Raw genomic sequence first — 60,750 nt, forward strand, 5'->3', positions numbered from 1 at the left:
AAAAAGACTGTGCATAAAAGTTGATTGATTTAAAGTGTAAATGTGAAAAGTTCTATGAAAAGGGTTCAGCAAATTATAAAACCCCACAGTAACCACATGACTGAGCTGTAACTTCAGAGATCCAAGTCCATGGTTGCAATTTAAGTTGCTCAAAAGTCTCCAGTTTAGTTTCCATTTTCTAATGTGCGGTCTGACACTAGGCTTTCGATCATTTTCATTTATTCATAATTTGTTTTCCTTCATTTGCGGTTTGACTGATGCCATTTCAGTTACATCATGACTTTGTGTAACAGTCAGCTCCACACAAAGGCATAAACAGACACATACTTAAACATATTACTAACTATTAAGTCCTTAAACAGATACATACTCCATGTACAGTAAAAATAGATAAATAAATAAATAAAATCCACTTTTAATGGGTAGCACAATTTACTCTGGCTGTGTCAACATTCTGTACATGCAGATGTTTTGACCTGTTGTCCTTCACAAGAGCATAAAAGAAGGTCATATTTATAAAAAGAACCAAACATTAAATGGTATTTATAATTCTGATGTCACATTATTTAGGTCTGTTTATTTCACTGGTATTGTCAGCGCTCAGTAAATGAAATATAAAACTAACTGAGGCTACTTGTTTCATGCTATCCATTCTATTTCTCTATTTTCTAATAGTTTTATACTGATGTCATAGTTATATATTTTCCCAGCAGAGCACCTCGCTCTCAAACTGCAGCTTTGCTTGTGATATGTGAGTTTTCTAGGGTGTAGAATGGGAGGAAGTACTTTAAGTTATAGGCCTCACTGAAGGATCCAGGTCCCGGTTTGGGTTCAGGTAGCAGATGCCCTCTCTACCTTTATGATTAGCTTTAAAACTTTACTTTCTGATACAGCTTATAATTGAAGCTTGCTTGGTGTGCCTTAGCCATCCCTTCAGTTATCCTGCCATAGACTAAGACAGCATGGGTAACGTCCCATGATGAACCGAGCACCTCCCTCTATTTTTATTTCTTTACCCTTTTTACTTCCTGTGTGAATATTAGAGTCCTACTATGGAACATAACAGCTAATTGCATCCTGTCTCTTCTCTAAGTGCTCTCTAGCCAGTAAAATGCTGTCAGAGGTTGTCTCTGTCCCTTTCTATTTCTTGTGGTTTCTAGAGTCTCTAAAAGTAGAAAGAGGAGGAACCAGGTTCTGTTGGAGGTATTCCCCTTCTGTTAAGAGTTTTTTTTTTCCTTTCCACTATCACTCATCACCCCATGCATGCTCAGAATAGGGGATTGAATTGAGAACAAGATTTGATTTGTTCCCTTATATTAACTCAGTTATAAAAAACTGGACTAATATGGATCATATAATGGTTTCGTATAGTTGGATTATAATTGGGCTACAATGAATTGGATTGAACTGGACTCTAAGCGCCTTCAGATGGCATTGTTGTAAATTGGTGCTATAAAAATAAAGCTGAATTATATTCAATATATTTTAAAACAATTTTTAAAGGAAACATTGAGGCACATGGAGAGAAAACAGCTATGAGCATACAGTGTTTGCTGTATTAATATGATCTGGTGAGCATCAACATAATGATTCACAAAATGCATATAGTACCCTAACCCTAAAAGTTTTAAGCAGCTGTAACAAATCATTGGGGGAATCTTAGCCTCCATTCTGTTAGAATACAGACTACATTTTTCATTGCATGTAAAGCTACCAACTGTATATAGATTTTCCCCCTGGTCAGACTGGCTTTATGGATTTGTTTTCAAAGGTCACATTTACACCACAGTTCATGCTGTTCTATATATCAACAGCTTGACTAATGACATATCCGACTGTCTTTTTTTTACAAAAAAAAAATAGAAAACATGAACAATGCAACAAATATTTACAACTGCTAACACATGGTTCCACAAAGACATCTGACTACACTCAAAGCACAAGGTCAGAAGCATAACTGTTTAAGACATGTGATCTTGTCATTGCAAAAGAAAACAGCGAAAGGGCCCCAGGCATGATCTGTATAAATGAAAGAGCCAATAAACTATTGTGAGTGCCCATTGTCTTCTCCTTTTTTTTTTTTTTTTTAGACAAAGAAACTTTCTATGACCTGCACAATTAACCATTGTCTGGCACTTCCAGAGGCCTGTTCAAGGAGAGGACAGTCACACACAACAAACTGGCTTTTTACCATCCTCAGGACGCCAGGGAGACTCAAGAAGTCACGAAAGCACATTAAGGTCCACAGCTGTTAGTCACAGGGATAACACAGGAATATGTGTGAAAGTGCATGGTATTATAAAGAGAGGTCACCGTATATTAGAAGAGGAAGTGGGTTTTCAGTACAGCTTTGATGTACCAAGAATAGATGCCGAGTTACTTCACAGCAGGACAAAGGGAAAATATAATTTCCTGTCACCAATAATTAAACTGATTATAGGACATTTTCTAAGCATTAATATGCATTAAAACAAAAAGTTTCTTATTTGGAAAATGTGCAGCCATTTATACTATTTTTTAAATATGCAACATATTTAAAAAGAAATACATACATATTTATGGATTTTTTTTTTATCCTTTTGCAACCAATTAGTCTTTTCTAAAGCCCGACATGAATATTAAAGAAAAGTCTTAGTTGTCTCAGCCTTCAGTCGTGTCTTGTATTGAATTTAATAACACTTCAGTTTCAGAAAGTTATATTAGTTTTTATGCATTGAAAAAATCATTAAGCAAATAGTTATTAGTTATTATTTAAAAGTATTGTTTTTTAAAATAACGATAAACAATTATTATTTTAATTATTGTTATAGCTGCAGGCACAGTTGACCTGTATTCGTGTTTGAAGAAGCCTCTGTCTGAACACACTTAGTTGTTTTGATTACTGTGTTTTGTAAAGGGTGTGTGATGTTGTCCATTATAATTAACATTATTTCATCTTGCTTTTTTATAATAAAAAAAAAAATATAGCAGAGAGTGTCAGCATAGTCTGCTGCATTTCTTGTAAATATTCAAACATTCTTCTTTAGAAAAGAAAAATGGTATGAGGATCTGTTATCATTGGGCACAATTTAAAGATCAGCTGAAATCTTCATAAATGAAATATCTAAATCTGTCTTAGGGTTCGGTATCACTTTTTTAAAATTAAATACTGCTGAGAAGTAAAGTCTAAAGCCTGAAAAAAAGTGTCAAAAACATGAATTACCTTTAAGATAAACAGATTCTGTGTTTTGAACCCAAAAATTGTTTTTCCCTCTTTGGTTGCATTTAGTTACACCCTGATGCAACAATACTGACATCTAGACTGGCTGACTTCTAATTCCATGTCAAATATTTTCATTTTATATTGAAACAAAATAGCTCATAAAAATGATAAGTTTTCATGTAGCAATAAGAATAAGGTGGTGATAAGAATAGAAAGGAGAGTAAAGGTGAAATATGCTATCGAGGCGATCTTCCCTGAGCCGGTGGGATTTCATCTCACACACAAGGCCAGTCTGTTCAGGAATTTCCTCACAATGCTGATTTTTTCTATATTTAAAATTCCTGTAGCTTATCAAGCCAAGGATCCAAGGACTGTTATGGAAAAGTTAAAGTACAAGTGTAACACCCTTTCACTGGACATTTTAGATGTCTTATCGGATAGGCTGTGACGCCAGTTAACTAAACAATACTACAAACTGTGCTAAAGGTGAACTTCTCCTTACATCATGTGAACTTTTTTATGATGTTGATTGTTCCATAGTTGATGCTACACATGTTTCAGAGTACATTTTCAACTTAAAAAATAAATAAAAATAAAAAAGTAAGATGCAGACAGAATGTGTGGTATTGCTGAGCTTTTTGAGCTGGTGAAGGAGGTAGAGTTAAATCAATGTACAGTAGCTACCAGTCAAAAGGCTGGCCACACTTTCCCATTAAATCCAATGGGGCAATGTGTCCAGACATTTAACTGGTGGTCTATGTGCCAACACATGCACAATATACAAATATACTCAATACAAACTAAACACCATGCCTGTGATTGATTATTTCTGTGAAGCTGGTCTGTGGTGCAAAGTAAAAAGCCGTATGATGTTGCCATGGACAACGCAATCTCATTATGGATCATAAATAAGTACACTGGTCCAAATGAAATGTCGCAATTTCCCAATAATATTGTACATTTGTTAATAGTTGCTACTACTGACAAAATTTCCAAGTAGAGGATTGTGGGTGGTGGTATCCTCATCCCACCCCCGTGGCCTTGAAGTAAAAAATAACACAAACCCTAATAGTTTATAAAGAATCTAATCTACTTTTAAGTCCTTTGAATTTTCTAATTCTGCTCTACTTCTATGAAACTTCATTTAAATTCTTCACTCCTTTACTGGTATGGGTAGTTTTCCAAAAAGAAACATTAGCAATATTATTATTTTACCATTTCTACAGCAACTGGGTTCAAATACAAGGAGGTCAGGGTTGATGGTGCTTTTGGCTGGTTGGTGGTGCTTTTGTCCAGTTATAGAGGGCACTAACAGCTTTAAATAATCCAAATATGGACTAGAACTCTGTGTAATGGTGGATGGTTTGTTTGCAAAGTCATAAAGTTTACACCAATGTGTGTAAAAATAGGTCAACATTTAATTCTTAACTCTTCATTCAGAGGTCAGCAGCTCTGTCAGTCAGTGTATGTGTGCATTTATGTAAAGGCTTTGCATGCCATTTTCAGGATGTGCTTTTGCATAACCCATTGTCGTTGGACCAACGGTGTTTCCTGGTGTTGTGGGTGATCTCCACTAATGAACAGTTTGCTCAGTGAGGTGTGACCGCAGGCATTGTGATGGGAGCCACGCGGGGGACTACTGATGCAGTGAGCGAGAGAGATAGACACAAACCGAGTAAGAGAGAGAGAGATGAGAGAGAGAGAGAAAGTGGGAGGGAGGGAGACTGGAACTCTATTCCAGTCAAACCCACATTGGCTCGCAAATATCGTCTCGCCTGCAGCACAGCACTCTCTCCCTCACACACGCACCGCTGGCTGTGGATTCTCCATCTTATTCCATACATCTGCAGGTAAGCAGCTGGCATGCTTTCATCTTCCCGTCTCTGTCTGACTCTGCATGTTTGCTTTAATAAGTCTCTAGAAATAGGAGATGTACCTCTGACTCTTGTATGCTATATACAGAGCCCAGTCTTGGTGCAGTTATAGGTAAACACAGCAACACATACATCCTACTCTCTTTCAAACACATGTAAGAGGGCTGCAATGTTGTCACTTTTTAACATCAGGATTAAGGAGATGAGAGGGAACCATATAGTGGTTAATCTGTAAGAGAACAAGTAATATGTGTGTTCAGTATGAGTGTGTGTGTGCCTGTGAGTCTGCTATCTGGATAAGCCTCACATAGAAAGATGATAACATCTGCAATCTGCATTAATGTACAGCTCTGAATACATTCTTTCATCCATGTTTGGACATTCTGTTTTAGCTTAAGATTGCAAAGAATATATGAAGGAACGTGTGTTTTGCTGAGAGCAAATCAGCAAGTGTGTATGTGAGACTGCCCTAATTACATATGAGTCAAACACACTTCTACAAACTGAGCAGCAGAATCCAAAACGTGCTGAAATCTGTGGGATTAGCACGATGTCTTTGGCTTCAGCTGTTGCCATGGCAAAGGCAGTCACTGGAACACTTCTGCTTGAGAACATCCTTAAAATAAACAGGTTCACTACATTCAGAAGCTCCAGAGCTAGTGCAAGTATTAACCCGGTGCAACCGATGCCATTAAAGAGTGGCCCAAGTGGAGTTTTAAAGAGCTGGTTGTCAGATGCATTGGGATACAGCTGAATTAAACTAATGAGGAAAAAAGGGAACAAATCCATAAGTTTAAAACATGTAGGAGGTTTTTAACTGTTCTCATAGAGGAATTCCTCATGTGGAAACTGGGCCTTCAAGAACACATGCCACAGATTAAAGCAGCGAGGGATTAATCTAGTTTGTAAATAGAATGACTCAGGATGTTGTAAAGCTTGTAGAGCCAATGGGATATACGTCACCTGTTGGAGTGCTGCTTGTGTTGATGTTTTTTGATAAAACACAATGGGTTTAGCTATTCTTAGACATGAGAGCAGCTCTCATCATGGTCAATAATGTCCAGGGACTATTGACAGTAGCTGGTTACAAAATTCCATCTGCTAATCAGCTTCTACTCATGATTTGGTTACAGGACATTAGATTTAGAGCATAAATTTGATTTGATATTTGATGTTTGAGGTCAATGCAGTACCATTTTTAGGCTATAAAAATTACTAACAACTGAATCATGTCAATTGTGATGTAAAATGTATAATTGCAGAGTGAGCAGTACCAAACACAGGCTGGGTGGAGGCAAGTGATGAAAACGATAAACAACAACATAAAGATATCTACAAAAGAAATAGAACATGATTTGGTATAAGAAACTACTGCAGATAAACAACAAGGATCTGACGATGAGCAAAGAAACTTGGAACTGGATGGAGATAATGAAGATATGACATTCAGTAAAGTAGGACTTGGTTTGAACCAACATGAAGAAATCAACACAGATTACACAATCAGACAAACTCTACTATATAAGTGATGAAGTAAAATTAATATGCAGAGAGCAAACTGATGACAAACTAAGATACAAAGCATCCTTTTCCAGCTAAAGCAATGGGGTTGAGGAGGAGCTGAAACCAGCTACAATCAGGCAAAAGACAGGGTCCACCCTGGACAGACCACCAGTCCAAGGATGCTGAACATATAGAAGCAAAGAATAAAACCCAGAGACCATTACAATCAGCCAGTTATATCAGTCACAACAGCAGTCAAGCTCATGCACACACACTTGTAAATGCACCCCTTAAGAATCTTCTTAAAACTAATTTCAGTAAAGTGGTGTTGCAGTTTTCTTTCCTCTTAAATATATTGAGAAAAATTACTGTCTCATGCTTCCAGCAGGCACTCCAACAACCCTGGAAACAGTGAAACATTTGGCTAAATACCCTGCAAAGCCAAAACAACAGCTTAGCAGCACCTTTAAATCCCTCTAATTAACGCATCATGTCTTGTTTAATTTCCACAAAAAAACAAACCACAAAAACACTTCTCAGCCAGAAGCAGCAACTTCCTTTAGTCTTTATACTGTTAGGGTGCTTATTTTAACCAAACACAACAGGGAAATAATTCCTTTTCAAATACCACTGACAGGAAAAGTTATTTGTTATCAGTGTTTATGGTAACGGATGACAAAAATACTGCTGCTGCCTGTAAGAGTTCTAGAAAGATTTCACTTTTTAATTTTTTACATTAGACTAGACAATACAATTTAAAATGCTAAACACCTATTCATGTTGTATTTTTCTTAAATTTGTTAATATTTTTATCTTTTTCTTCATTACAAATTAAATAACTATACTTAGATTTATAAATGGACACCTATTAGCCACTGACGCCAACATGAAGATATTAATTTCTGGTATTTTCTATAATAAATCCCTGCTGGAATAAAGGAGCCATAAAATCAAATCCGTGCACTATTGACATGAAACATTAAAGTAAGAAGACGACGGCATGGAAAAGCCACTTGTTGACTTCTGAGATGGGAGACTATGATGTTAAAGAGCTGCAATAAAAACACACAAACACATGGGAGGAAGCACATGCATTCACATGCAAACGTACCAACATAACCATGGAAATAATACTACAGGGGAAGTAGTGCTTGAGAATATGCACACCCACAAAGCAGACACAGATTAAAACAACACACGACAGTAGCCATTTGAAGGGAGGTAAATTATCCCATTATCTTGGACTGTCACTGATCTGCAGACCTGGCCATGCTTACAGCAGGTTTGTTAAATAGTAATGACATCAACCACAGTTGGGTCTTCTCCATTTGTGACTCCCTGCGGTGTAGAGCCTCTTTATTTCAATCAATCAGCAGAAACACACAGCCCTAAGTCAGCCACTGTCTATTTCACCTCCTGTTGTAGAGCCTTTTAATTCGACTCCCTTTTGTTGCTTCCCTATAGCAGCATTATTTATCTCAAAAAGGGGCTTGCAATGTCAGATTAGCATAAAAATAGGAAAATTCCATATAGAAATAAGCCAAAGCAAGCAGAAGGCAGATTGGGATCAAGATGGCTGATTGTGCTGAGAGGAGACATTAAGTGGAGGCTTCTCAAGAACACACAGAGTCTGGCCAACAAACTAACATTAGCATCAAGGAGACTGCTGCAGAGCTTCCTCCACTAGACTAATAATGTCACAACAGAATGTCAATATGCTGGGTTTGTCTCTTTCCCTCTCCTCTGCTGCCCTTGTCTTTTGCTCTCTGCGCCTCCCTCTCTGAGCGCAGTACAGTACCAGCCCCCCTTGGTCTTTATCAGGAGCAGTGAGACAAAACGCCAGCAAAATAATAGAAGGGAGTTGTTGCAAATTCCCCACAGACACTTTTTATGGTTTTGTTCCACTTGCTCTGCTGTTGTCAAACCAGCCCCTGTCTTCAGCAGGCATGCTTCTGATGTGGTGATAAATGATGACAAGAAAGTTATTTTAACTGCTGGTGAGGCGCCAATCAGAAAGTTAGCTTGGGTTGTTTGCTTATAGTTCAGCATCTATTGATGACATCTAAATCAAACATAACATTTATAAACTGGCTTATATGTTAAAGCTGTAAATACATGACACAGCGATTCTACATTATTCCTTTGGTTCAGCCAGATTTTAATGTTCCAACTCCCTGTTACCGCTCTCATCAGTGTTGTTTTTGGCTACAGCTCTGCAGCTGCGTTTCTTCATGAATTTTTTTCAGGGTCTACTGGCAAGTGCTGAAATAAAATCCTAAATACATGAGTGTAGGATAGCATACTGGGACAATGGGCTTCGGCTAGATGGCACAGCAGGCAGGCTGCAGTTTATATTTGTGCTAAAAACCTTTTGCTCCACATAGCCACAGCCTTTACAGAAATGGTGAATAAACTGGGATTAGCTTGTTATTGCTGAAGATGGAGAAACCAAGTATGAACTCAAATGAGGCAAGCAGGTTAAGGGAAAAATAACCTTTAATGACTCTTTAATGAACTCCCAAACATTAGATAATGTACTGTAATAGTAATGAAATACTGGATAACGCAATCATGCCAAAAAAAGATTAAATGAGTTGATTGTTTATCAGTCTGCACAAGCTTCCCTTCGCCATATGACACTGAATGAAAGCGATCCCCGAAGTGAAATGTGAGAACATTTGACAAAATAAATTATACATTATACCCGGCTGTTTAAACAATAGAAAATTTATGCATTAAATCAACAGCAGGGCAACTGTGGGTGAAAGACAGGTTGCTCCAAGCTGCAGCAAGATATGAGTCCTTTTTGTATTCAGGTTTATTGCCTTTAGAAATTACTGAAATGTCTTGATGAAAACTAACAAAAAAAGTGCATGTGTGGGTGTTTATACTCACTATGTGGGTAAACAAGTACTCACTGTACTTGACGTGCAGAGTCAGGTCCAAATTAATCTACAGCCATATCTCTGTATGCATAAAATGTGCAGGTCGGTTGGTGCAAGTTCGAACACACAGGTATTTAAAAACAACCTCACCTCCTGGGAAACTGATTTTCATGCTGCTCAGTCAAAGTGCTAAAATTAGGGAGTGTGTGGGAAGCTTCCCCCTGGTTGTTAGACTTCATACTATTATCTGACTGTGTATCCAGGCTGGCTTCAGCCTTCCAGGCATAAACACAGGGGAGAGATGACTGGTCAGACCCCTTTCCTTCATGATCAGCAAGACTCCTATGGCTCTGGCTCACTAGAACAAGGAGTGGAAAGACCTGGCATGGATTGGGAAAAGAGTGAGTTGTAAATAAGAGGGAACTGAGGTGGACAGTGAAGTAGCAGCATTCAGGAAGGGAGTCAGAGCATAATAGAGAAGCTGGAGAGAGCTTCAGTGTGATAGCAGCTTTCAGTGAATCAATGTTTTTTTTTCCACTCCCACACAAACATCTCTCTCCATCTGCTTTAAAGAACAAATAAATCTGAGATTGAAAGAGAGCAAGGCCAAAGCTGGGGGTTATTGAGGGGGAGTTAAGTACAGCTAAAGCATACAGGTTGTTGTTCTCGCAGAGGAAATTCCTTTGGTGCTCCAGTCTTTTCACTGAGGCAACAGGCTAGTGACTTTGAACCATTTGGTGCCTTACAAAAGAATAAGAGGTCCCTCTATTGTAAGACTGGCTAGCCAGACCTCAATTCTTTACCTACCTCCCCCTACCCAACTCTTGGACATTATTTCTTGACCACTCCTCACTGAACAGGACACATATGGATGAAAGCTTGTTCTCTAATCCATCAGTCAGGGCAGCAACCAAACCAACGAGACAATAAGCAACAATATGACAGGAAAACTGACCACACCTAACAGAACACCACTAATTGCAGGGTGCCCATAATCCTGAAGCTCTTGCTGGGATTTGGGGTTGGTAGCATATTTTTTGCCTCCTTACTTAGGTTGTTGCTTGTAATGGGTGTCATATTTTCTATACTTGAGTTACTTTAAGGAGGTCAAACTCTGAGAAACTACAGCACTGCCTTCTAGAAGTGTTTGATGAAAAGAAAAGTGAACAGATGCTAATCAGCCTAAATGTAGCTGCCCACCAGTAGTGGAGAAGTGTGTCACTAAGTGTCCTGTGTGTTCTTGTCTTCTAGGTCATTTCATAGGCAAGTCAGCCAAACCTGCCTCAGGGAGCAGGAGAATGGAGAACAACATGTGACGATCCGTGCAACACTGTCGACAGCATGCTTCGCCTCCACCGGACCTTGGCTCTTTTCTTCTGGTATTTTTTGCTCACCCACAGGCGGGTTCTAGCCGACGAAGAGGCCCTCTGGGGACCTACACCATCGAGTGAAAAGCCAACTGAGAAGAAGCCCAGCTCTTATTGGTGGACCCCATCATTCCCAAAGCTTCCTTCTCTCCCTTCACTGCCATTTAAAATCCCTTTTTATGAGAGTTCACATAGTAAAGATGAGGCAGCTGCTTTGACCACGACTGCCAAAGGGTTGACAAATCTAATCAATCACTTCCAAGACCACACTGGATCAGGAGAGGGGAGCGTTTCTGAAGAATCTCAACCACCCACCACTTTGACTCAGGGTCTGCTTAGGAGCGTGACAGAGATAAGAACTGAATCACTTCCCACAGGGACATCAGATTCTTCACACAGCAGCATAACTCACACCGACAATAATGCTCTTGTTTCACCCACAAGCAGCTTTATCAGAAACACTCTGTTCACTAACAGTCCCACCAACACAAACACTCCTGAACAAAATGCAACACATACCCATTCATCATGGGGAACTGCAGAAACAGAACCCAGCATGGGTGCCACTACACAACATCTCCCTGAGGAACACAGTATGTATCAAAAGGCTGAGATAAAATCCTCCACAGTACCAGAAACTACAGTTCCAACCACCCTGATGAGGGAAGCAGAACAAACAACAACACCAAACTCAGGACTGGTGGAGTCTACCCTGTCAAGCACACATGCTTTGACGTCTGTAACCCACCTTACTTCTTCAGAAACCCTGTTTGTTAGGAGACCAGAGGAGTCAACTCTAAGTGTGTCCTTCCTTACAGTTGAAGCCACAACGTCAGAAACTCAGCCCACTCAGAGCCAAGTGGACCTGGGCTTCTCAGAGACCAGCATGGGGAATACAGAGGAAGAGCCAGGGACAATTTCCACTGCTCCAGGGATCGATCATAAACTAGTCCTTGAATCTATAACAAGCACAACTCCGAGCGAAAAGGCTAACTTTACAATTGCAGAAGGTAAGCAAAGTTAGCCAAATCAATGGAGGTTGGGTTGATTCAATGAATGTGATCAATCATGTGCAGGCAGGTTCAATAGGTAGCTGTCAAAGGATGCAGACAATTCCGCTTTGATCAATGACATTTTGACAGTGAAAAGTGATCAAAGGCCTGAGATTAGCATAAAATTGAGATCCGGCTGAAAGCAAAAAGTCTGAAGCCGACCTTCATAAATCTATGAAGGAGTTATCTGCTGGCTTGGAAAGAATACCCATCTAGAAGGGGTGGCTAATGGGATGGCTCTGGTTCAGCAGGCCGATGCTTTGACTCTTGGTCATAGTTGCTGCTTCACAAACAAAGCACCATAATGAAAATTTTTTTATTAAATGTCCAGTGCCACCATCTCTAAGAAGAATCTGTTGAGCAATGTCTTGCGGGTAATTAAAAGGACACTTTGCTGTTCTTTACTTGTACTATCGACCGTAAAACCACAGTTAATTTTGCATTTCACAGTCACTACCAAAGAATAATTTGTACCACCCTTTTTAAAAATCTATCCATCCCCCAGAGCCTTGAACTATCTATAATGACTTTCTTACCAGCAATACTAATTCAACACTGCATGAGTCATTGCCTCAGAGAGTGGAGGAAGGAAAGGCTGTTTGACTGAAATTCAATATGCATGTTTTTCACTTACAAAGAAAGGGAAAGATGATGGACAAAAAGAAGCTATTGCTTGGCTCCATGTTTCAGAAGACCCTGATGCGGCATTGAGGCAATTCCACCTTCTCTCTGACCCATCCCCCAACACAGCGGTAGTCTGGTGTCTGTATACCTAATGAGTTTTCAGAGGGAGAGCCTCCTTCAGGTACAGACACATTTATCACGTAGGGTCAAAGGTTGGGTCAGAAAATTATGAGTCGATTATTCTCAGGCTGGAGAAGGCGAGCTGGTATCCGTCTGACAATGACTGATGAAGTTCTGATGTCTAATGTTGCCATCCCATCAAATGTCCATTAATATTGTCTTTACAACGTGACATTTAAATGAATCTGTGTGGAGTTTGGATGTTCTCCCTGTGCCTGCATGGGTTTCTTCTCGAACAATAAGCATGTCTCCTAGTTTAAAAAATCCTTTTAATTGGGCTGCAGACTGCATATGATTAAGCCCTGTGACAGACTGATGTCCTGTTCGGGGTTTAACCAGTCTCTCTGCTGGTGACAATGACAAGAAACTCCAGTCCTTAGGACCCTAAACAGGACTAGACTAGTATAAATAAATGGATAATAATAATACGTAAAATATCTGGCATTACAGAAAAAGAAAAGTACATTATCTTGATAAATACCAACACACTTGCTAAGGATTTTTTCAGATTTATAAAACAGTCATGCTCTCTCTCTTGATATTTAATTAATAATTATGTAAAATTTCTTCAAGCATGGCCATTCTTAGCTTCCGTATAAGTATCTTTGGTTTTCTCAACAACTTTGAGTCATAACTTTGGTTTAAATTCACTTTTGTAGTTGTTCTGTTTTGTTTTTTCATTTATTTTGTCATTTCCAGCTAAAATTTGGCTAAAACTGTCAATTGAAATGTGATTTCTCTGTTTAAAAGCCAAAAGAATCCTTTAGTGCATTGACGCCATGCACATTTTTTGTCTCCCACCATTTTTAGAAGAACAGTTTTATTCTAAACTTACAGGTAGCTGTGCATTCAGTGAACATGTTCATCTTACACTTTCTGGGTGAAGCTGAGAGTGAATGTAGTTTTATGTTTTCCTTTTACACCAGCAGTGTTGGAATTCAACCTCCTCATATCCTGATCTCTCAATCTGTGCTGAATCTGGTGGATGTTTTGTCTACAGATATCAGTGTTGTGACTGTTTTCAGCTGTGTGGTGGCACACAGATGAGGAGGGGGTTTCAGGTGGGAGGAGGGTGCTGCTGTGTTCATGTATCAGTATTCTAAGCGCATAGTCAGCGGAAACACCAGCTCTCCTGCAGGACCGTATGCACGCCGGTCGCCGTTTCGGATGGAGATCAGGCTCCTTGCCATTGAGCCTCTTTCATCCCTACCTGCCTCCTCCTTACCTCTTTGCAGACCTTTTTGCCTCTGTGCAAACACAAATCCCTGTCACCTCGTTCTGTGGACAAACATGTCAGCTTCGGCTGCTTTCAAGGTCAAAAATGTCAAGACAGCACAGAGAAATGCTTCTAGTCATGAAGTTGAAATGTAAACAAATATTTCTTCTGTAAGCCTCCTTGCTATGCTTGTACTTATTGAATCGGAGTGTTGCAGCACTAAAAAGATTACGCCTTGCCAAAGGACACAGAGAATAATATGAAAATATAAGCAGAACACTCCTGTATTATCATACATTATCCCAGGATGAACTCTGTAGCTGCACAAAGTAAATCATTTCACTATTGGAGGTGTTGAACATCCTCGCCACATAAAATAAAAACAGTCATCCTTTCGTGAATCTGGAAAGCATTTGCTATGTGGCCTTGTCCTTGAGGTAGCTGTCAGGTTTGAAAAAACAGCAATGGTCTACATCTGTGTCACTTCATCTATTAATATGGGGGGGGGGGGGCAACATGAGATGGCAGGACAATTATGAGAAGCAAGAGAGGAAAAAAAGAGGGGAAGGGGCTGTAGATTAAAAATATAGAGCCGTTGCTGTAAATTTTCTTCTTAAAAGCGAAATAAAAAGGCTTTCTTATATCATGCCCTCATTCCCCTCCTCCCACCAATTCCATGTTGTACTAAGAGGCGGTGGAAAGAAAAGACCTTTAGCAGACTCTATTAATACCTGCAAAGGATGTATTGCCTCTGCGATCAGAGGTTTAAGCAGATAAAACGTGGCCCGTAATGGTTTGATTGATTATGGAAATGGGTTTACTCAACAAACAGAACATGTGACATGAATATCTGATGCCTTTTTATAAATTTTTCATAGAAAATAAGCTTTATTGCCAATAGAGAGCACTGTGTCTGCTTTAATATTATGGTAATCTCCTCATAATAACCTTTTTAGTCTGGTATGTTTTTAGAAGTCAGCACACATTTTTTGTTCTGCTGAACGAACCCCAGGAGGAGACTGATTGAAACATTACAGAATAATGAGGATTTTTGTAGTGCATGACGAAATTTGATGCAAGAAGCAAAATTCAAGATCAGCTACTGTATCTCAGTCATACATTGCTTCATTTTGCATCTAATTATGAGCATACGGCTCTTCTCTGCACCACTCTGCAGCCCATCTCTGATCCCCTCAAGACAATTTAGGTGCAGTGTATGGATTTCAAACCTACGCTTGTATTCTTTGCATGAACCTATTCAGGTTTGCATAGATAATGGTGTAATGGAGTGCATTGTAACCTTTTTGTTGAGCATAATTAGAAGCTCATGAGACATTTTACACGCCATGATAACTGCTACAACAATATGTTCACTTTTGTTTTACAAAATGTCCTCACGATGGCTACATCTCTGCATCAGAATTAATCTCTTATTGTCAGCATGTAAAGAAACGGCGTTATGACTTCTCATTGTGCAGTGACAAACAGTTTTTGACTAACAAAAAAAACAAAACAAAAAAAAAAACAGGAAATACTGAGTTAATGCTTTTTATGGCTCAGAAGAGTTGCAAGAAGGAATATGACAAACTAAGAGGTTGGGAGAGGAGAAACCTGGAGAGATAAACAAAGGAGACTTATCTTAACAAATGCAGATCCAACCGTTCCACAGGAATCCAGCTCTGCATTCATTTAGCTTCAAGAATCAACTTCTTCTGAATTTGCTTCAGGAATGAGTTTCATTCATTTGGGATTGGCTCAGGAATATCTTTTTAAATCCAGCTGGTCCTTGGACAATTTCTGTTTAATTTTTATTGACACGGCGATGTTTTCCTTTTTTGGAACGAATATTCAGAATTTGGATTAACCTTAATTGTCTTTCCTTTTGTCCCCTCTGATTTCTCCATCTGAGCTGCTTGTTTTTGTTAAGTAACTCTTCCTCACCTTGCAGCTCAGGTGTGACTAATTTATCATCTCTGTCCCTTTTCCTTTAAATGCTGTAAAGGGCTATTCTGTGCATTTTTTGTTTCATTTTTTTTCTTCCACCCAGCCAGTCCTTACTCATGGTCACTAAACCTCTGCTGCTTGAGTTCAGAGAGTAAGGATCTCCACATAATTAATTATTTAAGTAAATGTACAATCAAGAGTTCATCCACTTGGAAAAACTAAACAATATGTGTCTCAGAAGCAGAACATTGCAACAAAGGGTTGAAAATGAATAAATTTCTTCATTTTCTGGGATCCAAAATTATTAAACTCAACATCTGTCTTTTAAATCAACAACATGCCCCAATTTTGCATTATTTGAAACAGTCACATAGTCTCAAAAAGTAAAATTAACACTTTTATGGCCCAAAAACAATATATATTATACAATATATATTCCCTCTGAAAATATATTTTACATGTCCATCAAAATGATATTGCACAATTAGATATTCAGAAATGCATATAAGGATATAGAAGAGGGTAGAAAGTGGTTTTACATGATCCGGGAACCGAGCCAACTCATAATTTTTAATCATTTTACCCATTTTGTGTCTTATCATTAAAAAATAAAACAACAATACACTAGGATAGTTGTAATTATCTCCACATGCCAAGCCCAGCTGTTGTGCCTAAAAGAACATTTGATTGAAATCAGAGGGCACCCTATGGATAAAGACAAGGATTTAGTATTTTTACTTGTATAGTTTAGTATTTAATAACTGCTAATGAGTGAAGAAAAGCCTTGACTACAATGAAGACATTCCAGCCAGTTCAGGGATGCAAGTCATATATTCTGTGGGAGGAAAACATGTTGGGTGGTGAGTTTAAAGACCTCTTTCATGAATGAAAAGCTATGCACTCCCTGAAGCATAAGATGACCTCTCTTAGACCATCATGAAAGGACATTATGCATGTATTGATTATTTGAAATGATAATTCAGCACTCATATTTAAAGTTAAGCTGCTCAATAGGTAGAATGTGGATTTAGTTTGCATCCCCCTGCTCACACCCCTTCTCATTTTTTATTTAGCTTTTTCGGCGTTCTGTACAAACAGCAGGTCATCAGAAATGTTGCTTATGATGTGCTAAAGACATGGTTTCCACTGCTCTTATGTGAGGGACTTAGTTGCCCTGCATGTTTGCTCTCATTAAACCATTCGTAGAAGATTTTATTAGGCATAATTTAATTTCCTGTCACAGGCACATCTTGTTGTCTCTACTGCAGATTTAAGAAGCTGCTCTGATCTTGTGTTGTACAGCAGCAGAAACTGTCTCCTTACAATTTGTGAAATTTGAGCTGACCTTTACACATCAAGTAGTCAGTTTCTAAACCTTATCAGAATAATAAAGAAAAAGGACGTGAGGAGCAATCTCTAAACTCTAAAGTTTTCAATCATAATTAAACAACCTCCTCTGTTTAATACTGCAAAATATAGTGTATAAAGGTACAAATCTTCATCTTATCCAAGCAAATGTTAGAAAGATTATCACTGACCTTCTAAACCTAAGAACAGATGGCTCTAAACTGGCCCAAAATGGCGATTTTGGAGACCTCTGCTGAACCGCCTCTAATTTTGTTCCGTTTCACTTTATAAGAACTGATCTTTGCAGAGACCCAGCTGCATCAGTCCAGTTTATATTCACCCTGAAAGTGTTGTTTGTTTGTTTGTTTTTTAAGGCAAGCATGAAACTTTTTTTCGCTTTGAATTTTGCGCCATTTTCATTTATTCTTCATCAGCAACACACACACTGATAATAACACATCTTAACAAGTTTATCTTTATCGGGACTCCAAAAGTATTAAAATAAACCTTTTGGTTGCAGATGTATAAACTCATTTCATTATGGGCATGTTATTTTTGAGCAGAAGGCTAAAAAATAAGCATGGTCTCAAAGATGTAAGTAATATTTTTAAAAGAAAAAAAAGTTAATTGAAACTGGAATTTATAAAGAGTCAAAAGTTAGGTCTGCTCAATATTTACAACTCATGTTATTTTCACCAGTCTTAAAAATAAACTTTATATCATAAAAGGAAATAATCAAAGCTCTTATTTTTTGTTTTGTATTATTTCTTTTTAGACTAGCTCTACAGTTCCAATATTATTTACTATAACTATTCATTAATTTTTGTCATAAATTTCCACATTTCCGTCAAAATAATCTTTTGCTACTTGCCAGTCATTTCTCAAAACAACTACTCAGGTTAGAACATTTCTTAATATTCTCAATATTTTCTGAAATTGAACCTAAAACAGTTATTATATTTATACTGAGATACTATAAATTTTCCATGTGCATCCTCTGAGAGCTTAGCGGCCACATACGTGGACAGCACTTTATGGAAATTCAGAACATTAGTGCACATATGTGGACATAATTTTTCTCTAAAAGTACATAACATCAATATATGAAGCTTGTTTTTTATTCTAATTAGGTTAAAACAAGCCCAAATAGCAAAGAGAAATAAAACATGCATGTAAAAAAAACTGCTTGGGCATACTGGTGGAAATCAGGTAAAATTAATGTTATTATTCAGGTAAACAGCCTTTGTCTTTGTCACCAGTTATTCAAAGAATATGAGGGTGATAATTTTCTCACTTAGTGGTTTGCATTGCTACCAAGTCTAGACCTTCATCTCTATTTTTATTTCTTATGTGATATAATCTGTGTTTTTTGGTTGCCCCAAATGGTGGCATAATCTGTTGTACTGGGGACTGAAAACATGTTTTGATTTTGCCCCGTATTGAACAAAAAGGAAATGGGAAAGTCCTGACTGTGTATGCATTCAATAATTTGTGTTTCCTGGCTCTTGCCATCTTTCTTGGACTCTTTTTCCTCTCTTTGTACTCTTTGTGTTTTTTCTTCAATTTCACTTTGTTGCACTAGAAAGGAGTTTGGATTTGTGATGGGATAGGATGTACACACCCATCCACTTGCACAGAAGGATGTAATTAGACCACAGAGGCCCAGTGCCATGGATGACTGGCTACAACTAAGTGGATGATAGGCCGATCTCTGACAGAACTGGGTTAAAAAATATAGTTCGTCCATTTTTTCTGCAGAGTTATAGCTCAGATGTGCTGTAAGCAGAGAACAGAGAGGGTTAAAGTGACCTTTGGAAAGCTCCAGGTTTGCTAATCGGTTTTACTCATGCTACTTTGGAGAAGCAGTGCTTTGTAAATTAAATTATATTCCTGTTTGCTTTGAGATCACTCAGGGGTGAAACTGTACGTGTCTTCACAGAGCTGCCAGACAACAAGGAGAAGGAAGAAGAGGAAGGTGTGGCCCCTTCAGCTGCAGATGGGAATGCTGACACAAGTTTGGCAGACATTTCCACGCCGTCCGCTAAGCCGCTAACAACATCTCCAACACGGAGCACAGGTGAGCAAACACGTAAACAAGCACAGTGACTTTCTTTAAGATCTAATCCTTTTCAAGCATGTGATGGGTTTACATTTCTCGTCATAAGAAGGGACTCTTAAACAAGACTTCTGTAAGCCTGTCAGAGGACAAAGAGAAGCAGTTGCCTTGTTTTCTTTGTCTGAAGCTACTAATTGCTTCCAATGGGAGAAAACTCAAAAAAATAGGGATGCATGACCACTGAACATATAGGCCTACGTCTCCGTACTGTCTCTCAGATTAGTGATCACAGGTCTGATGATCTTTTAACAAACTAGAAACACACAGATCATCAGAGAGCTTTAACATGAGATTTACTGCAGCTTTTATTCATATATTGTTTCCATTATATTCTAAGTTTTATCTAATACAATAATGATGGTTAGAAATTAAACACAAAGAACTGTGGTGCATGCACTCTAAGCCATTTTCAGTTGGACTAAGATGGATCGATACAATAATTCAATTTTATCTGAGATGTAAAAATACTGACTAATGCCTGCAGTTTTCTGCTCCTAAACAGGGTCTTTGCAGTTTTTCCTCTGCACAAGGATTTCCATTTATGCACACAGAAAAGTGGAGGTAGAACAACAAAGTCATACCAGATGTAACTTTCTGCAGGCTGAAATGAAATACTGCTCTGACAATTAGTCCTGATTGGGTGGAAACATAATAATGATGCTGCAAATAAATACTGAAACAAAAAGTGCAGGAAATAAAGTTCTATTGAAGCATCAAGAAAACACTAATATCGGTTTAAAGTGATTCCCTAAGTAGAAAAAACATTTTTTTACAGCATTTATTTGTCATTTTAAATCATTTGATAAAATCAGCTTCATAGAAAATAACACAATAAAAAAATATCTAAAATGAAACTCAAATTAAAATCAGTTGAAAATAATAATAAAACAAATTAAAAGATAAACTGAAATCTATAACATGAGCACCAAAGAATTAAAGACAAAAAGTATTTTTTATAATTAATATAGAAACAGTTTGTCAAGAGATTAGATGGAACCCAAATCCAGGTTGATAAAGGGAACGCAAGTTTAACCCAGTAAAACAAAGGCGCTGCACAGGCCGGAAAACCAAAAAGCGACGCTGCCACAAACCCGAAGTAAGACATAAACAACAAAGATGAAGAAGATGTTAGGAAATGACAAACAATCTGGCAGGGAATGAATAAAACTGAGGAGGTGTGTAATAACAAGAAGCAGGTGAAGTATATTAGCAAATTAAACAGGTGAGATGATGAACAGGAAGCAGATTACACAAGGGGGAAAAACTACAAAAATAAAACAGGAAACCAGACACGACTGAAGCCTACAGGACAGTAAAAACAACCACACCAAAAATCCAGAGACCAAGACACAATTTCCTCTGGAAAATTTAGGATTTAAAGAAAAATTAATTCCATGAATTCTAAAAAGAATCAATGAATAAAAACAAATCAATATAATTTCATTTAATTCTTTGAACCTATTATTTTAGTCATTTAACACAACCTGTTATTTTATTAGACATTTTAACTAATAAGTTTAATGATTTTCTTTAAAAAGAAAATCTAAAACTAGTTTCTTTCAAGTGTTTTTTTCCCAAATAAAAATAATAATAAAACATCTGATAATCTCTCGTACATAATTTTCATAGAAATCTTTCTTCTCTTATCTTTACATAATCAAAATATGTGATTATGATTTGCTATCTCACCAAACTACATCAAACATTTTGTATTTAAAGTTTCTTTAAGCGTATTTTGAACCAGAGGTGTGATAAAATATCTCATTCTCATCATCTGTGAAAAAGTTTATAGTTTCCTGTACATCTCTACACAACTTTTTCTCCATAATCTTTCTGTAGCTTCTGTAATTTGTTTCGGTTTAAAGATTTTGACTCTGGCAGAGCATACAGTGACAGAAGCTCTTCACAAGGCTGAACAACCTTTTCTGCAAACTGTTGTAAAAATTCACTCAGACATTCAGGGACCCACGTTTTGGCCATTTTGGTTTCATCACACTCTTTCACACACTGCTTTCTAAGCTTGAATTTCCATTCTAATATTCTTGTTTTAATGGGCCCCAACAGAATAGTTTAAGAACTACTGTTAATATAAAGATTTATTAGTGAAAATGCATCTTTCATTGAATTTGTTTTAATATAAAGGCCACCAAGGACCATGCTGAGATGTACCACAGACCATGTGTGTCCTTGACTTTAACTGGTGACTGACACCTTCATTAGCTCACTAAACTATAGCTTCATTTTTGCACCTTAAGCATTTTTCTGCATATTTCCTGCATTGGATTAATGCAGGTTTTGTCTGCTGAGAGCATTCATGGCAACACAAAACCATCATAACAGAAAGGAAAGGAACGTGTCAACTTGTGCAACAGTATAAGTCACTTAAATGTTAATACAATGTCAAATTTCATAATTGCTCTTATATATATCAGTAGATTATGTGCATTCATCATATAGAGGGTTTCTAGTCAGATATGTAAAGATCTACTTTTGGCCCAGTTCACAGCAGCAGATGTAACCCACATTACCTCGCCCAGAATAGCAGATGATGTCAAATGATTTTAAAAAATAGACTTATCAAATGTGCCTTGCTCCGATGATGGAGCGCCGGAGGGATTTTTAGTTTAGTGTGTCGAGAGTAAGAGAGCAAAGCAACAATGTTATTAGTCTGAGTTCTCCCTGAAGCAAAAATCTGTTCATAAACCTATCAGCTACACAAATTTAGTTATACAAACTTGACAACAGTTTTTTAAAATTTAATTTAGAGGTATTTTCATACATACAACAGTCTTCTCTTCAGTCTGTGTGAGCTTTTACTTTCAGTGATCGTAACTGCAAATAAAGGCAATCAGTTCAAAATTACTCAGAGCCCTCAGGGCCATGATGCAGAAGCAACTTGCAGCCAATTAAGGATCGATGTGAGTTTGTTGTAGTCCTTGTACCATCAAAAGAATGCTTCAGCTTTATTGCCTCAGCTTTTCTTCGAGGCAGCAGCCTCAAGTGAGACGTTTCAAGATTTACTAGCATGGCTGAAAGAAATTAAGACATGAATGTAGCCATGTGCACTAAATGGGCTTCTATTAATGATTTGCTTATTGATCATTCTGTTTTCAGCCTCCATTAATAATGGACTGGACTAGACAGATTTAAATCAGCCATCTGAAGGTGTTGCAGCGGCTTGCTGCAGTAAAACAAAAAGGTTAAACCTGGAATTTATCACAGTGATCAAGCAGAGCCCTGATTTACTTTGTTTGCTAATCTTGCATGTCCAAAGAAATGCATACACGCTAGTTAAAGCATCACTTTGCATTTCAAATTTGAAGACATAAATATGTCTACCTATAGACTTTTTATTTATGTCTACTGTGAGCTTAATGCTTATTTGGATGGAATTACACAAAAAATGAGCAGCTACTGTAAGGACACTGGTAATCAACCCAGGGAGATTTCCAGTTTTAATATAGCCAGCAGTCATATTACAAAACAAAATAATTTAAGGGATTTAAGTTGACCTCAATGACCAGTTAAAGAGGAGCATCCCTTTTTGGTTCATCCAAGCTTCTGATCCAATCTACGGCAATGCAAAAAATAAATAAATAAATTTGATCATCTTGATTCTAAACGTTTTGGGTTTTATTTAATTGACTTCAAACGGCCTATTTAGTTGTAAGAGCAAAATAACTAAGTCATCTCAAAATCAACAAAAATAAAATGTCTCTTTACCTGATTCAATCCTGCAATAACTTTCTCAGAATGGAAAAAACATGGTCTTTAAAAAATCTAAATATTAAACTTTGTAACTATGTTATCTCTGGCCTCTCGGCTGGCATCCACGGTAGATGTTGTTTTCTGCCTGTTTCAGATATGTCAACTGTCCCGAGCACAAGGGTCTTGTTCCCACAGGAATGTATCACATGACCAAGCAGCATGCAGTGGAAAGTAATGCTTTCAACCATCCTTTTAGTGTAGCCACCAACAACATACCAAACCCCATGCGGGCCGCTCGGTCAGCCCCACAGCTTAGATGTGACACTAACTGACACAAGTGTGAGGTGAGGCACCAATTCAACCCCATCATGTTTTCCACTCAGCCTGACTCACTGGCTTCCCATTATTCACCCTTTAAAAAAAACAAATGGGCAGACAAGTCACTGACATAACACTTTGCTGAACCACACCTATTTTATCCTGCAGTTTTATGCCCACAATCTGCTGTTTTTCTTCTTACTAGCAAACCCACATTTCCCACACAGAGCTGGTTGTCAGGATAAGATTACACTGCTGGAGCAATCATACAATGCAGGTTTATGGCACTGACATATATTTAGCCATCATTTAAAGCTGCTAATGTCTCAGCTCCCAACAAGACTAAAAACAGACTTGAATGATGATTTACTGGTACAGATAATGGATTTCTTCAGTTTTTTGATGTAGCATGAAATCTAAAACTGGAACTTTGCAAAATCAGTATTAGTTTAGAGCCAACTATCCATTCAAACTGTAGGATTTTATTTTCTGTTCAACAAAAACCTAATAACGACTTGACTGCGAGCATCTTAGGGTTGCCAGGTTGCCAGTTCCTATGAAATAGATATATACAGATGATATCTGGACATTCAAAACCTTTTTCTTTATCAAAAATCCTGAAAACACACTGTAGATCAGTTTGAAGCATTAACTTAAATACATTCTGTTATGGTTTGTGCATCTCATTCCCGACTCTGCAAGCTAGCAAACCAAAAACACAGCAGCTGTTTCTCAGAGGCTTGTTTTGAAATCTTGTGTTAGATTGTCTTTTAGTGGCCATTATGCTGGTTTCTCACAGACATCTGGCAATCCTGGTGTATGTTGTCTCTTTTCAGCTAGTCATTTTGCATGTATTTAGGGAATACAAATGAAAAGCCAACCTTTTGTATGTTTTTGTAGATGGATTTTCCATATGAGCATAAAAAACCAAAAAAATAGCATCTATTAGATTTTTACTTTAAAATTAAAAAACTAAAGATGAGATATTAAGCAGTTTTCCTTCCTAACCCTAACTATTAGAATGGAAATAACAAAAATAGAAACTTTCTTGATTTTGGTTTTATAGTTTGCAGCACAAAAAGTGAAATCACTAAATTACAAGCACAGCTCGAAATGACATTCCCATGATGAAATGAGTATATCTCTGCAACCACAAGGTCTATTTGAATTCTTTTGGAGTCATAATAAAGGTAACTCTTTGGAGATGTGTTAAGACGTGTAAATTTATAAAGAATAAATGAAGATGGCACACAGCACAAATGAAAAAGGTTTCAGGCTTGCCTAAATAAAACAAAACAAACACTTTCAGGGTGGTTAAAAATATCTCTCTGGAATATTGCAGCTGTAACTCCAAACTCCTATCAGATCATAGTTTAATATGTGAACATTATCTCTGCAAAGACCAACAAAATTAATGACAGTTCAGAAGAGCTCTTCAAAATGGCCATTTTGGCAGGTTTGGTAGCGTCTGTTCTCAAAGTTTCCCAACTGTGGGACATCAGGGTTTAAGAGCCTTAGATGTGTCCTGCCTGCTTGTTTTGTCAGATTAACCCCCAGAAAGTCAAAACTAAGCTATTAATTTTACAATGAGATCAAATCAAATCAGTCATTTAAGGTCTCTGTCAATCATACTTTAGTTTAAGTGATTAATTTTCTTTAATTGTGGATTAAAAAATATTTTAGGTCTACTTCAAATACAAAGAAAGGATTATGGGTGGACCACACATGCCAGGATACTGTGTTTACATTTATCTCACACCCTCCTGCAAATCATATATGAGCATGAAACAGGATGTTTAATCCATTTGCTTTGCTGACTTAACAGCTGGACAGCTTTTACTTTCCAGTCGGAGCTGAACAGCATGAATGTGCTTGCATGTCTTTCTAATTCTCCTCCCCATCTTAAGAATACAGTGCTCAACAAAACTGATCACAAAGAGAAAGATGCACAAGGGAGAAATCAAGATAGCATTGACCAGTAAAAAATTATCAGCCTTAATTAAAACAACAAAAAAAAACCTTGTGTCAGCTTAAAGACTGATCATTGTTTTCCTCTTTCATGGGGAAATAATGAAGCTGAGGTGACATAAAAGTGGCCACACTGTCAGATGCAAGAGCAGCTTGTTGTGAGGTCATATTTCCTCAAGCTTGACATTTTCACCACAGCCAGGGACTGAGGTTTAACACTGAGGCCAAGATACAAAAGAGGAGTATTATGAAGACAAACAGGGAGCAGACACCAGAGGGGTCCTAGCCTGTTGGGAAATTTTGTCCACTACTTATGAGGATGTGTGGCAGAAAGTGACCAAGGTACAAGGGGGTCCATAAATAAAGCTTTAAATATTCTAAAATGAGTAAATAAAAACATGGAAATTATGGAAAATTTGTAAAAATCTCAGAAAGTTCAGAGTGATGGTAAAGACTCATTAAGCATTTTTCCCCTTTTCTGCAGCTACAGAGCCACACATAGCAAACATAATAGCATTTGCTATACATCATGTCCACACACCTTTAAAAAAAGAGGCAAAAGCTGAGTAACAGCAGAAAACACAGCATAAGAAAACACTCGAATGAAAAGTGTCATTTTGTTTTAATAAAACTGTCCAAGTTTAAGAAAAACAAACCCACCTATGGGAGTTCCCCCCTTTTCGAAGGCATGCGGTGAAATCATCAACACATCACAAACCAGGAGATTAGGGCAGGGTGGGATGGGAAACAAAAGAATAATGCCTGTAAAAGGCATTTGAAAAGGACTTAAAACAAAAATGTATAACCACATGAATTCAGTTTTAGTTCTGTGCAGGAAACAAACTAGACATCCTCCACTTATACATAAAGATTTAGGGGTTTTGCGGTACTGACGTCTGCACATTTAAGGTCTTAAAATGGCACATAAGATCACCCCCAGCCTTAATGTATTCTCCAGGTATCTCTATGTAATTTAATATCATTTACCTTAACGTAATTTTCATGCAAACTCACAGCTAGGCTTTTTGTTTGTGCTAGGCTAAAAAACTAAATCAAAACTAAAAAGTCACTGTGTTGCATTAAATTGATTGCAAAATGAGTTTATGTTACATTTTACTAAACCTGCAATGTGATTAACTGTGCTGTCAGTTTATCCTGGCAAAAATGTCCCTGTCACTGAGGTCTGTTATAGCTGCAGGCATTTTTATGGAGGAGTTATTGTCCCTGATATGCCTGCAGCACAATGACTAATGAGCCTATGTGTACAAATCAGAAGCTGCCTCTCCTGTATGTGTGTTATCATCGCTGGTTTTTGGAAGGGTAAAGTTTTTCAGCTGCCACTGTAAAATATTTGCTTTACTGTGGTGGAAAGTCAGTTTGCATGAGGTGATGTTTTATGAAAAAGACAAAGTGGATATAACGTTTGAGGGATTTAAAGGCTAAGAGAGTGAAAATGTTTGTCTGTTGTGACCATCTTTGAGGCATTACATTGTGTAAACTGACTCATCTGCATCCACTTATTAAGCTATGTTTTCATGTACAGTACAAATGAGCTTTGCAGGCTTCTCTGTAAGTTGCACATAATAAACATATAAATATCCTTAATCCTCAAAGCCAAACCACTTCCTTTGCAGTGCTAAAACATATCTAACAGTCACTTGTATGGAAACTCCAGAAGGCTTATGTAATGCAGAAAAACCAGCCAAGTGGTTCTGAGTGGGCTGATCTGACAGAATCACACACAGTAACACACACACTCATAAAAATGCCTCCTCTTTTGGCCTTACTCAATTTGAAGTTGCCTTCTTACAAGCTTTTATGCAGGATTAGCACATTAGAGAAAAAACATTCTTGCAGGATCTTGGATCAGAGCCGATAGCTTGAACATTTATTAACTGCTGTGTATTCTCATGAGTGCATGCTCTTAAGTGTGGTTAAAGATTTTTCAGCTGTTTTAATCTTGCAGTGGAGGCGTTTTCTTGTTCTTGTTGACTTCTCAGTGACGTATTTTAATAATGACCTAAAAATAGACACGTTTGGGCTACATTTAGGCCTAATTTGAGTCATTTTAGTCATTTTGAACCAAATATTTTTGGTGTTTAGCAGTCTTGCTTATTATACAATTTATGCATCATAACTTTAATCATATCCATCTTTTTCTTTCCAGGTCTTCCTTCTGAACCCCTGTCTATTCTTCTGTATACTGAAGACTGGCTGTCTAACCTGGCAAACAATGACGTCACCCTTCTTCCAGACTGCAATAAAGAAAGCTCAGGAATCTGCAATTTCTCCTACACTTGGGATGCCACAACTTTGTCAGAAATCAAGAAATTTAGGCCCGTGCTAAACACCACTGCCACAAACCAGTCAAACAACCCCTTCCTGAACCCACCCACACCCATGCTGGTACCTTTGTACACAGACTGGAACAGTGCCATGGCAGCCTGGGGCCTGGCCTGGGAAGCACATGTCTACGGTGCAGGCTGCATCTTTGCAATGCTGACACTAGCTTCAGCACTCAATCTGCTCTGCTTACCACTGCGATGCCCATCAGGCTGCGGCTACTTTGCTCTGGTCAGCTTGTTCCTGCTCGCTGCTGGTTGCACAAGGTCCTTCTCACTCCTGTATGATGCTTACGGCCACCAGGACCGCATACCCTCCGCAGAGGCCTCGCTCATGCTCTACGAAGCACCTTTTCCCTGCCTCACTGCAGCTTTTGGTCTGGTTTTCCTTCTCTTATCAATGCGCTCAAGAATGCAGCTCTCCTACTCAGCCTTCCAAAGACCCTGTTTCCTGGCCTGCCTGGTGTTCTTGCACTTTGCTGCTGCATTCGGTCCAGTAACACTACTGAAGTTCTACCAAGAAAAGCCTCCCTTGTGCCTCTTTCTTTCTCTTATTTCCCGTGGAGCCTTCGTGGGACTGGCAACATTCCTATCTGCTGCCTATTTTGTGTTCTACATCTATGTGCGGGCAGACTCAAAGCATATCTACCACCTGAACAACACGTCTCCAACTCCTGCTGAGCGGTACAACCGCTGTCCCTTTGCTGAGAGCCGGGACTGGAACCGTGCAGCTGTCACTGTTTGTCTTTCAGCGTTATTTTCTTTAGCTTGTGCTGGACTTCAGTTGTATGCGATGCTTAATGCTATGGGAGTCGCAGGTGGAGAAGAGGTCTTCCACCCTTGGCCGTGGTGGACTTTTCAGTTCAGCTGCAGACTATGTGAGCTCGGGGTTTGTCTCACCTTAGCCTTTGTGGTTGCACAACCAGTCTATTGTTCCAACCAGCTTCCAGCTGCTGGAAGTTGCTGGACTGAACTCCTGGCATCCAAGTCACCAATCCTGCCTGGGAGCTACCAGTGGACGCTGAGCCAGCAAGAAAAGCTCGCCATTGTCGACACTGTTGGGCTTGGAGAGACAGAAAGCCTTCCTCTGTACACTCTGGTGGATGAGAGGCTTGGTAGCAGCTTGAATGGTCTAGATCTCCTCTACCATAGCAACCGGGCCTTGGCATACAGAGACCTGGACTTGGATTTGGACTTACAGGGTTTGGGAAAACCTGAGGATGGAGGAGGCAGAGAGCCCTCAGGTGGATCCTCATTTACCAGCGACTCCACCACAGATCTGCGCCCACCTTCACCCATCAACCTGCGCCGCAGCATAGACGAAGCACTCTTTAGCGAAGCCTTGTTTCCCATGAGCCTCTTCAGCCCGGTTCGGCCTCTTTGCTGCAGTGACATGCCTGCAAACAACCACTGGACTCTTCCAAGTAAGGGCCTCTGCGATCCTCTCTCAGCTGACTCCGGCCTTTATCGGACCTCCTCCTGTGCAGAGATAACTTCTCAACTCCAACCCTCTTCCTCCCAGCCTCAAGGTGATGCCACCGAAGGTGCTCCAGCATCATCCTCAAGCTGTTCGTCACCCGAACGCTGGAGAAGCAGCTCCTCCTTGTGCTCCCTCTACCGAACCTCCCTTGGAGGATCCTCACTGGTCCTCTGTCCAAGTCCAGAGAGACATGCGAGGGAAGGAGCCACGGGTCACATGGTGTCCTCTGACCCACAGAGGCAATACCAAACTCTGGGAGCTGCATCACAGGAGAGCCTGGACCTGTCAACAGATCGATCAGTGCAGGAGGAATTCATCAGCGTTTGCAGACAAATCGATGCTTTAAGCATCTGCAGCGAAACCATTGATTTATAAAGCTAACTCTGACCATATTCAGGACCTAAAAGGAGTGTCTTCTTTGTGCAAAAACTTGGATTTTTACAAAGTATTTAATAGTGCATGTCAGCTTAACATAAATTATACAAGAACTATAGCTGCCAAAAGGTTTTTGGAAGTTTGATGAGATTTTGTTTGTAGTTATCGAATGTCACTGCAGGTCTCAAGTGCCAAGATTGTTTAAAAAAAAAAAAAAAAAAGTGGTTTGTACATTTTACATGTTTGATAAATGCTGGTGAAAGTTTGTTAAATTAAGAGTAACATTTTACTGAGTGGGATTTAACAATTCAGATTTGTACAAATGTTTTTATTGCATTTCAACATTCCAATAGATAGTAATGTGACTAAGTCAAGCACTTAAATACTACTGAAGTCATAACCTTTACAGCTGTAACGTCATTAAATACTGAGCGGGGTTGTCAAAATATAAACTCCCCCATCCATTTTAATACATCTTCCTCAGTGGTGGTGCAGCAGTGCCCTCTAGTGGTGATAAAGCACACTATATCTATCAACTGCTTCTATGAAAATAATCGAAACAGCAACATCTGTGACTATGCTAATTTGTTTAAATATAATTTTCCTAAACAAACTGTTTAATAAAGTTTGTTTCATAAGTGACATCTTAAACATGACTCCTCAACTCATGCTGAAAAAGACAGTAGTCCATACACAGTATTATGCTTTTATTCTTTGACATTGAACAGCAAAGCAACTTTCCTCTGATGTAAACATGTTTTTGAAGTGATATTCCTCATAATCCCCAAGTGGATTTACTAAATACTCAGTCATTTTACATTTATCTAGACAAAAACAAACAAATGAAGGTTTTGGTTGCCGCTGTTGTACGGCAGCTGTCGTGAGGCTGAAATCATACAAAAGCAACAAATGAAAGAAAGAAAAAATAAAGATCACTATTGTGCTTTCTGAATCAACTAACAGGTCTCAGAACTTAACAGTTAAGACATTTTAAAACCTGAATTAAGTGGAAAATTGAAAAGAAGCAGCTAAATATAGGTATACATTTAATATATTTTCATACATATGTTGTTTGCACATTATCAGTCCAGTTGCAAGATCCGCTAGTCATGTAAACCCTGTGCAGAGTGAAGCAGGACAGAGAAAGCAAAGTAGCTTTAATATTTTGGGACACTGGAGGAAAAAAAAAAAAAAAAAATATATATATATATATATATATATATATATATATATATATATGGCAAAAACATCCAGTATGAACACTTTAGAAAAGCCTACTCCTAGATAAGCTTACAAATGTAGAAGAAAAGGAGACGGAAAAGTCTGAATCATTATGCAGTTTGAATGCATTTTCATTGAGCTGTCGTGTCACTTTTATCCATCTCTGTTTCAAGGCATATCTCTGGTGAAAAAACTAAATAAATAAAACTTATTACAGAGAATCTATGAAACACCATGAGAGCACAGGAAGTTAACGGGAGACAAACTTGTTTGCACCAATTTTGGTTTTAAGTTACAAAAGAAGAGTGTCAAAAGAGGTGTAAATACACTTGGCAGTACGTATGCAATTAAAGCAGAATATATAAATAGAGCCACGTTTGGCTTAGTGAAAAAACAAACATGCATATCAAAAACCCTTCATGCTCATTTCAAAGCCCCCCCAGCCTATACAGGTTCAATATAAAGTTTTATCTAAAAGTATTCAAATTATGGGCAAACTAATCCATCTCTTTATTATTAACCATTCCTGATTGATGCGTTTTAGTCTTTTTAAAAACATACCTGATCTTAAGAGCTGGGATGGGACTAGTTGGTTGGCTCTGCATGTCTGAGAGGTAAATGAAAAGCCACAGTTGTAAAAACTGTGGGTCTGTCTGCTGCTTACGTGTAACATTCGAGTTGACACGATTAATGACAACAGCCAATGTCACAAACCTATAAATGCACAAGTAAACAGCATGAGGTGGAATATAAACAGCTCCTCAAGCAGTGATGACTCAGAAATGTAAAAAAAAAAAAGTTTTCTGTGACAGATTGGCATACTGCAGATGGAAATACAAACATTTAGTCGTGTATTCTGCTCATACGCAGTAGTGTGTTGAAGAACCGGGATGAGTGAGGCTTCTGATAAGGAGCTTTGCTGGTAAGCGGGGATCCCACAAACACTGAAAAGAGATGGCAGTTTCTGACAGGACAAATAAATACAGCGCACCTTCACTTTGTCCCAAATATACTGTATCGCACAACCCTTCAGTCATACATTCCCTCACTTCTGTCAACACACACAAACACACATAACTGGAATAGGGCCGCACACTTGATACAGATGTGTATGTCATTCCAAAAAGACCCTGATGCGCCACTTCTGAAGTGCAAAGTCCGAGGTGTTCAGAGTCGGTGGTGATTTGAAGATTCTCACTTCGCTACGATGCTCCGCCTCTTTCCTCCCAAAACCAGCTGGTTAGGATCAGAGAGAGAGAGAGGGGGAGTGGATGCGATGCAGGGGAGGTCAGAGAGGGTTTAGTAGGTGGTTTGTGTTTGGCAGAAGTGTCGAGTTAACATTTGGTCACCATTAGATTGGGTATGAACTGCACTCCGCATCCCAGTTCAGTAAAGTCGCTTCTCATAACTGTGAAGAAACAAAGTTGACATTAAAGTTTATTTCTTATCCAAGTTTTCTAAATGTAAACAAAACAAAAATGCCCCTTAAAAAGATTAGTGTTACTGATGCTAGCAGAGACAACAGTGGAAACTGAAGCCAAGTGGTTACCAAAGCTAAAGTTTCTCATCGGGATGCTGGGTGAACATGCTGGTGCCAAACAAATTTAGGACTGGGAAACGTTAACCATCCTGTTGTGTCACTTCTTTCAACACTGTAGAAAATCAGGAACTGAGAAGAAAACCTTCCTGCCCAGTTTTAACAGCAAAATCTTTCTAAATTTTGTCCGGACATATGCATCAATTTACACTTGGAATCCACCGTCACATATAGGGTCTCAATGTTTTTCAAAGAACGCTATATTGATGTTCAAGAACATGGAGGGAATGTGAGAAATATAAGTTTTAGTGGAGAGATTTAAGGTTTGCAAGAAAGTATTTTTTAATTATGGCTCATCTTTAATTAGTTAATTTCTAAGACTTAATAATCCATCGGTGGGTGACAAGCCTGAACTGCAAGTCAGCCAGTTTTAAACTTGGATTCTTTTACTAACGAGTCATGATATTTGTTAATTCCACAGGTTGTGTTTTGGAATTATCTTGCTGAAATAAGCACAGCCTTTCCAGAAAGAGATTTAATCTAGATGACAACATGTCAAATACCAACACAGATGCTGGATAAAGCACTGTGTCTGCGACAAGGCAGGTATTACCCGTCTTTAACCATGAAAACACTATTCAAGATTTAATTATTATCTTTATATGTTAAATTTAACACTTTCCTGCCTACTTTCTTTAAAAATGTACAATGTGGAAGAATTACTGCCATCTAGTGGCAACGATGGGCATAGAAATTACTTTAAATGCCAAGAACAGTTGTGAATAGATGGTGGCCGTAAGTGGCCACAATTATTCCAGACAAACATGTTTTCATCTGCAAGTGGATCCAGGGGCCTCAGCTGCAGCGATGATGCACTACAGGTAACTACTTTAACATCGTGTATGGTCTTCTGCGGTCTGTTTAAGGCATTATTTCTCCAAAAAAAACAGATTTTAAAGATTATATTGGTAGTTTTGGTCTCACCCTTTTATAAAAGATTTCTCTGAATCTTTACATTGTGTGTATCCCTCCAGTTTTGGTGATGAGACACTGATCATTATTTATTACCATTAAATCTTTCAGAAAGACTTTCAAACTCAAATCATGGTACTGACAAGCTGACCAATCAGTCTAATTAGTTATTAGTTCTTCCACTAAGTATCTTTTATCTCCCTTGTAGTATTTTTTTAGAACTGCTGATGTCAATTTCAAAATCATTTGTTTTAATCCAGTTTTAACATCTGATATGTCCTTAGAAAACTAGAACTACAATATTTTATTTCTTAACTAATCTTTGCATTCAGTATCTTTTTGGACAAATATGATGTGTTCTATGTTACACTGAACATCCAAATGTGGGATTTAGAGCATCAGACATTTTCCATGTTGGTATTTTTTGTACTTACGAGTGAAGTCCATGAACACCTCCTTCCACCTGTGCGGACATTGTCCGCTTCTCAAACTTCAGCTCCCCAGAGTACATCATAGACCTGAAAAAGGTAAATAACATTAAATATGATGCACATACAAGTAAACATTTATATTACAGCTGGGAAAACTTCACAGTGACGACTAACCGGAGAACAGAAAGACTCTTTGCTCCAATGTCCTGGCAGCCATGTTGGATACCTGCTATAAGGTAAGGTACAAACTTGTGGATGGAGCCCTTGTCCTGGACTGAACCCGACACACCCTGAGCTACCTTCACCTTGTCACCCTCACTGTGGATTAAATGTCACTCCATTAATATTTTGTCTATTTAACTACATTCATATTTGGGACTTGCGAGCTCTCACATACCTAAAATAACGTTTCTGACTGCTGGTGTTTTTCTCCATAGCGTCCAGGGAGCCCATGCCTCTGTATTTTTTCAGCCGTACACCATCTGAGAAGAAGTACTCTCCAGGAGCCTCAGTGGTTGCTGCTAGCAACGAGCCCATCATAACTGGAGTGGAAGAAGGGAGAGAATTAAGTGTGTTTCTGCATTTACACAACCAAATTTAATCTCTTCTGTCCACAAGCTTTGTTTTATGAAGTTTAACAAGTTGTACGAAATATTGAAAATCAAGATGGAGGCTTTTCCCCATCACGTCGTTACAGATTCTGCATCTCAGATCTCACCAGTTGATGCTCCCAGAGACAGAGCCTTCACCACGTGGCCCACAGTCTGAATGCCCCCGTCAGCAATGACTGGTACACCGAAACGCCTGGCGTACTCCGCTACCTTGTACACCGAGGTTCCCTGGGGTCGGCCACACGCCATCACTGGAAGGTGGGAAACATATTTGACGCAGTTGCCACGGAAACGAAACTCGGATGATAAAATGGTCACATATTAGCTCAGAATTTATCCCTATTCTGGATTTTGCTCCAAGTCATTTCTTCTGTTCTAGTTGATAAATGTGACCCAGTCTGAACCTGATGCTTGTCTCCATGGCAACACAGAATGGAGGCCTTGGAAAATCACCATGACAACCAGGAGTGGTCTCAGGGTATCTGTTACCAATAGAAACTGATAACCTTTTCTTCTTACTGTAGCCACGTGCAGAAAAGAAATGCTCATTTTTGGGTTTTTTCTTTAATCCTATTTTATCACTGTCTGCTTGTGCTCTACATTAATAACCGTTAAAAGTCCATTCCTGCAATGCCACTGCTGTGTGTTCAGTAGTCCCGTACCTTCCTGTGTGATGCAGATGGAGCCACAACCCATGCCAACTCTCAGAGCGTCCACACCAGCATCAATCAGATTCTTGGCCTGAGCTGCTGTTACCACTGCAGAATAAGAGTAGAAAGAAGAATAAATTTACAGTAAATGTCTTCATGTTTATGTCTAATTTAGAATTTATTTAACAAAAGAAGTCATAGGATGAATAATTCATTCATTTTCACCCACACTGTACATATTTAAAGTCACAATCAAACCATTATAATGTTTCCTAATAGATAGATAGATAGATAGACAGAAGTACTTTATTCATCCCAAGCTGGGAAATTTAGGTGTTGCAGTGGTAATGCGACCAACTCACCATTTCCTCCTGCAACTTGTAACTCTGGATACTTCTGTTTGATGTAATTTATCATGTTGATCTGATACACAGAGTTGCCTTGTGAAGAATCCTACAGATGCATGAACATAACAATTCATAGAAGGTTTAAGTTCAAACGTCATCTTTAGATATACCACATACAAACTTATTGTACAGAAACAAACACACAATCCAGCCAGACTAATAATAGTTGCTTCTCTTAGTATTTTGTTCCACTCTGAGCCTCTAACTGAGACAACTATTTGACTTAAGACACTAAATACTAAATCACAAAGGCATGAGGTGACAGAAAACCCAGGTTTCCATCCTTCTACAGTCTGGACATAACATGACTTCACTGTTTCTACCTTTGGTGTGAATGCACCTTAGAAAAACTGTATGAGGGTATGTTGTTCATCATGGAGCTCTGGTTCAACTGCATCTTACTGTACAAACTTCACTGACCAGTACAACAACATCCACTCCAGCTTGCACCAGCAGGTCCAGTCTGTATTTGTCATCCTCCCTGGTCCCGATGGCGGCACCACACAGAAGCTGTTTGCGCGAATCTTTGGATGCAAGAGGGTAGTCTCTGTTCTTCTTTAAATCTGTCCTGGCAATAATGGCCACCAGCTCGTCATTATCATTTACAATGGGAAGCTTGCCTGGTGAGATGAGAGAGGAAGGAGGGAGGTAACATTAAATTACATGAACATAAAGTCAACACTATGCTGTCACACAAACTTTAATCCACCTTTTTTGCTGCGCTGCAGGATATCGTTGGCTTCTTTCAGAGTAACACCTGCTGGAGCCACCACCAAATCCTCCCTCTTAGTCATAGCCTGAAAAGCCACAGCAGTGGTTCAGTGTTTGAAATAACCAAGAGATTTTTTAAATCAATGAATGTACAGTTTTTATTTTTTTTTTAAAACATACCTCCTCCAGGGGTTTGACATGGTCTTTCTCAGAGAGGAAGTCAATGTCTCTGGAGGTGACGATGCCCACCAGTTTGCTACCCATTTTTCCTGTCTCTGTGACAGGAATACCAGAGAAACCATGTCTTACTTTGGCTTCAAACACATCCCCAACTGTGTGACGTGGACTCATAACGACTGGATCTGTTATAAATCCCTGCTCAAACCTCTGAAAACCAAGAAACAGCAAACACAACGAGGATTAAAAAGGATCATTTTAGCTTTTTTTCTAAGCAACAAAAATAGCTCAAACTCAAACTCCACACAAAGAAAACAAACCAAAAGCAGCGCACACACAGCAAAACAACAAAAACACACACAAAACAAAAACAATCATTACCATAACCTAAATAAAACGACAAGATGAGACAAAAAATGAAAAGTCAGGAGTTTGATCATAAGAACTCAGTGATGCCGCTTAAGATTTCTAATTTAGTCCCTTTTATTTGGATTATTATTAAATCAGGTGAGAGATGTTAATAAAAGAACAAACTATAAAAACATCTACTGCTACAGATCAACATGACTGCATTAGAAAATAAGATGATGAGAAATACAACACTATTTGCAGATTATAGTTTACCTTGACCTTGCGGACCTCATTAGCCTGGAATTCTGGGGTGCAGTTGTGATGTATAATACCGATGCCTCCCATTAGCTACCAAATGTACAAGTAGAGAAATTTTACTTCACAATTAAGCACTTCAAGAGACAAAATAATTGAAAACTTTCTGCAGTTTCTTACCGCCATTGCAATGGCCATGGCTGACTCTGTGACAGTGTCCATAGGAGAAGAGATGAGAGGAGTTTTCAGGGTGATCTTTCTGGTCAGAGCTGATGTCAGATCCTAAAAAGACAGAACGAGGGGCATCTGTAGTGTTTCACACTTTCTCCACCAGGGGGCAGACTGCACTAAAAAGCTACTATAATCCTCAACAGATGCCTCTATGTGGTTGAGGTTTCTAAATATGACAAGAAAAGGACATAGCCTCAAACAACAGGAAGCCAGAGAGTTCGCTTTAAGCTACCTTACATTTCAGTGACGTGTTTTTCTTTAGTGAATAACAGCCAGTTTGGCTCCATCTCTGATGCATGTAAATTAAACTAATACCAGTACATCTTGCTCTCAGAGGCAGACAGTTGACATTTTCTTGACTTGCTGTAGCATGGCTGATTTCCAACTGTCCAAACAGCAACATTTACCTTCACTTATCACAGATTCCCACAAGAACCAGCATATTTTTGTTTTCTTTCCCTGGGTGAGAGGAAAATAATGACATTCCTAGCACATGGGAAACCAGCAAATTAGTTCCACTGGTGTCTAAGCCTTACTCTTTATCTGACACAGACATAAACTATAGAAGCTGCTGCGTTTTTCAGGGGGGGTCGTAGTAAAGGCAAGAAAAAAGTCCCACTGCACCAACCTGCCAAATTCAACAGATTTAGGGAAGCATGTTGAGAACATCACAACCCTGCAGAATGTCCTACAATAGCACCTTGCATACCTGGCCCCTTGTCATGTTTCTAACACCTCCAAAAATATCCCCACTTCATTTGTTTTAGGAAGATGTGATTCAGTTTGACCCACTAACCAGGGAAATATCTCACACTGTAAAAGGAGGCTGTGAGACATGAATGTAAACACATGGGTGTGGGAGCAGTCAATGAGTGACCCCGTCAGGCAAAAATAGAGCGGCAAAAAAAGAAACGATGCAGACAGGAAAAACACACTTTCTGTAAAAGCTGCAGTTACAATGTGGAGCTGAGGTCTAGAATAAAGAGCTATGTCTAAGAAAAATGCTCTTCCAAGACTGGTCTGTCTGTGCCACATCTGCCATCATGAGGGAGGGAGAGACCAGTCTGAAGAAATGGTTGGCTTGCATGAAAGAAAAGCTGTTCCTACTCTGACGTTACACTTATTTGAAAACAGTAACCGACCTTGCACGGCCTTTCATGCTCTCAAACATGGCCGTCACACATCTGTGTGTACTCACCACTTCATCAGAGGTAAAGTCGATAAAGCCAGGTAAGATCAAGAAGTCACTGAAAGACATAAAAGGAAACATAAAATGAGGAGCGAATGATCACAACCAGATGGCTTCAGCATGAACAAACTTCTTTTAAATTTCCAGGAGCTACAGATTATGTACAAATCAGAATAAATAACATTCACAAACACCATGGATGGAAAAGTTCCTCTACTTTCTGAGTGGCAAACAGGGTGAAACGAAAGGTGAAAAAAATTGACAAGCACTGATCTGAATGTGACATAAAACTAACAAAACTTGAACGTGATCCAAGTAAATTCTGCTGCGCTTTAGTTTTTTTTTTTTTAATCTGAAACCAAAATGAAACTTGGACACCATTCTTGAATTAAATTCTCTTTTGTGTCCATTTGTGGTTCCCGGGAAATAAAGTGGCACAGCAGCTGAAAAGACACCAACTGCAGCTGGATACTGCCTGAACCTGGTAAAAAGCTACAGCAGACCTCTTTTAGCTCTTGGTTTGTACAAATAACACAGCTAGATTGAGATAAGTTGAGGAGAGAAAGCGAGAGACTGGAATGGATGTGTTTGCTTTCCTGGCTGAGTCTGTATGTATTTAGTGGTTTTTGCAGATGGGTGTGAAAACAAGCAGGGGACAGATGGAAAGACAGGAATAAGGGGAGCTTTATATACTGCAAGTGGATTCTGGTGGAAAGTATGCAGTCGGAATAAATCAAAATGGATAATGCCACTGGTTGGCGCGACCAGTCTAGAGAAGAATGAAGGTTGAGAGAGAAGAAAGAAAGGCTACTTGAGGACACGAGACGTCTGGGATGCTGCAGGCCAGGAGTCACATTTGCTGTCCTCTATTTAGAGCACAAACAACCTCAAACACAAAGCACGAACACACATCTGCTAACGCTTAGCAGCCCCAAACCTCAGCTGCTGAACTGACTGAGTCAGGGGGTAAACCAGAGCCTGCTGTATTGGCTTTCAGTCCTAAAGAAAACACTGGCTGCCTCGCGGCCTTATTATGGTTTTCATTTGAATGTTAAATGTAGACAAATGCACAATGGTAAGAGGGAGTGTTCCAGCCACTCAGCACCCAGAGATCGAGTTTAACATCATAAACTTGTGGGCAACTGAGTGTCATTAAGTTTGTGTGACAGAGAATCTACCAGTAGACTCAATTGATAGCAATCAGCAGGAGCTTCTAATATATCAACACCATACCTGAAGTAATTAACTGTGACTTTACTGTCAAGATCCTTCTCAGCAACATGGTGAAGTTTCAAACACTACAGGGATTCACGTATTACTGGATGCACAAGCAGCCTTCAGTCAGGCAAAATAACTCATCTCTGCAACCTGTGAGGTTTTTGATGCTCAGATTTATTTCCATGCCAGGCCTTTTCTGGTGAGCCCCTGGTGTTTTTAACTGATGATTAATTCATGGTCTGGTACTTTCAGTTATGCAATCTGCAGTAAGATCAGGATGCTCAGCAAAGCTTAAGGCAATAAATCTATGCAGCATATATGAATCTGAAATCACAAGCTTTGTCTTAAGTGAATGTAATCAACTCTTGTGATCAGGTGCTTACAGCATCCAGCCGTCAGGCTTTAACAAACAGAAGCAAATCTGATTTTAGCAGTAATTAAAAAAGGCATTTTGTGATGGGTGTGCCATATTTACAACTTTGTTTCCCAGAAAAGTACACAAATCCAGACGATCAACTACACAGCAAAGACTTTTTCAGCATTTAGCTTCAATTATGTCATTTAGAGTCTGGATTCTCAGTCTTGTGTGAAGAGCAACAACAAAGTGTCTAAAAAAAAAAACTTTAAATGTCTAGACAAAAATTACTCTTAATGTTTACAATACACTTCCACTCAAAGCCATTTAAGGAATGCAAACAGAAATATGAAGTGAAATTTTGCTTGTGGTTTTAAAGTTTTCAGGAAGTAGCTACCTTCACAAATCTGCTCCTGTTTTCCTGTTTTTGTGCATCACATTACAATGTATTCTCCATCCAGCAAATATAAGCAGATAACACCAGAAGTAGACCCTCTGCCATTGCTGAGGTGGCTTTTCTGTGCATGTTAGAGTGAAACAGATGAGTCAAACTATGTCAAAGAAATCTGGAAGGACTTGTGCATTTCTTAGCTGTTTGAACAGAAGTGGAAAACTTAAAATGTAGTTAAATAAGGAGGAAATGCGGAGAACATGGAGCATTACTTCATGAAGGTTGCTGCTGTCCAACATTGAGGCAGTGGTTGACACTGCGTGTTCGCATCAGGAGGAAAACCGGACATACAGAGAGCAGAGAAGCGATGACAGGCTGTCATGCCCAATAAAACATTGCATTTTATTCCCAACAACAAGAAAATATTGTAAATTTTGGTGAGCAGTCGTCAATCACTAAATAGTACGTATCCATGTTGCCGTTTAGCTTAACGTGGAGAAATGGGTAACGTTTGTTATTATGCTAGTTAATGCTAATGGAGACAGGATGCTGCGGTGTTGCTGAGAGTAAATGATTAATTTGGGGAGAGATTATCAAATGTAACGTTACATACTCTTATCAGGGCAACGTTGTAACCAGAAAATAAAAATCAGTCAGTAACACAAACTGATTGCGTACAGCAGCTTCCTGCAGCCTGAACTAGTTCTCAAAACTATGTCAAATATCTGACAAAATAGAAAATGAACAGCCTTTGCAAAAGTTTGAAGCCATTTTGTTACCAACTTTTGATCGCTTGAGATTTGCATTTTATATTCCAATGCAGATTGGAAGTTATTAACAGTAGTTTCTGACATATGAATCATAGTTTAAAGCACTGATGTCCAATATGATAAACAGAGTAACTTAGATGCCCTTATCAATAAATGTAGACCACTGTCTTACGCTGTTAATATATACTGTTAAACTTGTACCCAGCCTCTCGTCTGCTGACAGCTGTGATAGGCACAATTTCCCACCCCCATTATCCTAAACAGGATTAATTGATTTTAGAAAAGTGGATGGCCTTTCCATCCTCATTCACCTCAAGCCCTCCAGTAATTCACATGATATCAAGTTGAGGCCGTCACATGTGCAGCCTTTCCTTCAGACGTGATGCCCTTCATTAAAAACCACACATACACACTCAAATACAGTAACGTTTTCACCTCAATTACAAGCCAGACATAGCATGATTAAAGCCTAGAATTTAAGACCTTCCAACTGGAAACTAATGAGTCCTTCGGGGAGTGCGGCACGGGCATGTTACGCATTGATTTTTGTTGTGTGGGGACTGACTGTAGTAGTTGTTAAGGGCTGCAGAAAATGTATTCAAGAGTTAAAGCACTGCAATGGATTTGTGGAAATGTTTTCCAAGAGTGAAAACAAAAAGAACAGACGCATGCATCTCAATGTTATTTATGGCCATCAAAACAGAAGATGGATTACATATTTGAGGCTAAATTCATGATGAGCTGATCCTTGAAGCATGTGCCACCTGCATGCTAAGAGGAGAGGAGGGTGAGAAATGTTTAGAAGGTGAGAAATTGGTGCTTAATTAGAACCTCTGTCAGGGCAAAGCATTGGGGAGAAAGGGCATGAGGTCTTACGTCATGCAATCTGTGATCATGGGACAAGTCGTGCACTTTGCTGATTAGTTTAAGTTAATAATGCAGTTGTGTTTAATGGAAGCAAATTTCATCCCCATGACCATGATCAAGTTAAGCATTCAAAAAAGCGCTACATTTACCGTCTCCATTCATGCACTTCAGTCCATGACAAAGATTTGGATTTATTTATTATCAACATAAAAGTTGCTTTAGAAGGGCAATAATTTGCTTCCCTCTTTTGAATTCACCATGTGGAGAGACAGAGGATTTTTAACAGTTTGAAGATGACTGGTTTACTCACTTGTAAGTCAACCCATCTCCTTTAGAGCATAGCTCTTCAGCCGTATGACCATCCGAGACAACACACTGTTGGTCAGATCTGCTGGTTCAAAATGTGTTGGCCATTACAAAGCACTGGTGTGTACACTTCACCCACCATTCCGCACAAGTGAGGTTTTAAACATCAGGAAAGCTCATTACTTTGCAGAGATTTTCGGAAAACAAATCAAAGCTGGCGATGCAGGGACACTTACTTGTAAGTAAGGCCGTCTCCGACTGAGAAGAGCTGCTGAGCTGAGAGTCCATCATCAGGGACGTAACCTGTGCCACCACTGATTAGATAATCCGCCATGCTGTCAAATGATAATGAGAAGCAATTTCAGTCAAATTTGCAGCAACAAACAACATAAACATGCTTTCTGCAAAGTATAATGATGCTCTGCAAAAACAGCAGGCATCACCTAGGCAGACAGAGCTGGTGACCTTATATGGAAGACATAACCATGGTAACATCAACATCCCCCGCCAGCCTAGGTCAGTGCGCCTGCGCAGTAGGTGCAAACCACATCCCTTCCTCATAAATAACACTGTAATAAAACTTGAAAACTTACTGTTATCGCGTAGGGAGAAGTAACTCGTAAAGTCAAATTCCTCATGATTAAAGAAAACATACTTAGACTAAAAGAATATAAACATAAAATCACGAATTATGTCAATTCTGCGTGATCCTGGGCTTATTAAAAACAAATAAACAAAGATAGAAATATACCCGATTCTTTATCCACAAAAAGGTCCTCTATCATTGTTTCCAGAATTAAATTTAACACCACGAAATAACAAAAAGAAAGAAACAGTGCAACGCCCCACACGACCGCATGCGAAGCAAAACATGGCCGAGTGACCCACTAACACAAAAACTGCACCGCTGTAGCTAACGGTCGGGTCTGATTTCGATATGGAAGCTTAGATATCTGAAATATGGCGGGGAACGCTTGATGGAACAAACGCTGCGCAAAAGACGCTCAATAAACCCCAAACTGTTTTACACCTCCACTCGAGCTTTGACATTTATTTAGCAAGTGACCTAGATTAGAGATTATCAGGAGCTAGCAAACATTAGCTGCCTGCGCTGCGAACCGAGAGATAACAAAAATATGGTACTTCAGGCTCATCTTTGTTGTTTCCACGGAGGTGCGACCGCAACATCCACGCTGCTGGTCACTGGTGCTACTCTGTCCACGCTAGCCCTTTGCAACTATTATATTTCAAAAGCACAAGTCCTGTGTTCCTCTTATCATCCTCTTATCACTGCGTTTTGAGAACAAAGACACCATACACTCACAAAACTGTACTTTCCGGTTTTTTCCCCGTTTCACTTGTGACTTAGCTTCTGCAGTTATAGGACTAAACAAACATCATGAATGCACGTTTACAGGATTAATGTGGATCCAACAGGTGAACCAACCATAAAGACTGAAACCTTACAAATATAAGTTGTAACTTCACCCGTTATAGGGTTCGTATATAATTGTCAGTAATATAAAATACTTCACTACACAATAAATAAGCTGGGAGAAAAGAGCTTTATTATTTTGGGGGTTTTGAAGCAAGTTTGGTGATGCGTTCAGACGCGCAAGTATCCAAGATTAATAAAAAAAAAAGAAACGCAAATCTCCGTTTGACTAAGTTACTCATCTAAACTTCCTCTCAAGTTATTAGAATAAACATTAATCGACCCAACGCATGAAGAAATATATAAATACATGTTAAAGTGCAACGAGGTAGCTTCTTCAATCATTAACATCAACAGCAGAGAGTAATGTCTGATAATAGGCAGCTAATAATATGACTAGCACTTATCCAAACTAACATTCAGCGATGACTGATAAACTAACACAGAAGTTAACAAAGACCTCGTGTTTATCATGAGGCATTAAAACAAATAGTTCTCACGAACTATGAAACGTCATTAAGCTAATGCTATGATGTCAGTTTAATTATACGTCTTTAAATTATTTACCAGAATCTGGAGGTACGTTTATACTTTTAACAACACTGTATAAATGTCACGAGCTCATAATAATAGTGAACTAGTGGTAGACCATACACGAGCTGTGTGCAGACTAGTTGCAGACATGTGGGAGCGACTGCTAGCATTTAGCCTAGCATTATCGGCTTGGTTATTGAGACTTCACCTGCATTAAAAGCTCACGAGACTTAAATGTAAATGTATGGCTTGTTTAGTCGGCACGGCAGATTTTCAAACCATTAAGCGTCTTTCCTCGAGGAAAGGGGAGCATCTTTTCCTGGGGAACGCAAGCTAGCAACCTCGGAAAGCTGATGCCCACGTTGATGGAAAGGAAGCAACTTTCCAGCTGTGAGTCTACACAGAGAACAAATTCAAAGCGATTACAGAAACAGGCATACTACCTGGTAGAAAACACCGGGTGAAAACACGGGTAGTTCGCGGCTCCAAGATGTAAAAGACCGGTCCGCAGTGAAAGGAATCGGGAGTGATTGTCGCTGTCTGAACACAGTGTTGGTGTTATGTACTTGCAGCAGCGTCACTCCCCCCCTCAACACCGTAGGGACGCGTTAACCCCCTGCGACCACATGTAGAATGACAGGGGTTAATGTGCAAAGAAAAATGGCTTTATGCACAGTAATGCTGCCTAACTGGTTCCTACCAGCAGTCTAATGATGATTATATTTGCATGAGTCTAATACACCTTTAGTTTCCGGCCTTCTCCCATTATAATATCACTATAACGTTGTTTGTTAATGCATGCGCTTGCTGTGTTAATACGATTAATTAAAATTAAACTAAATCCTGGTTTAGTTTTTTTTCATGAAGGACTGGGAAGGAGGAAGGTGGACTCTGATGCGGATGCTATTCAAGGTAACATTAACTGGACAAACCTGCATGACTGTGACGCAGTACATAGTGTGTTGGCATAACATTTAACACACACACACAGGAAATCACATGACTTAACAGTTCTCTCAGATGAGTTGTAAACTAAAATGAGTCTTTTGATTTCTTCTCAGAATCAAAACTGTCATGACTGAACTAACTAACTTAGTGAGACATCTTGAAATTAAGCAACAGTGTCTGAATTTTGGTCACATGCAAATTACCTTAACTGGATTAAATGTAGGGATAAATCACCCCCAACCACATTTTATTCACATGATAACAGCTGCACGTAGTGAGCAGGAAAGTTGCACGTGCTCTAATGATCTGTATGGCTGAGCTATGCAGTCAAAGAAAAGGTGTTATCTGGTGTATAACTAGATCAAAGTTACTGTCTTCTTCTTTACTATGATGTTTTTATGAGAAGTATATTGTATGCAAAACTAGTTCAAGTACTGTGCATTTCAAGTGTTCATAGTAGTCTATTAAAGAAGCAATGGCAAGCTCGTTGAACATTAAAGCACATTAAATCTGCCAAGAGGGATAAATTCAAACTTTTTGCACAAATTTCTGACATTAACTAAAGACATGTCGCTATTGTAACTCAGAATAATTCACATTCCTCCTTTACTCTTTACTGATATTAATTTAAGGCTACTAAATGTCCGCCAAAGTGGTTCAGGAGGTTTTGTTTCCCTTTCTGCATTACTGTGATATTAAATATGGGTCATTGCAGATATGGGTCAGTGGTTCCGTTATGCACTGTAGCTATTCTGAGTACTTCATTCAGGCTTGTTTATCCTCCCTGTAGCATGCTGCTCGCTTTTGCCTTGATGGTGCATCACTGAGCTGTCAGTTGTGCACAAGACCCAGGAGGGCCAGGTTAAAAATAACACCTGCCAACTTAAGTTAAGCCAATTTTTGTTCTGTTATTGGCTGCTCATGAGCCTGAAGTATCATATGCATGGGCTTCAAAGTACTCCAAAAAGAAGTGTGTGAGTCGGTGTAATGGATTTGTAAACTGATCTAGTGCGGTGTGAGGCCATGTAACGTGACCGGACAACATGCAGTTCATTTACATGTGTGACCTTACAAGAAACAGCCAGTGAAAGCATGACAGTCGTTGAACTGAGCTCAAATTATTGTTTTATTTTATTATAAACCTGATATTTGTATATGTTGTTTATATTTGAATGATTTTTATAAGGAATTTCCCTCTTTTGTTTCTAATAAAATCAAATCAGATTTATTGGTATTGCATGATTAATAAAAACAAAGCACTGAACAATTTTCAGAAACAAAGCAAAATCAATAATGAAACACTAAAAAAAACCTACAGCAAAATTAGTAATGAATAATAAAATAAAAAGTTTTTAAAAAGAGTTTTTACTTTAGCCTTGAAGATTTTTTGGCTACTTTTAGAAGGGTAAAATGAGCCATGTTTAGTATTTAATATTCCGTATTCTCACCTCTCTGGGCCAAAACCTGCCTGAATCCTTGTGGCATTGTATCGCTGGGCTGCAGTCTCATGGCCATGTCCGTGTGAGATTTGCCGGGCATAACATTCCTCTTCCCTGGATGAGACACTGGTACATGATGGCTGAGTGTCCCCTACAACTTTTCGGTAGTCCACCTGCTGGCTCTCTCTTGCTTCGTATCCGAATCCTTCCATCGTCTCTCCAAGGTCAGACTGAAGCCAGCGGCCTCTCAGCCTTGTTTTGTTGCCACTTACAGCAACAGTTTCTTGTTTTTTCAGAGTGAATTTACAAAATATCAGAAGATATCCAGCAGCTGAAGGTTACTTTAGGGAAAAGAAAACAGACTCACTTTTTGAAATCCCGTCTTGAATCCATTTGAGAGTCATAATCCAAGTTTAGTAAATGCTATAAAGTTTACAATTTGCAAAACAAATGCATACTTAGATCCCAGAGTCTGCTCCGTTTACTCTGCTGTTGCTTTCCAAACTAGCTTAGAAGCTAAAAAACTGAAAACCTGTGCCAGACTACTTCGTCTGCCCGTGCACAGGATGCACCTGCCTACAGAGAGACACCAGCCACCTCTGGGCGTGTCACCAGAGGGCGTCACCTAGGAGATTCTCCCACTGAGAGGGCGTCACCGTGGTAATGATGCCAGCAGCAGAGCGTTGTTGTACTGATGTCTCTAACATCTTAGAGATTGTTTTTATTTTGCACTGTACTTATATGTGGGATAAAGCTCTCACAGCCCAGAGCACTGAGTTGAATAAAGTAAGTGGTACTGTCCTGTTGAGTGCTCCATGAAGCTCTATTTATGACATGCTCTCTTTCTATGCACGGGTTAATCCTGCTTTCATCAGTGGCACCATGTCATTATCACAAAGAGGATTTCAGCATTAGAATGAAGTGGAGCACTGGTGAGAGCAAGCTCTGCAAAGAGAGCAGCACATAGCTACAGACTTAAAAGCAGTGTCATCATTCTGCTGTGTGGTTTGCACCATGTTCAGACCTGAATTCAGATCCAGTGTGATTTCTTTTCATGTTTCTCAGACTTTGAGCCGGCCTCATAGAAGATTTTGGTTTTCATTCCAGAGTTGAGGGTGTCTCTGCAGAGATAGAAAAAAAAGCATTTCCAAATAAAATGGAAACACTAATTTGTCCTTAGTTTTTTGGGAAACTTTTGCAAATGAAAAAGATTTTCATCCATAAACACACACATCTGAGCAATCTCGTGTCAAAGGGATCTCCTCCAGGGGACAGACTGTGACAGTTGGTAACAAGTTAAGATGGAAAATCCTCTTAGCCTGTCCTTGAAGCTTCAGGAAATTCCCCATTTCCAATCACCATGTCTTTAACATAAGGTAACACAAACCTGTCCCCCTTAAATCAGGACAAATAAGGAAACTGAAGAAAGAAAGAAAATATATTTTGGACATCTATCAGGTTATCTATGGCACTAAAGGGCTGGTGTCACATGCAGGGAGACCCCGCTCTTAACTGCACATGCGCATGTACTCGGATCGTCCCTGTTCATTCGATTACATTCATCATAATGAACGTCATGTGCGCAGCGTGGATAGTCATTGACTAGTTGAGACAAATCCGAGTCATAAGATTTCACACACAAGTAACTATTCTCAGCAAAAAACAGTTCTCCTTGTGTGGATAAGTGTGTGTGTGAGTGACTTGCCAGTGAAGCTACAACCTCTCAGATGACCTGAATTGATTTCACATCAGACAGCTCTGATAAAGCACAGATTTTTTTTTTTTGTTGTTTTTTTAACCACAAAGACACCAAAAGTAACGTGTCTTCTTTTTCATCATCAGACTCTGTTTTTTTTAAACCCAGATTCTTTTCTGTAGTAAAATGTTTAGTGGTGTGTTAGGGTTTCACTTATAATATCAATATAATCAAGGATTAAAGGACTGATAACTCAGCAGGATTTAGAAAAACTTGTCCATGCATTTATCTTTAGTAGACCGGATTACAGTAATGCTGTCCTCACAGGTCTCCCTAAAAAGTCCATCAGACAGCTGCAGTTAGTCCAGAACGCTGCTGCTCGAGTCCTCACTAAGACCAGGAAAGTAGATTCTATAACTCCAGTCCTCATATCTTTACACTGGCTTCCTGTCTGTCAAATAATTGACTTCAAAACTGTCCTGCTGTTAGTTTACAAAACACTGAATGGTTCAGGACCAAAGTACATTCAGGATCTTCTGGTTCGTTATGAACCAACTAGTTCCCTCAGGTCATCGGGGTCAGGTCTACTTTCTGTTTCCAGAGTCAGAAGTAAATGTGGAGAGGCAGCGTTAACTTATTAGGCTCCTCACATGTGGAACAAACTCTTTTTATGCTTTTATTGTTTTATATAAAGCACCTTGAATTGTCTTGGACATGAAATGTGTTATACAAATAAACTTGTCTTACCTTTTTATTTCTGAATTTCATTTTTCTAGTCACTGGAGACATAGCTTGGATTTGGATATTCACCACTATTTCATGCTAATTTAACAAAATCACTTCCATTCATATCAAATCACATAAAATCAGCCTAAGTATCAGAATAGAATTTTATTCCCAAATTCATTTAAATGAAAAACAGTGTGTTCTTTTAGCAAAAAGGACTGTGCCACATGCTGTTAATTGAGCTTTAAAATGTTCAGATCATGGCAAAAACATTAAAGTATACATTATAGTCTTAATAAGTATACATAAGTAGATTTTATAAGTATACAGTAGGTTAAAGGTGCAAAGTGTAATAATTACTGACCTCTGGGGATAAAGCAATGACTCAAAATACCAAGCAGAGTTGTGAATGGATGGTGGCCATCAATGGTCATAATTCTTCTGGACATAAACATGTTTTTGTCTATGAGTGAACTCAGGTGTAATCACACTACAGATAACTACTTCAACATTGTGTATAAGTGTACTGTCTTCTGCTATGATCCTTTTAAGGCGTTTCTTGTCCTAAATGGGGTTCAAGCTCCTATCAAACAAAGAAGGAGCTGTAACTTTAAAGGTCAGAGGGTTCGCACTTCACACAGAGAGTTGTTTGTCCATTTAGAGACACCGTAGTAAAACAAGATGGCACAAATATGGTAGCTGCCATGTATGTGGACCCACAGCAAGTAGACATTAACGGTTCATTCTAAGAGAATAAAACAATTTTAACAAAGGGATTAAATACTAAGAGAAACACAGTTTTTATTGATAGATTATCTTTTTCTGTCATTGACCTTTGATTTTGTTACACGCTGCATCTTTAAAGCAACACTACATACAATTCAGAGCTTAAAACTTTGAGCTTTTGACACATTTTGATGACACACTTACACTCATTATGCACATTCCTGGAGCCACCATTGCCCTGCAGAGTCTTGCACGTGAAAAATCGCACTTCCTGACTGACAGCTGTGTTTTGCTTTATGACAGAAACTGGACATCAACACACTCGTCATTTTGAAAATTCACAGAGGCTGACTAAGCAAAGAAACTCAAGAGAACATCACCGAAGGAAGTGAAGAAAAGAAAGAGAGAAAGTAACAGAGCAAGAAATAAGACAAGAGTCAACATCAGACTTTTACTGACTGGAGAGATCTCAGACTAAACAGTATGCAAGATGGACGATGGGTGAAAATCTGCCAAAGTTCAGGAGTTTGGGTTTAGATCAACATGAGAAATTTTGTTTGTCTTTCTCACATATTTTTCACAAATGGTTACTGTAGAGATGTTTGATAGATGCTTTCAATTTGAATTGATAGCATTGGTTAAATGGTTGTTGACTGACGTAGATCAATGTGTTGTTACACCTCTGGTCATTTTCCTGTGTACAAGCAAGTAGGAGGAAAAAGATTTTTCATATTTAATGTGCGATCTTAAATAAAATGGAGGACTGAACATAATATAGCCTCTATATATACAAATACTCTTACAATGAAAATAAATTTCAAGAACAAACTAAAAGACAGAAAAAAGAGAAAGAAAAATGTAGATTTTAAAGATGGAAATAACTAAAGAAACTTATCTTTAGACTGCACCATATCTAACAGACACAATTGGGTCAATACAGTCAAGAAATATTGAACATTCCTGGGCCAGAGTCTGGTTGTGTCACCAGAAGCTAAAACTAGGCCAACTGAAATAAATTAACCATTAAAATGCACAAAAAAAACTGGAAACTTTATGCCAAATATTTTAGGCTGTTAATGTTAGTGCCAGAAATCTGTGTGTAATGATGGACTCAGACCTTAACTTTGAGAAACACTTTAAGGGAATCACAAAGTCAGCCTGCTATCACCTTAAGAATAAATCAAGGGTAAAAGATCTGATGTCTCAGCAGGACCTGGAAAAACTAGTCCAGCTTTCATCTTTAGTCGGCTTGATTATTGTAACAGTGTTTTTACAGGTTCTACCTAAAACATCAGTCAGACACCTGCAGCTGATCCAGAACTCTAGCTCGAGTCCTCACTAAGACCAAGAAAGTGGACCACATCAGTCCAGCTCTGAGGTCTTTACACTGGCTGCCTGTTCGTCAGAGGATAGACTTTAAAGTTCTGCTGCTGGTCTAGAAAGCTCTGAATGGTTTAGGACCAAAAACATCAGTGACCTGTTGACCCAGTATGAACCTACCAGAACACTCAGGTCATGTGGATCCAGTTTCTTATCAGTTCCCAGAGTCAGAACCAGACATGGAGAAGCTGCATTCAGCTTCTGTGCTCCACATGTCTGGAACAAAAACCCAGAAAGCCTCAGATCAGCTGAAACACTCAGTTTATTTAAATCCAGGTTAAAGACCCACCTGTTCTCTGCTGCATGGAACTAGTTTTTATTGAGAGTCCAGATCTGCATCTAATTAAGCTGAAATCATGTTTTAACATTGTCTTTCCTCACACTGCAACTTTATTTCTTGCATTTTATCTATTTTAGTTTAGCTTTTTCTTTCTGTTTTTTTAATAAATTTTATTTCTTTTAATTTTTTTTTTTTTTAATGCACTGTATTGCTTTCTGCACCCTGATGTAATGTTTTATGTAAAGCACTTTAAATTGTCTTGTACATGAAATGTGCTATACAAATAAATTGGCCTTGCCTTGCTTAGTATATATGCAACACTGCTTCTTAAATGAAATGGTAAATTATGTGGCTGTTGGCTATTAGTGCAGGCATATTTGAAACCTTCATTAATTTTATTTGTCTAATTTTATGTCTTCTTTACCAACAAGTTAAATCGTAAAATATGACAGGTGAAAAAAACAGAAGTAGTAAAAAGACAGTTGCAGCAGCTCAGATGTAATGCAGTGAAAAACGGGGGAATTCTTGTTAATGTGAACTCACACAAGCTGTCTTAACTACTTGTAACTAATAGAAACACTGCTCATACAACTCCTTTTCATTCTTCTCAAATAAATGTTGGCTAAAGCAGCATCATCATAAATATGAATATAAGAGCTTAGAGCCATTTGCAAACGTTAACATCTTAGTTAGATGATGTTTTCTTCCTTAAACCTCTTCATGATGGAGGAACTTGCTTTTGGTTTCAAATGGTCAAATACTGCCGTCTAGTGGAATTCTTCTGTTACTGCATCACAATTTCCCTAGTCATGGATTTTGTTGACTTGCACAGGGTTACTGTGGTTATTTAGATATTAAACAGTTTGTTAACAGCTGCGATGCTCACCTCCTTCTCTGTGACTGTTCATCTGTTAATAATCACAGTCAAGTAGTTTTTCACAAGGTTTCTACAGTCTATATCAGATTTTGTCTAGTAAACATCTGTTTCTAATCAATAGTTCACTTTCTTGGCATGTTCATATGAATAATCTTTGCTCCAAGTGACATCAGAGGATGTACTTTTTCAGACTTTATTGTGTAAGTTAAATAGATTTCTTTGGTTTATCAACTGATTTTGGAGAGTATAGTTTGTTCAGTCTGAAGATGTTGTTCAAACAGTCATGAGACTTGAGTCAAATATAAAAAAAAATGTTTTCAGAAAAGCACTTTCAATTTGGAATCATACAACACATGTTTTTAATTCAGACTTTGGTGTCTTGCCACTAGGTTTGAATCCAAAAGTAGAGAAAAAAAATTAAGCTTTATAATCAGGGTTAGGTACAGTGTGTGTGGATGTTTCAGTTTCTGGTTTTCCACAATAATCCTGGTTTTTAGTCAAGGCTGCACAGTAGGGCATGGATCAAGGCAGACGGTGTGAGTTTCAGGGATTGTTAACAATGAGGCAGGAGAGAGAACTGGTAAGGAAGTAAGCCTTTTCCAAGTAAGGAGCTGAATGAGATGAGCTACAGCTCTGCAGGGAGAAACTGCAAGAGAGAGGATATTACCATCCCACATGCACACACTGGAGACCAACCTGGGAGGAGACAAACCCACAAGGGGAGAGGAAGGTGATACAAAACAGAAAACAGCCCCAGAGTCAGGCTGTTCATAAAAAGTTAGATTGAGAGGCCAGTCTGCTAATTAAAATGGTGTAAGAGCTTATTCATACTGTCTGCTATTAACATAGACAAGTCATTGCTGTAAGCAGAGATTCAGATGTTGCCTTTGGACAGTGTATGATTGTATGTCTTCATGGTCTTAGACAAGTTTCCCCACAGGACAATAAATTTAGTTTCACAGTCTGATTCACGCGTTTTTCTCTCATCTGCTCCTCTTTCGTTGTGACAATAGTGTGGTTGTAGTGGAATCTGATATATATGTGAGAGAAAGTTATTTTAAGTCTGGGTACTGAAATGAAAACCAGAAGGAGGCGTTTAGAGCGAATGTGTATTCAGAATTGCTAGCTTCCAACCAGCTGCTGCTGAGGAGGAAAAAAAAGACTGTTTGTGAGAAGTACAGAAGGATAAGCTTATGGTCCCACACACTAAAATCACTGGATTCAAAATTACCCAATCTGGGTCACTATTACACCAAGAAAGTGCTGATCGAACATCTATTATATAATATCTATTAAATAATCGTCTGTTATACATTATTATTAATATTATTATTATGCTTTTAGTCCTTTTCACCTTGTATTAAAATATGATTGTGGATTGTTATAACTCTTTCAAAACTGATGTTTAATTTGCATCCTTTAAAGTTTACATTGTCACCTCATTTTATGCAACACATATTATTTTAAAGACAAACTTGAGCTTCTCATGTGAGTCATAACAAGCTCTACTCTAGTCCTCTAGAGAGCACAGACCTCCTCTAAAGCCAGTGCTCTATCTCATAATCTCCAAAAACAACTAGAGTAAATTCCCGCATTCATTCCTACACCCACTCCTGATCCATATCTAAACTCAAACATAATCGGTTCTTCATTTGCTCACACTCTGACTAGTTTCATGAAACTAATCCTGTTAGTATTTAGACAAACCAGCAAATCCTGTTGTAAACAAAGCCTCCAAACACCTGTGTTACAACAGCAAATTAGCACTGCTTTAGTCTGACTAGTGCAGATACAGTGTGAGAAATGGGTCACATTTTTATCCAGTGTTTGTAAGAGTGTAGACTACTGGCTGCTTGCGCAACCCTGGAACAGGAAATCATAAGACCTGATTCTCAGTATCGTTTATAAGACAGCAGTTTGCTCAACTTGTCATCTAACTTGCAGAGTTTAGGTAAATGCATTTCTACTATAAATGTTTTTACCATGATGAAAAATGTGTAAACCTCTGAGCAGGGACATTGTGCTTGATTGTAAATTAAATACAAACTCTTAGGTGTCAAAAAAAGAAGAGAGCAGCACATGTATTTTACTTAGCCTCACTCATTCTTTTCAAGTAAAAGAGAAAAATCATCACTCTGTCTGGTCTTGCTCCATTAGTAAACCCATTAAATATGCATGAATAAGCATAAGACTCTTACAGATGGAATTTTTTGTCATGACTCAGTATGTCAGTATGTTAATTTAAGATATTTCTTCTCTAAATGTTGAACCAGTAGTTGAAACATCAGGGTCTTATGACCAGACCTCAAATAAGGAAGAGAAAACATGTATTTCCTTATAATTTCACTTGCAATATCCTCAAATAGCCATGAAGCATTGAAACAAGGACAAATTTAGTTGTAGCCCATCTGGAATTTTTTAAACTAAAGAACTGAATACTCTACATTCAAAGAAAGTTCATATCCAGCCCTCTTTACATGGCAGGGGTCTGTTTTAATCAGAATATTTAAACATTTATTTCCATATTGATTTGCTCTGGTTTTCCACCGTAGATATTTTTGTATCCCATGCAGCTTTGATATTTCCAGTTAGGATAACATATCTCAGCATCTTTTGGATGGATTATTTTTGGAGTGTGGATAGACTATCCAAGATTTGAGTTGAAAATATGTGTAAATGATGTTTTCTTTGGCATGTTATTAGACATTGCTGTATGGAGTTTAAATAATTATTAAAGTTGCTTCGGCTAGGTAGAAACATTTTCTTTTTCTATGTGATTTAAGTTCTTGTTTGACATCACTTATGACATTTTAACAAAAGAATTTATTTTTGTTTTATCAAACTTACTGTAATTAGACCAGAATCAACCAAAAAGGCTCATTTTTATTTATTATCCTCTGACAGATGCCATAATGTCACCCTAAAAGCAAAACAGCACAAAATATAAACTCAGAAAATAGAGTAAATAAAAAGCCACACAAGAGCTACTAAATCTTTTAGCCACCAAGTGAGCAGACTTACATTTTCTAAATATCTCTTATATCAAAAGAATCTATGCTTGTCCAAACAGGTTTGAGCAAGTAAAGGCCTTGTTTGACAACTTTTGTTATTCTGCTGTCTCACATTAACTATCAGTTCATATTAAATCATTTACAAACATCCAAAAGCCAATGCTAACTGAGCTTAAATAACCAAGACAAGACTCAATAATACATGTCCTTCCTTCAAATAATTGCTGAACAATCTTTTTTAATGTTGCAAGATTAAGAATTAGGTCTCCATTAAGTGATTCTGAGCTAGTAAGCCAAACTTTTCTTTCTTTTTTCTTTTTTTTAAGATGGCAAAACGTTATAAATTTATGTTATAAACAGATTTTAAAACATAGCTGCAAACAATGCGTTCAAATGCATTAAAAAACATTTTAATTAGGCAAAATCCAGCTTAAGCGACTATTAAAACCCAATAGAATTTATTCATTGCTTGTGAATGTTTTTCTTCAGAATTTGACTTGACATCAACCTTTGCTAATGCTAGCTTAGAGTTAGCATAAACAAAGACATAAAACAGCTTCAGATCAGGGTAATCAATTTAAAACTGAAAACTGGCTCCAGAAAATACAAAAATGAACACAACCTAATATTAAAAATATGCTTTCCAAACTTTTCCTGATAGTTTGTGAAATGTATTCTTCATAAATTGATTGCTGCCATCAGCTGTTGCTAATTCTACACTTCAACATTAGCATTACTGCTACAAAATAAAGGTGCAGTGTGTAACAAAATCAAAGTTCAATGACAAGAATTTTATATATTATTAAAACTGTGTTTCTATTGGTATCTAATCATTTCAGTAAAATAACATATATTTTTTTAGTATCTTAGAATGAACCATTTACATGGCATACATGGCAGCTGTCATATTTGCGCTACCATTTTTACTACAGTGTCTCTGAATGGACAAACAGAACTGATAACCTTCTGAACTTTAAAACTGTAGTACTGGCTTTGTTTAGTAGGTGCTAGAACACCGTTTAGATATGGGTAATGGCATGAAAGGACCATTAAGGAATACAGTACAGCACACAGTATTAAAGTAGTTCTGGACCAACTGGATCCACCCATAGATGAAAACATGTTTATGTCTAGAATAATTGTGGCCACTGATGGCCACCATCTATTCACTACTGTGGCTGTTGTTTGAAGTAATTGGTATGCCCATATTTATCACGGGATGCCAGTAATTCTTGTACACTGTACCTTCAAACTCAAAACTACCTTAGCTGATATAGGCAGAGTTCTACATATACAAGCTCTGTAATATAGAATAAAATCATGAAATGCTTGGCAAATATGGCCCGTGAAGACATAATTGAGGAAGTGAAACAAAATGAAGTTTTCTCTGTAATTGCTGATGAAACCAAAGACCTGATAAAGAGGGAACAGCTCTCTCTGGTAGGCAATGGGGCAGTGCTTGAAAGTTTTCTTGACTTTCAGCAAGCAACTAGATTAGATGCAGAAGGAGTTAAGGACAAAATAATCCAATGTTTAGAAAGATATGGACTTAAGTACAGTCTTATTTGACAGGGTTATGATGGAGCATCTGTAATTAGTGGTAAACATTCTGGAGTGGCAGCTAGAATAAAGGCTGAAGCAAAGCATGTGGTTTACACTGTAATGCCCACTACCTCAACGTTGTACTTATTGATGCTGTGAAGATAATTCAAGAGGCTGATTGCTTTTTTCTTTACTCCAGAAGATTTACATGTACATATCTAGTTCCTACATTCACCAAAAGTGGCTGGATGTTCAAAAAGAGATGTAGAAAGATCAGCTGAGGGAGTCACAGAAATTCAGGGATACAAGATGGTAGATACATTGCCTGCAGGAATCTAAAGGATAGATTGCCACTTATACTTCATGTTCTCCATGTTGCCACAGAAAGTAGTGGAGACAGACCTGTAGATGCAAGAGGTTTGCTGTTCAGTTAGACCTTAGCTTGAAGAGCCTGAACTTGTCAGGCATTGTGGCCTGTGCCCTCTTGTCATCTATGCTGGTAGTGATCATCAGCTGGGAAGTCGGGAAAACTAAGATACGGGAAGTATCTTAGCCTGGGATGCTGCAGTAGCAGTGTCTCACTGATTGTGCCATGATGGTGGTATGCTGTTGAGAGTACAGTAAATGAGTATTTACTGTTACTGTTAAATATTACCTCTGATTGTTTTCCTTTAGAGCCACAGGCATGTATGTATATCATACTTATTTTATGTTCCTGGTTGGAGTTAAAACCTAAAACTCCCTGCAGAGATGTGGAACCTGTTACTGTGGTGGTAAATTCAACTCTATTCAAAAACGCTACATAAACAATACAATCATATTGTAAAGACGATGGTAAAGAAATTGCCATTTGTTGCTCCACGTTTTGTCAGAATCTCACTTGTATGAATCTTAATATGATAAATCAGATGCTGTCAACTTTTTTATGCATCTAATTGAAACACCTTCAATTTGTCAAGACCAAAAGACCATTTGTGACAGTCCTTTAACTCCCAGTGACGTCCTTTTTGCTATTAAACACCTAAAACTTAATAAATCTTCAGGAGTTAATTGTCTAACCTCCAAATTTTACATTTCTTTTGCAGAACAATTGGCCCCCATCCTTCATTGTGTGTTTAGAGAAAGTATTGATAAACTCTTCCTCCCACTCTTTGTCAAAGTCTCTTAATCCTAATACCAAAGCCCAGAAAAGACTCACTTCTGCTTGATAATTGGCAACCAATCTGCCTTCTCAACAACTAGTATAAAATTTTAGCTAAAATATTTACCAATAGAATGAAAAACTGCTTGAAACCACATTACTGATGAATCCCAAAATGGTTCATGACAAATAGTCACATAGCTAATAACGTCATGTTTGTACTTGGCCTTATTGATTATTCTGATCTCTGTAATGATAAAAACTTAATTTTGTTCCAAGATTTTCGTAAAGCTTTTGATACCATCAAACACAACTTCATGTTTCAAACATTGGAAAATGTGTGTTTTGGCCCTTAACTTAGCATCAGACAGAGCTGCCCAGTCTCCCCACACCTATTTCTGCTATGTACACAATTATTTTCTGATTTTATTAAATTGGACCACTTGAAAGGCATCCCTATAGCCAAGAAAGAGATCATCATTAGTCAGCTGGCTTACGATACAACCTTACTTCTGCAGGATGCCTCACAAGTTTCAGCAGCCATTATTAAATCATTTTCCAGTGCCTCTGGCCTCTGCTTAAAGTTCAGCAAGTGTGAACTGTTCCATCTGTGACATTCCTGTGAAGGACTTTGTTACTTATCTTAGTATAACTATCAACAAAAATCAAGATACAAGATGTTCTTTGAACGTTGACCCCATCTTAGAAAAGGTACCAAAAAAAAAAAATAATTGTGGCTCCGAAGGGATCTATCAATCAGGGGTAGAATTTTACTAACCAAAGCAGAGGACATTTCATTTCATGATGCAGCCTTGTCTCTCGCTGTAAATAAACACACTGCTGATTCTATTAATGAAAGGCTTTATAAATTTGTATGGAAGAATAGAATACACAACATTACAAAATCAGTTTTAATGAACTCCTTTGAGCATTGTGCCCTGAATTTCCTGGATTTCTCCACTCTAAACAACACGTTTAAAATAAATTAGATTAAAGAATTTATTAGACACCCATCCTCATTCTGGAATTTTATCTCCAATTATATATTTTCTAAAGTTGGTGGCGTTAAATTTTTATTAATATGAATTTATAATGTTGTAAAAAATCTCCCTGAAACGGTCTAATTTCCATAAATAAATGCTTCTTTCCTTTTCTTTTTGTCTAATTTATAAACACAACTTCTGTCCCTACCGGTACTTCATTTGGAACAATAATCTCATACAAACATAAATCATTTTTATTTTTGGAAAACTGGTTTGAGCATGGAATTTATTTGGTGTGTGAGGAAGCTGCATACATCTCCTCACTAAGCAGGTGCTCAGTAGGAGACCACACACATACATGCCCTGCATACACTTTAATATCCTTTTTATTTGTGTTTCTTTAGTTTTTATTAATGTATCTATCCACTAATATTGGATCCTATTAGGTTGGGTAATACATTGGGTTTGGATTATTTTCAGTATGTGTTTTTGTTGCTAATCTCTCTCTCTCCCTCTGAGGTGGTTTGGGGATCAGCACCTTCATGGAGGTGCCCCCATGAGGGTGTTAACCAGGGCCTGGTGTGCTGAATTGGCTGATTTGGCACGCACCAAGTGGCCAGAGAAAGGGGGGAGGAAGGGATGATAGTGTTTATTTTTTTGTATTTGCTTTATTGATTTATGTAATTGTGTTAAGTTAAGCATTTGGGTTAAAGGGGGTTGTAATGGTGTATTTGGTGGGAAATGGTGTATGTTAATCTGTGGTAGTGTTTTGGGAGTTACAATTGTATATACACCCGTTTCTGTATGGTAATGGGGCTGACCATAGGTTTTTATGCACTGTGTAAATATGTAGGTGGTTTGACCTTGTGAGGGTCTGTCAGAGAACAGAGGTGTATACGGCTGATTGTAACTGGCGATCTGTGAAGTAAAAACCCTGAGCTCAGTGAAGACTGGAGTTGAAGTGTGTTCTGTTCGTCATTGGTGGGATTCCTCCGGAGGAAGTCGGTGTTCAATCTCTTTAAAGGATTGAGAATCCGTAGGGTGGGAGCCTCAAAACCTAACATGGTGAAACAATTATTCAATGCTGATGGTTTTTTAATGTCATACTCTGAACTTTTAGACAAATATTTAAAAAAAGGTGGTATATTCCAGTTCCACCAAAGGAATATACTCTTGTTTTTGACATCATTCCATCTGGTGCTGTAATGTTTCTCAAAAACTCTGCAGCTTGTTACTCATATTAGTTTCTTCTTGTACTGAACAACACACAATAAAGCTGTTAAAAAAACTCTTCATTTATATTGTTAGAAATTGTGTAGTTTTCTTAAATTTAGCCTAAATGCTCAAAAATAAGTAGTTTAACTTTCATTTTCATTTAACTTTACTCAAACTGAAACTAAATAGCATCGTTTGAGCTGAATCTGTGCTACGTTTGGTATCCGTGGTTTAGCTATGGCAATGGAAACTGACGTTGCATAGACATGGCCTAGAGGCATCGAGCTAACTTGGTTTTTGTCATGTGCTGTAGTGGCCAGAAGCAACCCAAAAGAGACAATGGAGAGTTCAGTTGAGATTGGACAGTTCAGGCACATGTTCCTGAAATTAAATGCTGGTAGTCAAAGCCAAAGAAAACGAGATGTTTCCTCCAGCTAGTCCAAAAATGCTGCTACCAGAGCGCTGACAAATGCCACCAAAAGAGACTACATATCCTTTAGTTTTTAGGCTTCTCTCCAGTTTAACTAGCTGCCAACTTTTTTCTTGTTTTTTAAGTAAAATCTTTAAACCTACTTGACACAGTAGAAGTTTAGATTTAATTTACTAATTTTTTTTATGTTTTTTTTTCAATCCTTCATTCAAAAATATTTCTAACTAGCTGTTTTT

The 60,750-nt window shown here is 38.4% G+C and overlaps 2 protein-coding genes across 13 annotated transcripts; one reads left to right on the top strand and one right to left on the bottom strand.

The window, feature by feature from the left end:
• Positions 1 to 4,943: 4,943 nt before the first annotated feature.
• Positions 4,944 to 29,748, top strand: prrt4b (proline rich transmembrane protein 4b). The gene is made up of 4 exons (XM_041977320.1): positions 4,944 to 5,052; positions 10,716 to 11,841; positions 19,134 to 19,271; positions 27,472 to 29,748. Exons 2-4 carry the CDS (start codon positions 10,806 to 10,808, stop codon positions 29,499 to 29,501), a joined length of 3,204 nt encoding a protein of 1,067 aa, XP_041833254.1. The 5' UTR covers positions 4,944 to 5,052; positions 10,716 to 10,805; the 3' UTR covers positions 29,502 to 29,748.
• A 445-nt stretch (positions 29,749 to 30,193) lies between these two features.
• On the bottom strand, positions 30,194 to 46,733 carry impdh1b (IMP (inosine 5'-monophosphate) dehydrogenase 1b). 12 transcript variants are annotated; one of them, XM_041977322.1, is made up of 17 exons: positions 46,517 to 46,733; positions 42,388 to 42,486; positions 42,156 to 42,236; positions 38,254 to 38,302; positions 37,005 to 37,106; positions 36,843 to 36,917; positions 36,600 to 36,605; positions 36,222 to 36,428; positions 36,040 to 36,127; positions 35,751 to 35,950; positions 35,286 to 35,376; positions 34,936 to 35,031; positions 34,381 to 34,524; positions 34,060 to 34,204; positions 33,837 to 33,980; positions 33,666 to 33,749; positions 30,194 to 32,130 (listed from the first exon to the last, which is right to left on the bottom strand). In XM_041977322.1, exons 1-17 carry the CDS (start codon positions 46,717 to 46,719, stop codon positions 32,109 to 32,111), a joined length of 1,836 nt encoding a protein of 611 aa, XP_041833256.1. In that variant the 5' UTR covers positions 46,720 to 46,733; the 3' UTR covers positions 30,194 to 32,108. The 12 variants fall into 12 exon arrangements, with proteins under 12 accessions (XP_041833256.1, XP_041833257.1, XP_041833265.1 ...); XM_041977323.1 differs by having other exon boundaries at positions 42,156 to 42,233; positions 46,517 to 46,732; XM_041977331.1 differs by lacking the exon at positions 46,517 to 46,733 and adding an exon at positions 44,564 to 44,721 and having other exon boundaries at positions 42,156 to 42,233.
• Between the last annotated feature and the right edge of the window lie 14,017 nt (positions 46,734 to 60,750).

The sequence above is a fragment of the Melanotaenia boesemani genome, chromosome 23, assembly GCF_017639745.1.
Source record: "Melanotaenia boesemani isolate fMelBoe1 chromosome 23, fMelBoe1.pri, whole genome shotgun sequence".
Classification (NCBI taxonomy): Eukaryota; Metazoa; Chordata; class Actinopteri; order Atheriniformes; family Melanotaeniidae; genus Melanotaenia; species Melanotaenia boesemani.

Bases quoted from the DNA above. Each gene is read 5' to 3' on its own strand.
- prrt4b (XM_041977320.1), top strand. From the start codon at position 10,806: ATGCTTCGCCTCCACCGGACCTTGGCTCTTTTCTTCTGGTATTTTTTG. The intron at 11,842-19,133 runs GTAAGCAAAGTT...GTGTCTTCACAG, and splicing joins TAACTTTACAATTGCAGAAG to AGCTGCCAGACAACAAGGAG. The intron at 19,272-27,471 runs GTGAGCAAACAC...TTTTCTTTCCAG, and splicing joins ATCTCCAACACGGAGCACAG to GTCTTCCTTCTGAACCCCTG.
- impdh1b (XM_041977322.1), bottom strand. From the start codon at position 46,719: ATGGAAGGATTCGGATACGAAGCAAGAGAGAGCCAGCAGGTGGACTAC. The intron at 37,107-38,253 runs GTGAGTACACAC...CTGTCTTTTTAG, and splicing joins ACTTTACCTCTGATGAAGTG to GATCTGACATCAGCTCTGAC. The intron at 36,128-36,221 runs GTATGTTTTAAA...GTGGCTTTTCAG, and splicing joins ATGTCAAACCCCTGGAGGAG to GCTATGACTAAGAGGGAGGA.